Raw genomic sequence first — 60432 nt, 5'->3', positions numbered from 1 at the left:
TTCTGTTCCTGCTGTGGAGTTACAGCTAGTGACTTGGCCCCTTCAAGTCTCTCTCCTGATTCTCCAAGCTTTCTGATTGTGACAGGAGTCCCTGATAAATTCCAAGGCCTACTTTTTAGTAATGATGCCCATGAGAGAATATCTCTACTATTTCCTGAAAGAAATAGCACTAACTTTTTTGAACTGTCCCCAAACCAGTACAATGGCTTGATCTAGCTAGGCAGGTAAATTGTGGGCCAGTCATTTCAGTGTTCCCCTTACACGTATATATGAACTACACAGAACGTCAAGGTTATGGTAAGAAGAAATAGAGAATGGAAGTCACTTTACCTCCCAGGCTTGTAGACTTGGGGAACAAAGAGGAGATCGGGGCTGGACTTTGTTGGTGATGCCCATTTGTCTGGAGGTCAGGTTCTCTGCCTTCTTCCCCCGCCATAATGATTCTCAAGCTTGTGGACAGAAGAATCACTGGGGGATCTTGTTACAACTGTGGACGCCCAGGTAATACCAGCAGAGATTTCTAACGTGTCAAGTCTTGGGGAGAGCCCAAGAATCTGCATTTTTAGGAGGCGCACAAGGTGAATCTGATGCAAGTGATTTGTGGTGGCTGCATGGCCCAGAGCTGGACCAGGAACAGAGACATCCCTCTGTTGGGGCTACAAATAAGGAACTATCCAGAAGGCTCAAAATTCAGACTTGCCTTTTATTTTTTGATTACATTAGTCAAGAGAGAAACCCCAAGGAAGGGGGTTTATAGATGTCAAAATAGGTATTTTAAGATTTGTGTTGTCTGCTACAATCATTTTTAGGTAAACTTTGATTTTGCTGATGCTACATTTTATTCAAACAATTCAGATGGCATTTTCTTCGATCACTTTAATAAAGCTTTGAAATATCTAATACATATTGAGTTTTAATCTTTTTGTCCCAGCACACCATTTTCAAATCACATTAATACATGCAAAAAGGTGACAGATTAGAAGAAATAAAGATAAAATTCTCATTATTTGATGATATGATGATCTACATAGGAAACCTAATAGAATTAAAAAGTTCTCAAAGCTAATTAGAGGATTCAGCAAGGTTGTTGGCTGTAAGATCAGATTAACAACTCTCTAAGCTTCCTCTCCACTATTAATCATCTAGAACATATAACAGAAATAATTCACAACAGAAACAAAAATCATAAACTATCCAGCAATTATCCTAAGGTAGAAAGTACAAGGCCTTCCCAGAGAAAATTCTTAAAACTCCGTTATAGGACATAAAAGAAGATCCAAATAATTGCAGAGATGATAATTCATGAATAGGGGCAACTTAGCACAGTAAAGAGTCAATTCTATTCAAATTAATTTATATATTCAACATAGCAATGTGAATTCCAGGTGCTTATTTTGAAACTCAAAAATTGAATTCTAAAATTCGTATGACAAGATCTATATGAGGAAAACCACAAAACTCTTATGAATGAAATGAAGGAAGAATTAAGTAATTGGAGAAATATTCCATGTCTGTGGATAAGAAGACTCAATATTGTCAAGATATCAGTTCTTCCAAACTTGATCTGTAGATTCAACACAATCCCAATCAAAATTCCAGTGATATATTTTGTGACTATTGACAAACTGATTCTAAAGTTTGTATGGAGAGGCAAAAGACCCAGAACAGCCAACATAATATTGAAGGAGAAGAACAAAGTTGGAAAACTGACACTACCAAACATTAAGACTTACCATAAATCTACGGTAATCAAGAAAGTGAAATAATACTTAAATAGATCAATGGAATAGAATAGAGAGCCCAGAATTAGATCCACATAAATATAGTCAACTGATCTTTGACAAAGGAGCAAAGGCAATACAATGAAGCAAAGACAGTCTTTTCAACAAATAGTGTTGGAACAATTGGCTATCTACATGCAAAAAAAAAAAAAAGAATCTAGACATAGACTTTACACCTCTCACAAAAATTAACTCAAAATGTGTTTATATATAGATATATACATAAAGTGTAAAGCTATAAACCTCCCAGAAGACAACATAGGAGAAAATCTAGATGACCTTGGGTTTGGTGACAACTTTTTAGATACAACACCAAATGCATAATCTACAAAAGACAAAGTTGTTAAGATAGACTTTATTAAAATAAGAACTTCTGCTCTGCAAAACACACCATCAAGAGAATAAGAAGACAAGCCAAAGATTGGAAGAAAATATTTGCAAAAGACATATCTGATAAAGGACTGTTACACAAAGTATACAAAGAACTCTTCAAAGTCAACAATAAGAAAACAAATGATTAAAAAATAGGCCAAAGATCTGAATAGATACCTCACTAAAGAAGATATACAGATGGAAAATAAGCATATGAAAAGGTGCTCAACATCATATGTCATTAAGGAATTGAAAATTAAAACAACAATGAGTCACCACTACACACCTAGTAGAATGGCCAAAATCCAAATCACTGACAACACCAAATGCTGCCGAGGATGTGGAGCAACATGAACTTTCATTTGTTTCTGGTGGGAATGCAAAATGGTACGGCCACTCTAGAAGAGAGTTTGTCAGTTTCTTGAGCAAAACTATTCTTTTAACCATACAATCCAGCAGTTGTGCTCCTTGGTATTTATTGAAATGAGTTGAAAACTTATGTCCACACAAAAACCTACACGTGGATGTGTGTAGCAGCTTAATTCATAATTGCCAAAAGTTGGAAGCAACCAAGATGTCCTTCAGTGGGTGAATGGATAAATAAACTGTGGTACAATTAGATAATAAAATACCATTTAGCACTAAAAAGAAATATGCTATCAAGTCACAAAAAGACCTGGAGGAAACTTAAATGCATATTATTAAGCGAAAGAACCCAATCTGAAAAGGCTACATACTGTGTGATTCCAACTAAATGACATTCTGGAAAAGGCAAAACTGTGGAGACAGTAAAAAGATTAGTGGTTACCAGGGGCTGGGGGAGGGGAAGAATGAATAGGCAATTCACAGAGCATTATTAGTGCAGTGTTTTAATCCTTTTGGGCTGTTATAACAGAATACCATAAACTGGGTGGCTTATAAACAACAGAAATTTATTTCTCAGTTCTGGAGGCTGGGAAGCCCAAGATCAAGGCGCCCGCAGATTTGGTGTCTGGTGAGAGCCTGCTTTCAGGTTCATAGACAGCTGTCTTTTGCTGTGTTCTCACACGGTGGAAGGGGGGCAAGGGAGCTCCCTGGGACCTCTTTTATGTGGATACTAATCCCATTCATGAAGGATCAACCATCATGACCTAATCATCTCCCAAAGGATCTCCACTTCCAAATACCATCATATTAGGCATTAGGATTTAACATATGAATTTTGGGGGGACACAAACATTCAGTCTATAGCAGGTAATGAAACTATTCTGTATGATACTATAATGGTGGATACATGTCATTATACATTTGTCAAAACCCATAGACTGCACAATGAGAGTGAACCCTAATGTAAAGTGTGGACTTTGGGTGATAATGTGACAATGTAGGCTCGTTGACTGGAACAAATGTACCACTCTGGTGTGGGATGTTGATATTAGGGAAGGCTGTGTGTGTGGGGGGGGAGGGAGTACATGGGAACTCTCTGTACTTTCTGCTCAGTTTAGCTGTGAACCGAAAAGTGCTCTAAAAAATAAAGTCTATTTATAAAAATTAAAGTAAGAAAATTTCATGACATGTGGAACACAATCACTCTCTTTTGTTTACATATTGTCTGTGACTGCCTTCACACTACAATGGTGGAGTTGAGTAGTTGCAACAGAGACAGTACAGCCCCCAAAGCCCAAAATATTTACTATCTACTATCTGGCCCTTTACAGAAGAAGGTTTGCCAACCCCTGATTCATAAGGTAGTTTGCTGAAAACTGATTTAGTTACCTAGAAAAATTGAGCTGCCTTCCTATCTCCCACCATATGCGAATTTGAAGTACAATGGACTTTGATATGAAGGATAAAAATAAAATACTATAGAAAATGCAGAAGAATATTTGTGACCTAGGGGTAGAGAGAGACTTCTTAAGATCACAAAAGCACAAGCCAGAAGGTTTAATATCCTTAATTTTGGTTTCACAGGATCAAAATTAAGGGTTTCCATCCCAAGAAGAACACCATGAACAAAGTTAGGAGAGAGGTGAAGACTGGAAGAAAATATTTATAATGTCTAAAACTGGCAGGGGACTGATATCTAGAATACACAAAGACTACTTGCACATTAACAAAAACCGGAAAGGATGTGAACAGTAAGGAAATAAAAGGCTCCACTTTGTTCTCCTATTTTATTCCATTCTTCCTCCACATAAACTTCTCAGTGAATATTGCTCTTGTCCACCTATCCCAGAAAACTGTTGCATTTTTACTATTAGCCTGTCTTACATTTTCTGGATGGCTTTTTAAAAAATTCCCCTTTAACACTTCATAGGAAGGCAACCTGCTAGAGAAATTCAAGATCTCCGATGTAAATTCAAAGTGCCATGTTATAGTACACTATCGAGCAACAGATTCTGTATTATTTGGTTACTGGTCATTACAAATTTGAGTCAGGGTATATAACTTTAAAAAATTGTTAATGTTTTTTATTTTACTGAGGCCATATTGGTTTATAACACTGTATAATTTCAGGTGTACATTATTACATATCAGTTTCTGTATAGCCTGCATCGTCCTCACCACTAATAGTCTATTTTCATCCGTCACCATACATATGCGCTCCTTTACCCCTTTTGCCCACTCCCTGACCCCCTTCTCTGGTAACAACTAATTTGTTCCTTTTGTCCATGTGTTTTTTTATCTTCCACATATGAGTGAAATCATGTGGTGTTTGTCTTTCTCTGTCTGGCTTACTTTGCTTAACACATACCCTCAAGGTCCATCCACGTTGTTGCAAATGGGACGATTTTGTCTTTTTTATGGCTAAGTAGTATATCATTGTGTATATACACCACATCTTTTCATCCATTTGTCAGTTGATGGGCACTTGGGTTGCTTCCATATCTTGGCTATGGTGAATAATGCTGCAATGAACACAGAGGTGCACAGATCTCTTTGTATTGTTCATTTCATGTTCTTTGGGTAAATACCCAATCGTGGGATAGCTGGATCATATGGTATTTCTATTTTTAATTTTTTTGAGAAATTTCCATACTGTTTTCTATAGTGGCTGCACGAGTTTGCATTTCCACCAGCAGTGTATGAGGGTTCCCTTTTTCCACATCCTCTCCAATACTCATTATTTCTTGTCTTGTTAATTATAGCCATTCTGACAGGTGTGAGGTGATATCTCATTGTCGTTTTGATTTGTATTTCCCTAATAATTAGTGATGTTGAACATCTTTTCTTGTGCCTGTTGGCCAACTGTATAGCTTCTTTGGAAAAATGTCTGTTCTCATGCTCTGCCCATTTATTGATCAGGTTGTTTGTCCTTTTTTTGAGTTGTATGAGTTATTTATATATTTTTGAAATTAACCCCTTGTCAGATATAGGATTTGCAAATATTTTCTCCCAGTTGGGAGGTTGTCTCTTTGTTTTGTTCATGGTTTCCTTTGCCTTGTAGAAGCTTTTTAGTCTGATGTAGTCCCATTTGTTTATGTTTTCTTTTGTTTCCCTTGCCTAAGTAGACATGGTATTTGAAAAGATGCTGCTAAGACCTATGTCAAAGAGTGTACAGCCTATATTTTCTTCTGGGAGTTTTATGGTTTCAGGTCTTACATTCAAGTATTTAATCCATTTTGAGTTAATTTTTGTATATGGTGAAAGATAATGGTCTACTTTCATTCTTTTGCATGTGGCTGTCTAGTTTTTCCATCACCATTTATTGAAGAGACTTTCCCTTCACCATTGTATGTTCTTGGCTCCTTTGTCGAAGATTAACTGTCCATAGATGTGTGGTTTTATTTCTAGGCTTTCAATTCTGTCCCATTGATCTGTGTGTCTATTTTGTGCTATGATAAACAGAACAGAACACAGACGTTTGAAAGGAACAAAGCATAGCACAAAACAATGACGATTACTGCCCAGTGAGGAATGAGCCAGGATCTTTACTACAGACAAGTGGCTTTTTGAAAGTGAAAAATTTAATGCCTATTGTGAACTACTCACTAATTTAGAACAGTTAGATTAGGTGCCTAGAAACTATAATTCACATCTCTTAGTATGTGTGATATTCATAACTTTCGGCCATCTGACTCCAACTGTTTTCCATTCTCGCTCTCCTCTTCCCCATCCCCAATTCCCTCACATACTCAGATTAAATATTTTCTAGAACCTTTCTACTTGAGGAATGGTGCATTGACTAGCAGCATGAGCAACACCTTCTAGTTAGAAATGCAAAACCTCAGGTCCTATTCCAGAGCTACTGGATCAGTCTGCTTCAACAAGATCCCCTGGCGTTTCATTTGCGCATTAAAATTTGACACATGGAGCTCCCTTTTTGACACTATTTCTCCCTCTACAGTGTTCTAGAAGAATTTACCTACTGTTTATTTTTTAAATGATACTTTTATACCTATTGATAATCATGCATCACCAATTATAGCTATTTATGCATATGTACCCCTTCTCAATTTAGTGAAACTGTTTATAGATGGTTACAGATGTGGAACTGTTTACAGAAACTTCTCCAGATCCGGAAAGCTACTGAAGGGCAGTGAGTCTTAATCAAGTCTCTCTCTCTCTCTCTCTCTCTCTCTCTCTCTCTCTCTCTCTCTCTCTCTCTCTCTCTCTGTGTGTGGTGAGAATACAGGTTTTGGAGACTCAAAGACCTGAATAAAAATCTTGGACCTACTAAAATTCTGTGGGTGACCTCAGGGAAGTAACTTAAACCTCTCTGAACGCATTTCCTCTTTTCAAAAGGGAGATGACAGTACGCAGAGTGCTGAGCATTCACTGAGACAACATATGTAAATCAACCTGCCTACCTAAGTAGGTGCTCAGGGTTACTTCTGGTCCCTTTGGATCACAGAGCCCTTGCACATGGTAGATGTTCTTAATAAATCCAATGGTAACCATGAATTTTCTTTTTAACTACCCACTGGAAAGCTATTCAGTAGAATTGACCTGGCTTCAGGAAACACTTAAAACCAGAAGTTTACTGATACCACAAATGTTTTGCCAGTTTACAATCCCCTTCTAAAGGGGTTGTTGCCCTTAGTCCTAGCATTTTGAGGTTCATAGGGTTGTCCCTTCATGGTGACTTTGAATTAAAAGACAAACATTCTATAGCATAAAAATTGTATATACACATAATATATCTTACTAACAATATACTTCCTCCAACACTCTCCAATCAACCCACAGCCTGCTTCCTTCCCCAGAGTCCACATTCTCCCCACAAGAACAGCTCGCTGTAACGTTTCCTCTTTTCTCTGAAAAAAAACCTGACCACACCACTGGGGCACCACCTGTGGAGACTGTGACTACACGAACGGGATCTTCCAAACCTGTCCGTACCCAGTGGGCACCTCTGACGAAAGGGGCTCTAAAATAAGGCATTTTTGCCTAACAGCCTATTGGAAGTGACTTTCAAAATAGGGTCAATCATGCTCTGTCCAACTGCTTCTGCCTGGAATGCATATTAAAATAACTCCCTGGCAGAATATTCGTTGTGCTAGCTAAGCCCAGAGACCTTTTAAACACTTGCTGATCCAAACAGCTTGGAACTTGGGTCTTTCTCCAATGCTGTTGCTGCTACCACATGAAGAGTAGGGATATGACTCCCTCGGAAAGAGGCTCTCGGCCGGGTCCAAATGCCAAGTCAACATCACCCTTAGCTGAACACGGCATCTGGGCATATGCTCACGACCCTCGTCTCTACGATTCACGATGGGTGACCGATGGTCTTGTCCCGCTTCCCACAGGCGACTTCCTTTCATGCACCAGGAGGGAAGAGCAGCGGCGGCTGAAGCGGGGCGCGTGGGCTTACCTAGTCCTGCGGGTCTGCGCCATCCCCCTGCGCCGCCGCCCGCCACATGGCCACTCACTTCCCTCTCCACTTTCCCGACGCAAGAGGCGACTCGTTTTTCTTTTCCTTGTGCGCCCGTAGCACTTTTAATATCTTCGAAACATGACCCTTGTCGCAGTTTTGTGATCGTGCACTTCAGAATAAAAAGAAGCCAGAAGGAATGAACTTGTCCGGATGAACTTGTCAATTTAACGTGAAGTCCTAGAGAGAAAAGGGACACGCCTTTCTTCTCCCGGTGTCTACATTTTCCAGTACTTGGCTTGGCACTCAGTGAATGCATCCTGAACACATCCAATAGAAATGACTGAGGAAGTGGACAAATGGATGTAGTAAACAAGGGAAGAAGGGAGAAACCGAGGAAGGAATGAAGACAGTCGGCAGCCGCAGAGGGCGGGGAGTGCGCAGCCCGGCCGCCGGGGGGCGGTGTGGAGGGCGCGCGGGCTGCACCAGCGCCCCACGGCCGGTTCCCTTTAAAAGGCGCTGTTCCCCGCAGACACCCAGGAGCTGGAGGCGGCCGGCCGCAGCGCGGGGAGCCGAGACGTGAGACCTGGAGCCCCAGCCGGCACCGACCCCCCCCATCCCCGCCCCGGACCGAGGCAGGTGCAGCGGTCCCGCCCTCGGCCTCCCCGTGCGCTCTGGGCTGCGCCATGCCTTGCGGCGTGGAGGCGCTGGACCTGCCGGTGCGGAACGGAGCCCCCAGCCGGTCCGGGGGGCCCCGCCCCAGGTCGGTACCCAAGAGCGCTCGGCTCCGCCTACGGGCGCTCCACCGGGCCCCTCCATCCACGGTCCCTCCCCGGGAGCCCCACCGCGCCCCCTCTAGGGGCTGCTTTCCTCCCTGGGTCTTCTCGCGCCCGCACCTCCGCTCCATCTCCCACCGCCCCCACCTGGCTCCGCTTCGCTGCCTCCCTCCTCCACCCTCCCGGGGCTCGGAGAGGCCGGCTAGCTGACACGTGGAAAAAGTCGCCCAGGACACAAGTCGAGCAGCGCTCCTCGGGCTCCCTGCTCGCCCAGCCCAGGCGGGAGGCGACGGGGCGGAGGTGGTGACTCGGGGGCGGAGCGGGTACGCTTGGCCACGCGCCGCTCTCCGCCCGGCGCCCGCAGATCGGCGGTGCAGCGCGGCCGCCCGAGCCGTGCCCGCCGGCCCCGGGTCCCGCCGCGCCTGCTCGCGGCCGGGGTCTGCGCGCCCCGGGCGACCCGCAGGAAGGGTAAGAGAAGGGTCCCGACTGGAAGGGCTCCAACTGCAGGGGAGGCGTTCCCGGCCAGGCCGAAAGGCGTGTGCACTGAACGGTTTTTCCTGCTCGGAATCCGAGAGCCGTGGAAAGTTTCGAAGGCGGAGGCATGGCCGGGCAGTCTTGTCGTTTTGTCCAGGCCAGGAAGCCGGAGGGAGGATCAGGTGTTTTCAGGTTAACCGTCAGGTGAGGCGCCTGAGGGGCATCTTTCGGGATGTCGGACTCTGGAGAAATCGTCATCAAGTGGACGGCTTTACTGTTCTAAACTAGAACTTCCTTGCTGCCTTGGGAATGCTTATATCAACTGCTTGCAGTCAGTTAACTAAGGCTGGGCTTTGCCCTCCGGAACAAACAGGCCTTTTCCTCAGGTGGGGGCGTTAGAGTGTGGTTAACCCCGGTTCTCTGCCCTCATGAAAAGGCGTACAGTTCCCCCGATGGCGCTGCCGCCGGCTCCACCTCCGTGGTCAGAGCGCCAGCCGCCCGGCCGCGCCGCAGAGCCGGGCGGTGAGTACAGACAGGCCCCAGCTCCCCTTCCCTGCGCGCAAAACAAACACTGTGGAGGGCCGGTAAACCTTCTGAAAAGAGTGTACAGACGTTCCTGCCTTTCCTGCATGGCGCTGTCAATATTGTAGATGGACTTAATGCCAGCAAGGAAAGCCAGAATCCAAGAGGAGAACTTACTTGATCTCTGGTGGCTGTCCAGAGAAGTATTTAATTCCAAGCAAGTGTGGCCTGTCGTTTTTAGACCAGTTTTGAATTAGAAGACAGAACTTTGGTGCAACTTTTTTTCACAACTGGCTATCTGTGAATGTTACACCAAAATGACTGAGTGTGTGTAAATTATAAACCATCTCTCTGAATGCTAGCTGTCTATTTGTAATTGGGCATATGGGTAGAAGTTATACATTTCTTCCATCTGCCTTAGCCCTGAAAGGTAGGCAGAAAATTGCCGGGGTTTATTTACTCTCTTCTGCTTGGACTGATACACAGGCATGTGCTTGTCATGGGTGTGGCGTATAATCTTTCTCTTATTTCTCTTGATTCCAGTATTTTTCTTAGCACATTTCCTTTAGGACTTAAATGGTTTTATCATATCCAGTGAGTAACTTCAGAAGCTCTCATTCTTACAGTGGAGGATGCACACGTGGCTGTGCACATCGTAGCTTTTGAAGAGGCTCAGATTTGAAATATATATGTTCTGTTGTGTACCAGTGGGAAGCAGAGGACTGGGTGTCTTGGTAAACTGAGAGCGGAAGAAAGGGTCAGGAAGAGAGTGGCGGGAGAGGTTGTCTATGGATGTCAGGATGCGAATTCTGCTATTTTATGTTGAAGGGACCAATTACATCATTCTCCCCAGATATGGGATGTGGACTTCACACTGTGAGGAACTGCTCACCAGCTCTGTGATGCACTACCAAACAGCAAGTTTTGGGGGGTCCTGTAGTTTCTTCCATTTGAGTCAGCAGTCTCAAGATCTTGGCTCTCCTTCCTTTCCATACTTTAAGACGAGTCAAACTCCTGTTACTGTGAACTTGCCACAAGCACACCCTTCTCCTTCACAAACCTGCGATAAACCAGCTTCTGTGGCCCAGACCCTCTAAAAACAGGCACATTTCCCACATGTCCCTTGACCATTCCCATGCAGCCGCCATTCTAATAGGGCCAATTTCATCTCCTGCACTTAAAAACTGGTAAATCCTGTTCGAGGATGCCGTGTTCTTTTCTCCCAAAGGAGGAGCATATCAAGAGTGTTGTTTTTAAACAATAAAGTAATACATATAAAATATCTTAATGAAGCAAGTAGGAAGAGTAGGGAGACAAATTTTGAACCCGGTGGCAGAGAATACAGAACTGAAAGTCAGGGGTGATCATATTCACAAGCTTATCTCTGGCTAGGTCTCTATCAGTAAAGTGAAACCCAGAATAAGACAATTTTTGAAACTTAGTGCAAAGAGGTGGTTTCTTTTGGTGGCTAGGTCTCTGTTAGTGAATTGAAACTCAGAATAAGACAATTTTTGAAACTTAGGGGAAAAAGAGGTGGCTTCCTGTGGCTACAACTTTCAAAGTAGAAATACTGGCCAAGGAAATCCCTTTTGGCTGTGAAATTTAAGAGGGATCTTCCCCAAGGCTGGGCTGTTCTCTTTAGCCAAGGCCTGGAGTCCAGCTTTCTTGCATCAGTTCTGAAGAATGAAGTCACCCTTAGTGAGCTCTCATATCACGCTTCATAGAGAAAAATAATTTTATTTCCAGACTGCATTTTCTTTATCAAACTGCAATTTTTCTTTCAATATCAAATGTTTAAAGCCGTGTTTTGGTTTGTTTACTTTTTGTTTGCTTTGGCAATCATCTGGGGTTTTTTCTTCCCTCTTTTCTCAGCCTGCCTCTAGCTGAGCCTTCTCTGTTTTGAGCTTCACCCCTGCTTTCTTCTCACTGGTGTGGCAAGACAGCTTTGGGGTGTATTGCTGATATTTCTTTCCCCTCAGTTAGGGGGTCTGTTTGCTTTTTTCTCTTTTGAAGGTCGTATTTTGTTATCTCCCCTTAAATACATCTGGTGGTTTCAGCCTAAAATATCTATCAGGCAATAATCGATGACTAGTGAGGCTAAAGATTCTGGAAAATTGTCCTTGCTGTAATTCCAGAAGACCTACAATTTAAATGATGGATTTAAAAAAAATCCTATTCCCTCTAGCATCTAGAGGGATTTGTTAGAGAAAGGAAGGATCCAGGGATCCCTCAGCTGACACTGAGGTGGGCTTGTCCAAAAATAAGGTAAACTCATTCAGGGGTTTGAGCAAAAAATGGTTAATTATAACCTTATAAATTTTCAAATTTTTCTGTTCCTTAGGGAGGGACATCAGCATGACGCTGTTAAATTGGGTACCTATTGAAAATGTTAGAGAAAGAAAAACGTAAGGAGCCATAATACCCGTCGTCTTCTCCAGCTTGAACTGCATTTGGAATCCTGTATTGCTGAGATGCAGACTTTGCATTGCTTGTCTCTGACCCAGAGAGCTGATTCTTCAGGGTGTTTTCAAAAGAGGCATGGCTTGTTCAGAACAAGCACTTTTAAAATGTGCAGCCCTAGTTCTGCTTTCCTGCCGGCCTGAGGCAGCAAAGTGGGATGGGAGGTGATTTTTATGGGAACTTGGTGGCAGGGCTGTCTTCAGGGAAATTCCTGAAAGTCCTAGCATGCTCATCTTTTGTGGGTGGCTCTGGTGGAAAATGAGAAGCCCCTACAGTCTTTCCTTGGGGGACGGTGTGGGGGGAGGGGGGGTGTGGGGGTGGGAAGGTGGTACTTCTTAGGATCAGGAGGACCATGTCATTTATGTTCTGAGAGCTGTGCTGAGAAGGTAACAAGGTTTCCTTCTTCGACCTTTTTTTTCTTAACTTCCTTTAATTGGGGCCCACCTACCCCAGAGCCCCAGCTATCTGGAAGTTTTTTTACCCTTTCTCTGTGAGATTAGCAAATCATGAGAAAATCTGTTCATTTTAGGAATTGGAGTGAGAAAAAAAAAAAACTGATGTGGGCGTTGCTGGGATTGGTCTGAAGTCTTCCATCTGCCAGATGTCCTGTGACACCCCTCCTGGGGCCAGCATGGTCATTGCTGTAGAAACGCTGAATTTTACTCTGCACTAATGTGATTACCTGAAACGTGTTATTAGACTCTTTCTGCTTGAAATAGCTTATTTTAACTCATAGTGATAACTCAGGAATTCATATGTTAGTCACCAGAAATCAAGAAAATACGGAAAACTCGAAGAAGAAAATTAAGAGTATCTATGCTGCTACTTCACAGAGATTGCCAAGATTTTTTTTTTCTGGTTGATGCCCTTCTAGACTTCTAAAATGTCTACATACAAATGTAAATGTCAACATTTTTGGAAAAGTGGAATCTCAATATATTTATTCAGTAGCTTAAGAAAAATTTGACAGTATGTCATAGGCATCTTTAAGTCAATGCAAAGTGACAAATAGGGTTCAATGAGATTTTTGTAACCATCTTTATGACTGATTATTTAAACATTTGTAGTATAAATCCATAGAAGTGTGATTCCTAGATCATAGATATTCTTATAGATACTTCCCAAGCGCCTTTCAAAAATTTACATTTCCTTCAGTAAGATTTTTTTCATTATTGATAAATAAAAATTATGCTAGCTTTCACCAATATGATTGTTAGTAAATTTTTGTTGTTGTTAAATATTCACTGGCCTATTCAGATCCTTTGCCTATTATCATATTGGATTGTTTTTTTCTTGTAAATAATTTGGAGCTCTGTACAGGTAATAGATAGTAACTCCTTTTTGGCTTTTTAAATATATTGCAGGTCCTTTTTTCCCTAGTCTGTCTTAACTTTTTTTTTTTTTTGAGGAAGATTAGCCCTGAGCTAACTACTGCCAATCCTCCTCTTTTTGCTGAGGAAGACTGGCCCTAACCAACATCCATGCCCATCTTCCTCTACTTTATAGGTGGAACGCCTACCACAGCATGGCTTTTGTTTGTCAAGCGGTGCCATGTCCGCACCCGGGATCCGAACCAGCGAACCCCGGGCCGCCGAGAAGCAGAACGTGTGCACTTAACCACTATGCCACCTGGCCGGCGCCTGTCTTAACTTTTTGAAGTTTAAAATTTTTGTGTTAAGATCTGTCAGTCATTTTCATGGCTTCTAAATTTTGTCATGCTTAGAAAGTCATGTTAAATCATATTTTAAAAAATTCTAAATCTTATGCTTCTATTAATTTTTTTCATGTATCTAAATTTTACTTTTGCATTTGGTTTGAGGGAGGAATCTAACTTTTTCTCTCCCCATTGGATTACGGGTTTTCATAATAACAATTCACTGAATAATTCATTCTTTAGAAAGACTTTAGGAATAGTGAATGAAACAAAATAGGATTTCTATCAGCAAACCAAGCAACTAAATTACCTAAAACCCTCTAATGTATCTTGTCTAAGCAAGACTTTTCAGTACATTTTTAATTTAACTTTTCATATCAATATTTTAGACTTTGTTGTTATTGTTGTTTTTATTGTATTTGTTGTTATTATTATTATTTGATGTGGCCAAGAAAAGTTCCTATAGTCAGGGTTGTTGTATCATTTCCATTTTTTTTTTTTTTTCCTGCTGGGAAAGATTCGCCCTGAGCTAACATCTGTTGCCAGTCTTCCTCCTTTTTTCACGTGAGCTGCCACCACAGCATCGCTACTGACAGACAAATGATGTCGTACCACACCCAGGAACTGAACCCAGGCCACCAAAGCAGAGCACACTGAACTTTAACCCCTGGGCCGTGAGGGCTGGCCCTCATTTCTTTTTCCCACAAATATTCGTTGAATGCCTATTATGTGTTACATAATCTACTCTAGGCTGGGGGATATAGTGATAAGACTGGACCTCCATGAAGTTCTCTTCTAGGGAAGACCAATAAAGATTGTGATCTCAGTTATGAAGGAAATTAAGTGACGAGAGAGGCAGTAGAGAAGGCCACTTTTTTTTTTTTTTTTTTTTAAGATTTTATTTTTTCCTTTTTCTCCCCAAAGCCCCCCGGTACATAGTTGTGTATTCTTCGTTGTGGGTTCCTCTAGTTGTGGCATGTGGGACGCCGCCTCAGCGTGGTCTGACGAGCAGTGCCATGTCCGCGCCCAGGATTGGAACCAACGAAACACTGGGCCGCCTGCAGCAGAGCGCGCGAACTTAACCACTCGGCCACGGGGCCAGCCCCGAGAAGGCCACTTTTAATAGAATGATCAAGGAGCCTTCTCTAAAGAGGTGACACTTGGGCTAAGAGGTGACCGATGAGAAGGACTCAGACATGCAAAGAGTTGGGGGAATCCCAGGAGAAAGGATGAAACAGCAAGTGCGAATGTCCAGAGCAGGGAGTGTTCCGGGGCCAGGAAGCGAGTGTGGGTAGTGAGAAAGGGGAGGAGAGCGTGTGGGAAGCAGTGGGGCAGGGGGTTTTTAGGAATGGTAGGAGAGTTGGATTCAGCCTGAGAGCAGGGGGAAGCCACTAATGGGTTTTAAGCAGGTGATATCTGATTTCTACTTTACCCTTCTGGCTGCTCTGTGGAGAACTGGGAGGCTGTTGCAGTTGTCAGGTGAGAGATGATGCTTGGACCAGGGAGGCTGCAGTGGATACAGAGAGATGGGGACCACTCCATGACGTGTTTTGAAGGAAGACTTCATCTATTGGATGTGAGGGTTGTGGGAAAGGAGAAATCAAAGCATGACTCTGGAGCAAACGGTCCTGTACTTTGCTGCACATTAGGATCCCCTGCCAAGTTTATCAGACTCTCAATGCTCAGCTCCTATTTGGGTCCGATCAAATCAGAATGTCTGGGGGCTGGAAGCCAGGCACTGAAAAATCCCCAGGTGATTGTCTTGTGCAGCCAAGGTGGGAAACCACTGACAGGATGAGGGATCGCAGCTGAAACATCTGGAAGACTGTGTGCGATCTCTCTGTTGAGCTGCTGGGTGGAGAAGAGGAGTGGAGGGTTGGTTTGAGAAACCTCTTAGACACATGGGTAGAGTTTCAAGGAAAGGCTTAGATGAGGAAGTTGTTCAAGAAAAAGATTTCCTGGAGATGCAAATGTCAAAGTCAACATCATGTGGGTAGTAGTTAAAGTCACAGGAGTGGATGAACTCTTCTAGAAGGGAGGATAAAGGATAGAAGAGCCTGGGACTGTGTCCCGAGGTACTCTGGCATCTCAAGGCAGATGGAGGGGGAGCCAGCAAAGGAGACTGAGAGATGCCCAGTGAGGTAGGAAGAAAACCAAGGGAGTGGGGTGTCCGAGAAATGGAGGGAAGAGATTACCTCAGGCCTGTGGTGGTCACCTGTACCACATGCTGCTGAGTCACTAAGCAGAGGCCTGAGAAGTGGCTGTCGGAATCTGCAGCAGGAGCTGGTTCACCTGAGCAGTTTCAGTGGTGTAGAATGAATGGAAGCCCAGAGTTTGCTCTAGAGAGTCTGAAGCACAAAGATACCGTGAGGAAGGTAGATGTTGGGTTCATTCCATCAAAGGCTTTACTTGTTTCTTCCTTCTCATTTCAATAATATGACCTGCTGAATTTGTGATTAGGATGCTGTTGTCTGCCAAATTATCATATATTTTTAAATAGGAGAATTTATGTTTGATATATTAGTTTATTTGAATATAACAGTTTTTTCTTCATTCCTGACCATCTTACAGGCCATTATTCCTTAAGAAATATTAACTCAGGGATCAAGAAGGAACTTTGGACAAAGGGGTCAGTGAAATTGGATTCTTAGAGTTGGGGGCAAGTTGCAACCTCAGAGCGTCTTAGTTGCCTCATTTGTAAAATTAGGAATTTCGAAGAACTAACCTCTAAGGTGGAGGACTTCAAACTTGGGTGCACATTAGAATCACCTGAGGAGCTTTTTAAACCCCCCCCCAAAGCCCAGGCTGCACCCACACCAGTTACCCCAGAATCTCTGAGGGCGGAAGCTGAGCATCAGTAGTTTTGAAGTTTCCCAGGTCGTCCAGTGTGTAGCCAAGTTTGAAAGCAATGGCCCTACATTCTTGTCTAGCCCTAGTATGGAATCACTCCATCCTTCAGTATTAATACATTCCTTGCCTTCAACAAAATTGGGAAGAAGGGAGGGATGGATTCTAGGCAGGCAACCAGCAGTGCCTGTCACGGGAAGTCTCAAAACTTACCTGCCAGGCTTCGTTTCTCAGGAAGGGGTGGAAGGATACTCTCCACAAAAATGAGGGAGCAAAGAAAGAGGTGGAGATGGGATCCGGGAACTCAGAATCCAGGTTAGGAGGGAGGTGAAGGGAATTCCCAGTCTGACGGCCCCAGCAGGCATGAGAAAGCAGCCAGTATGGGCTGGAGCGGGGAGATGAGAGCTCCAGGAATGACGTCTCTGGAGAAGAAAGAAGTTGACAGGATATCCAACTTGTTTGTGTTGAAGGGAGCTGGCAGATTCAGCCACAGTTTGGTGATGAAGTCCTGGTTGGTATGTAGAAAACTAAGCAAATGGGAAAAAAGGCAATTAACTCTAGAAAAAAAATCTTTGTGAGATTATAACATTACGGTGTACTGTTGGCTCAACTGTGAAGAGTATTTGCATATTCACTTTGTAAATTCAGTGTGTTAATTTATCCAAAATTTTTATTAAAACTTTATTGGGAAGATGAGCGGGGAGGTGAAATGTGTATGTTTGCTGGTGGGGGCAGATGGATGAACTAAATCTATATTTTCCAAAGGAAGATGTAAATTGATAATGCCTAAAAAAGGAAAAAAAATAGTGGGATAGTATTATTTAGAAATGTTAAAGTAAATAACTGGGAAAAAAAAAAAAGAGAGAGAAAAATAGTTGCCTCTGGGGCCTGCCCCATGGCCGAGTGGTTAAGTTCGTGTGCTCCGCTTCTGTGGCCCAGGGTTTTGCCAGTTCGGATCCTGGGTATGGATATGGCACCGCTCATCAGGCCATGCTGAGGTGGCATCCCACATAAAAGAACTAGAAGGACCTGCAACTAGAATATACAACTATGTACTGGGGGGCTTTGGGGAGAAAAAAAAGAGGAAGATTGCCAACAGATGTTAGCTGAGAGCCAATCTTCCTCAAAAAAGAAAAAAGTTGACCCTAATGAGCAGAAATCAGGGGTAGGGTTAGTTATAGTTTGTTTAAAATTATGTACACAATTAAGTTGGAGGAGGAAAAAAGATGGTGGTGGGGCGGCAGGTGGGACCAGATGATGCAGAGCTACACAGACGGAGGTTCCTGGTTTGGGTCCTGGAAGGCTTGTGGAACCATTCACTATGATGAGAGACAGGAAGAAGGACAGATTTGGAAAGTGGTTTGTCCTGCCTTCTCTGCCCCATCCTCTGTGACTCGTGAGAAAGAGTTCTGAGTTAGAAAAAATATTCTGTTCTAGTACCACTGCATCAATACAAGATACCTAAACAGGTTTGATAGGGAAAGGAGCTGGGCCAACAAACATCCATTTCTCCCAGGCTAAGGAGTGTAGGATCAGCTGGAATAACAATCGAGCAACCACATCTAAGGTGTGCTTGGAGCTCTTAAATACTAGGGAAGTAGTCCTAAATATTTTTTGATAACTTATCCCCATCAGTTAAAAGAATACCCACCCTCTCTGAATGTATATTTATTTATATAATGTATGCAGAACCGTCTATACTATAAAGCGGGTAAAATGAACATTTTAAGGGATGAGAGAGATGACGATGTTAAAATAAGTTGCTAAATGCAGTGACTGGAACGTCATTATGACTCCGTAGGATCATTAGCTAATATCTTAGGGCACAACATATATACTTAGGGCCAGGTTCATCATTTAACAATAGTAGATTTAGCCAATATTTTAAATAATTTGATAAATCTGTTTCTTTTTTCCATCTTCTTTTTAGATCAGATTCGCTTTTTGTCTTTTTTTTTAGCTCATGGCCATCCAAGTTAATGTTAGGAGAGTGTTAGCTTTCCCAGTTTCTTGTTGTTAATTTAGGCTTACATCAGTTTTACAGTGAGTCTCATTGTTTTGAAAGCTTTATGTCCCTTGCCCATTCGGTGAGAGTTAACTAAACTGGATAATGTACTCTAAAAAGTGCTTAAATGGGCCCACATAAATCCTAAGTTGTGGGAATATGCTGAAAACCAGTGAGGGCATCACTATCAAACCCCTACTATGGGGAGTTGCATTCTTCTCCCAGGACGCCTTGCCCACTGAAGTGAAACACAGGCATCTGCCATTCTGACAAGGTGAGGGCATCTTAGGTGTAATATATAATAATGCATACATTTAAACTTGCAAATCTGAACTTCTCTCTTTGCTGGGTTAATACAATTAGAAGCCCTAACCCTTTCTTCTCATAAACCAGCAAATGATCTTGCACACCCGCTGTGTGCACACACCCACTTTGGAGAACACAGGAATAGAAAGCAAACTTTCACGTCTCTTTTTGAGTAGGTTAAGGGTCATGCAAGCTGAAAAGCAATAGCAGCCTGGGCTGGTTCGCTTATTTGCTGAGTAGATTGTGCTAATGGGAACAAGGTATCTTCATCGAAACTGGTGTATACATTTTTCTGAGGCCAAGGTCAAAAGGCTTCACAGATTCTCATAGAGGTTTAAGACCCCAATGAGATTAAGAATTGCCCATAACTTGTTTTGGGGTTTTTTTTTTTTTTGCTTTTTTCGAAACTTTAAGCTTCCCTAGAATCTTAGTCATCAATTTGATAAAGCTGGAATTGCCCTTGGTCATATGAGAGCCTTAAAATTAGCCAGCATCACATGGTCCTGATTATCTGGGGAAAGAGTAAGTTTTCTTAGTAACCGGCAGTCCTCTCATGTGCTTCCTCCCCGACTTTTCACCACAGTACCAGTCTCATGCTTCTTTCTCGAGTCCTGTTTACTTTTCCGTTCTAGCATCTCTAGCTTTTATTTAGCCTACTGTGTGGGTGACTTTCCATTCTGTTTAAGATCTTGTTTTTATGCTTGCAAATACTGTGCTTTTTTGCTTTGATATTTTGGTCCTTAACAGTGCCATTTTTAAGCTTATACAAATCCAGATCGTGCATTTCTTGTAGTTTAGTGAGACAAATAATTCGTAAGAGTCACGATTGCTTTTATTTGCAATTGATGGGTCAGTGAAATTGAGATCTTCATTGTTTCCTGTTCCTTAGTTGTTTGATGGTGTAGTCACTTTCGCTTCTGCTCAGTTGTGTTGTCACACGTTGGCAGCTCTCTGTCCTTTTCTAAACCTGTTGGTGATTTTCATCATTTGTGATGGAAGTTGCAGTATTTCTGCCGCTGTCTTCATTCTTGCTTACGGAGTTGTGACTTCAGCTTTCAAGCCTCTTGTACCAAACACCCAGATGGTGCCCAGCACTAGAGTGTGTTGGATAAGTATGTGCCAAATGCAAGAAGGTTTTAGTCCTATGATATTGTCCTGTCTCTCTTTTATTTTTTTAGTTTTCCTGTCATCACTTTGCACAACTTTTTTCTGCATTGTTGTATTTTTGTTATAGCAATAAGATGTCTGGTGGGGTGTGTGTGTGTGTTTAATATTCTTCACCTCCCAAGGAACTAGGGCAAATCTACAAATTGGGAACAGGGGAGCAAGAAAGAAGCCTCAGAAAAGTAAAGTTTAGAAAGCTTATACATTTACATTTTCCTTGAGATGCTAGAAGTATTCAAGCAAATATTACCTTTTCTTCCAAGCTTTAGATGTTGTTTCTAAACTTAAGTTAGACTTATTAAAAAACAGCCGTCTCATCATGTAACTTTATTATTCATATTAACTAATTTGTTTTCTGTATTTCTATCATTCTATTATCAGTTGATCCCATTTGACCAGTACCATCCTACATTTCACCCGGTGGCTCCCGTACGCTAGAGGGGAAAGTGTTTCACGCTGGCTTTCTCGTTGCTCTTTTTACCCTTCACAGTGCTAGAAGTATCGCAACTGCTCTGTCAATACCTACATGAGGAACATTTGGAAGATGCAGTAGTATAAATAACTTAATACAATAAATGATGCTGAGGTTCATTTTATGCTACATTGCTGTTTCTTTTTGGCCTGAGACTCATCTTCCTAATCAGGTTTCCTGGGGTAATGCTAACATCACTTATCGTTTCTTGAACACTTAGTGGCCATATAGTTGAGGAAACCAGCAGCTGGAAGAATTATTTGAAGCCTCTTAAAGCGATTGGGCTGCATTGGGCATGCTCTTCTCTCTGACCCAGGGTGTCAATGTGTACCTTGATTATAGTCCTGAATACATTTTGTCCTACTTTTATCTATTTGCATCTCTCCTTTCCACTGGACTGAGCTCCTGGAAGGCAGGAAGATGTCTCTGGCAGAGCTTGGCTCACAAAGTGTTCATTAAGCACATGACCTCATGCCCTGTGTTTCACACCACTGTTTTCGAGATAACAACCTCTTCTTTCCTCACTGTGGTGTTTCTCACATTGGAGGCCAGCGGTGGGGGTGGTGAGGAGGAGGAGTTTCTGTGGCCTTATTCTCAGGGTTCTGTGACAACTTCTGGGTGTCCTTTGCCTTTTACTAAATGCAAAGATATTGTGAATCATCAGGATGAGCACACTGGCAACACTGATCCCCGAGGTGAGTAATGGTGGTTAACTCTAAATTTGGTTTGCTCGGACATGCCCCAAAGGCTGCTGTACGTGTGTCCTCTGGGGCCTGAAGGTTCACTTTGGAGGGTGTTGCTCTCAGACACAGTTAAGATGCCACCTTCTCCTTGGAAATGCCTCTCTTGATGCTCCTCGTCAAGTGCCCCACAGCATGTACCACTCTGTGTTATGATGTGTTGTGGGATTCCCCCTCTGGCTCTCTGAGCCCTTCTCCAGGAGTTAGGCCTCTGCTTCCATAATCTTTTTCACACTTACGGCACAGCATTCCCTGAGCTATTTGATAACTTGTTACTATGCACTTGCAAGACTGTCTCTCCTGCCAGACGCTGAGCGTCTGAAGTTCCGGCAGCCTCTTCAGCTTTGTGTGGTGAGCGCCCAGCCCTGTCGCTCAGCACAGTCCGTGCTCAGTAAGTTGATGAGATCAAATCAAGAGGTAACTGTAGCAGGTACAGGGCAAACACATTTTAAAAGTCTCCTTCTTTTGAAATGAGACTCATTGTGGTAATTGATTTTTCATTTCTAAAAGTTTTTTGTTCTTCCCAAGGTTTTCTTGTAGATATTTTTACCTATATTTGTCTTTCAATATATTAAGCGTGGTTGTTTTCTAATCCGTATCTGATTCAGATGTCCTTGGCCCTGTCTCTGCTGTATTTCTAACCTGACTGTCTCCTGTTACTTTGTTTCCTCCTGTGCCGGGTTATATTTCAATACCTGCCAGCCAGTGTAGCTTTTGCTAGAGTGCCCCCAGTCCTGGGAGGGACACCTGGAGAGGTCTGTGGTGTTTGCTGGGAGACAGAGGGCAATCCCGGTCTGGAGCCCCCGACCCCAGCAGGCTCACAGTTTGACGTTCCCTGGCTCAACCCCTCACAGGGCTGGGTTGTGCCCATATTTCTCAGGAAGGGTCTGTTTTTCTATTTCCTTTTACGTTTCTTTGATTGGGCCCACTCTGGCCTTCTCCGCAGTCCTCTAAGTGTGGGGCAGGCAGTTTTGATACTGGTTGTTTTTCTGAGGGAGTAGCTTTTTGGGGCCCCCGTCTAAATTTGAGGGGCATCTCCTCTTGGCTCTTGGATGGCCGTTGGGCCTTGATTCCTGGCTCCCTGGGTCTCCTTTCCTGGGACCGCAGAACTGAAGCCTAAGAGTGCATGGATAGTGATGGCTCCTACTTTCCCAGGTTCCCACCGTGGCCCGGGAGCTCCTTGCTCTCTTAACAATTCAGTCTTGAGGTGCTTGAAATGTCCTTTGATACTTTTTGGCACTTGGTACTTAGTTTTGCAGTCTTTTACAGGCAATTGTTCCACCTCCCCCCAAAAAGAAACATGCGTTTTATCCAGCATCTTTCTTCTCTTTCTTTCTCTCTTTTTCTTTCTCTCTCTTCCTCCCTCCCTTTTTCTCTCCCTCCCCTTTTCCCTTTCTCCCTCTCTCCCTTTTTCTCATTCCTTCCTTCCTTCCTCTCTATTCAGCAGGAGAATTCTGAATAACCTAGCCTACTGATTCTGGAAAAAGGAGGTCTAAAAATCAATTTTAAAATGACAAAATCATTAACAACTGAGTATAAGCCTTAAATAGTCTTGAAATAAGCCTTAAAATAGTCTTTCCTTTTTGGGCTTCTTTTAAACTTGTTAGTCAAAGGAGATAATATAGGTCATAAGTTAGTATAAAAATGTCATTTAGATATTTCAGGTGAAAAGATCCCCCAAAATGACCCCCAGTTATAAAAACTTCCCAAGAAATGAGTAGCTTGAATGATTGGCTAAACTTAATAGAATCTATTCATCAAACTTACCATCAAGACTGTTCCTATTACAAGAAACAGAAATCTAACTCAAACTGGCTTAAGCCCCAAAGGGTATTTATTGGCTCAAATTGAAAATCTTGGGATGGATGGCTTCAGGCACAGCTAGATCCAGGAACTCAAACGTTGTCATTAGGTTTAGTGTCTTTATCTTGTCTGTTATTCTGTGTTAGCTCCAATTTCTGGCAAGCTCTCCTATGATGGCAAGATGGCCTCTAGGAACTCCAGACTTATAGCCTATGCTTTAAGTGTATAATCTCCAAACTTTGTCGATAATGTATCTAAGTAAAAGTTAAGCACATATCCCCAATGTTTGTATATTTATTTATAAATTATACGCTACTACATACCATGTTATTCTATATGTTGTATTAATTATTAGTAGAGTTCAATTTTTTAGTTTTTAAGATAAAGAATAACATAGAAATACTAATATTTTCTATAATCCCAGTGGATTGTTTTGCACACCTTACTTTGGGAACTACTTCATGGAAAGAGCACATCTCTCCCATCAATTATAATCATCATCCTGTGAGCACATTTCGTTGATTCTCTTTTGGCCCAGCTTAAATCATGTGCCCATTCCCGAGTCCAGATCCTTTGAAATAGTAAAGCAAAATTTTACTAATGTAAGCAACACAAATGTCTGACTAGACAGAGAGAGATCCCATTTTAACTTTTTAAAGATATTTTATTTTGGAATCTTATAACCACTGATATATTGTCCCCCAAAATGGGTTATAATTCTTCTTTCAGTAGAGAGTTATAGAGCAAAGATTCTCTATTTCCACGACAATTGAATTCCACTAGTCTATACTAAATATCTGTGATTTCGCACCTTGGATATCATGACAGTATCCCATCTAATTTTTCTTAACACTCCAGTGACAGGTGAATGCTCTACGTTAAGATGCAGGAGTTGTCAAGTCTCTCAAATAAAATCCTATTTTTATAATTTTTGAGAATGGCCACTTTGAATAAGATGGGTAGCTGTGTGGAAAGGCAGGTCATAGAGGGCCCTGAATGATTTTCAGATCTCGAAAGAGAAAAGTAGTTCACTGGTTGGAGCGTTTTGCTTGTAAGAACGTGTAAAGCATGTAAACAGAAAGTATTAGTTAGGAGCTTCTGACGGACACTGTTCTGTGTATTTAAAAGCTGATCTTCTGTGGCAGAAATACAATGGCTCATCTTGATTCTGAGGTGAAAGAAGAATGTCTGAGGGAAGACCTGAAGTTTTACTTCATGAACCCTTGTGAAAAATACCGAGCCAGACGCCAGCTTCCGTGGAAACTGGGTTTGCAGATTTTGAAGATAGTCATGGTCACCACACAGGTAATTTTATAAAATCGATTCATTTGGTTTTTTCCTTACCCCAAGATGACACTGTTTTCACGTGTTCTGCCGCTTGACTTCTGATCTGAAGAGTCCACACACAAGCTCATGAAACTGTAAGATTATGTTGACTGTGGCGGGCGGATGGTTGGAGTCCAGGTTAGATGGCGACCTTGCTTTCATGAGGGATTCTGAGGTCGTATCCCACAGCTTCTGTACCTACAGATAACAGGAGAGCTGGATTGGTGGGGATGGGTTTCTGTATCTGAATGAGGCACCCAGGCTGGCGAAGGCTGCTCAGTCCAAGGTGGCTTGTGTTGAGATCTCGCACTGTTATCCAAATACACTTGACTTCAATACACTTCTGAAATCTGCGTTTTTGACTGTCTAGACTAGATATATAGAATGCAAAGCTTCCCTCTCATCAGTGGCTGAGCGCTCTAAGGAAACACTAACGCCCTGCGCTCTCAGGAGGCTACAAAGGCCACCTTGGGACCTTTTGTCGAAGTTCACATCGTTGAGCACTTTGTCACCAGTACACCGCAGCCAGCACAGCCGGCCTGTAGGCTCTGGGCCTGTGGCACTGAAGCAGTTTCAGGGAAGCCTCTCTGTGGGCAGCTACTTTGAAACACATGCTCTTTAAAAACAGAACTGAGTGAGGGGGTGTGGCTCCACTGGCAAATAATCACTCTGTTATCAATGTAAAAATGTTTGTAAACATGTTGTTTCTGGAACACAAAAATAAATACCTTTCTAAAAATACCTCCATCCAGTTTTAGAAATGAGAGGAGATTCCTGCCACAACTGAAATTGCATCTTTATTCTGCCTTCATAAAGAGGCCTTTTCATTGTATATACCAGCTCATCAAGTTTTAGGATAACCAAGTTACCTCAAAGGAAACAACAAGGTTGGGGCTGCCTCAGTGGCATAGTGGTTAAGTTTGCATGTTCCACTTTGGCCTCCTGGGGTTCACCGGTTCAGATCCTGGGTGCAGGACAACACACCACCTACCAAACCATGCTGTGGCAGGCATTCCACATATAAAGTAGAGGAAGATGGGCACGGATCTTAGCTCAGGGCCAATTTTCCTCAGCAAAAAGAGGAGGATTGGCGGCAGATGTTAGCTCAGGTCTAGTCATCATCTTCTTCCAAAAAAAAGAAACAACAAGGTCGAGATGCAGGGCCCCTGTTAAATGTGCATGCTTAGTTTTTTTTTTCTTTTTTAAATTTTTTAAATGCTAATTCTTGGTTTTGAAGTTTTAATTTTGGCAACCTACGAAGCAGGTGAATTGTTAGTATCACTTGGAAGGAGGAGAAATAATGTCCCATTTTGTCATTTGGCTAATTTTAATTGTTTCCCTATTACTTCTCTCACCAAACCAGCTTTCGTTTCAACTTTCTGATCTATTAATGTTACTAACATTCTAACTTACCTGGGCGTAAGACATCATCACCATCTTTGACTCACCTTCTTTGTCCTGATATTTACTAAATCTCACGGATTCTTCTTTCAAGAGTACGTCTATTTATGTTTCGCTATACTCGCTATCTTCTTTCTAGCACACACTCTTATCTTATCTCATTAGTTACTTAAGGGTATGTTGAAAGCGCCTCGTATGCTGTGCATTCTGTTGGGAATACAGCCAGGAACACGTCACTGCCACTGACAGCTAGCACATAGCGTAGCATTTGCCGTGTGCCGGACATGGTGAGCGCCTTCTGTGTATTAACTCATTTCATCTTCACTGCAGCCCTGGGAGTCAGCTCAGCGATTACTCTCTTTTAATGGATGAGGAAGCTGGGCCAAAAAGACTTAAGTAATTTGCTTACGGCCATTCAGTTAGTCAGTGGCGGAGCCGGGCTCTGAGCCGCGGCAGCCTGGCTCTACATCTGTGCCGTCTTGCTCAGATTGTCCTGCTCTAGAGATGGGGCCTGAGTGTTCGCAGTCTAGAAATAGAGGTCAGTTAACCAGGCTGCTTCTTGTCTTCATCTTATGCCTCCCTTTCTTATCCACATACATACCAGTCCACTCAATGCTAACATCAGATTAATTTTTCTTAGAACGCCTTTATTTGTGTCACTCTTCTGCTCAGAAACTTCTGTAGAACTCTATCTCCCACAGAAGAAAATCTTGACTCTCTAGCCTGGAATTCACAGATTTCCCCAGTCTCCTTCCACTTGCTTTTCCAACAGGTTTTCATCTCCAGTTTCCTCCCCAAATCCCAGCCAGCTGGCCCTACCTAGTGATTCTCATCCTGGCTCTGTTTGTTGCTCCAGGTGCAGAGGGCTGCTTCTTCTCCCTCTTCTTGTGGGTGCTGTTGAAGTCCATCTCCCCCGGCAGCCTTGCCTGGCCCCTCAACACACGGTTTTCCTTAGTACGCTAGGATCCCTGGCTGTCCTCATCACGAATTCCGCTTTTATAGAACATTTCTGGGAATTGATCATTTACTTTGTGTGTGGGTGTACCCTGTCTCCCGTTATAAAATTGGGAGGGATTAAACTTTTGTTCCCCTTTGTATCCTAATAAATTTTGCTACTTGGGTGATATCTAATTGGAGTACGTTTCTCAAATACCGTTCCTTCCTTCAAATCCCAGTTTCCCCTCCTCCTCTTGTGTCTCGTTTAGCACTCCATCCTTAAGTATACGGGACGAGTAGCATTTTATCAGGGTTGATGAGAAGGAAACTTTTTTTTAGACATTCCTACTCTGCATTCTGCAGTAATTTATAACCTCGAGAGGTGTCTGCATTCTTTTGCTCGTTCTGCTCTTTCCTCCCATATTCTTTGTACATTATTAGAGTGGTATCTTGTTTTTACCTGGTACAGAATATTTTCTCCTACGTTGATTTCATAATCAGGTCTTAACTTCAGTCTTTGCCAGGCTGCACTTAATGTGTAATTAGTTTTCTGTTTTATATCCTATTTTCGGCAAATCTTAAGATCTAGTTAGTGGGGTTAGGATGCATTTTCTATCAACTCCTTTTTAAAAATAAAATCACTTGGCCAGTCCCACCGTCTCCTTACTCTTGTCCTGTAGGGGGTGTGGTTCTGCCATTGTGTGAAGAGGACTCCATGGTTTCCTCCTCAGGGTTTCTCTCTTCTACTGAGAGATGCTTAAAATTCCAGCCCTGACCTGGTGCTGGGCCGTACATGTGGGTCTTACCTTGTTCTGTGAACCACAAAATGGAGGAAGTTTCTTGTTCCTGATGCCACATGGGGGTGGTTCTGAGCAGAGATTACACCTCTATGTTCTTTCATTCCCAAAGTTGAGTTGATGAGCTTTGAGTTTAAATAAGGTGGTAGCTTAAAATATCAGCAAATTGTATGCCACTTTCTTGGTTAAATTATCCATTCCTTATCCAGATTTTTTTGTGTTTCTTTAGGTTAGCTATCAGTGTGGGAGGAATGGCTCTCATAGTCCCACTTCTAGAGTTAAGTTGGCAGCATGTCAGTTTGAGAGGTAGTGTGGCCAAGTGGTTAAGAGAACAAACAGGCGAGTCAGATAGACCTGGTTTGGATCCTCACTCTGACACTTTCTAGCTGTTCCAACCTGGACAAATTTCTTAACTTCAGGTTGCACATGTATAAAATGGGATGATATCCAGCAGCAGATTCAGTATTTGACTCTGACATTGTGACAGCACTATCCCAGTTCCTGAGTACATCGTAGTGGAGGAAAAGGAAAAGAATCCCTGTCCTCATGGAGCCCAGTGTAATATCTCCCTCATAGAGTGTTGGGGAATTAAGTGAAAAATGAAAGGTATGAATTTTAGGCCCAGTAGATAAGAGCTGTTTGTCAACACCGTGCGGGGTTGGTCTTGCCCACATTCTATCCCAGCCTGCACAGAGGAAGCACTCAGCAAAGAGTCAGTTGTTTTTCATTTGTGTGTCAGTATTTTAAATAAAACTTTCAGACAATCATGTGTGTTGGTTCTCTGCTTTACTTTTTTAGCTTTCCAAAAGCACTGTGACCCTTTCTGGCATCTCCTACAGGCACCATTTACAGATGAGCTTGGAGAACCTTTATTCTTCTGGGCTTATTTTCAGCACAAGTTGGATGATGTGGGACTTCTTATCTGACATTTTTTTAAGAATGGCTGGGTTTTAGCAATTGCTCAATCCTTTGACTTGGCATTTGAGAAATGTGGCCTGGAGAGGCACAGATGCTGAAGAATGTCATCTATATACGTCCTCATACAATAGTTGCAATTCTGAAAAGCTAGCACTTAACTTCTTTTCTATAAGAAAGTCCCTGGGCTGGCTCCGTGGCCGAGTGGTTAAGTTCACGCGCTCTGCTGCGGCGGCCCAGGGTTCGGATCCTGGGCGCGGACATGGCACCGCTCGTCAGGCCACGTTGAGGCAGCGTCCCACATCCCACAACTAGAAGGACCTACAACTAAGATATACAACTATGTACGGGGGGGTTTGGGAAGATAAAGCAGAAAAAAAAAAAAAAAAGAAGATTGGCAACAGTTGTTAGCTCAGGTGCCAATCTTTAAAAAAGAAAAGTCCCAAATTTTTAAACAGAAGAAAATCGTGTAGCATAATAAAAATGACCTTGGAGTTGGACCCAGCTTTCATTCTATTAGGTAACTTAGGGCAGTTTAATGAATTTCAGTTTCCACATATGTAAAGTGGGGACGACAGAAGTAATATTTTCATAGGATTGTTGTAGTAAATGAGATTATGCATGTAAAGCAAGTTAGTACAGTGCCTGGAGTATAATAATTGCTAAAAATGGTAGTTTTAAAAAATTATTCTGCCTTTTAAAGAAGTCAGTTGAAATTTAAAAGCTAAAAAATATAAATCACCATAGTATGTAAGTTTGCATATGCTTGTTAACATTGTTTCACTGGAAAAGTTGAAGAGTCGATGTCTTATTTAGCGTCATGCAGTGTATCACATTAACCATGGAATGACAGCAAATAACAGAAATGTCAGGATCATCTAGTTGAACTTGCTGATTTGACACATGATGAAACAGAGTCTCAAATTGTTTTGGTGACTTAGTAGGGTGAAGATTTGGGGCAAACTGGATTCCCATTGTTTTATAACAGGTGAGGAGATAAAGTGAGTAGATGGGGAAGGGTGTGGGGAACAGGGCTTCTAGAGGTTTGACTTCTCTGCTACCACTGTGTGTGTGTGTGTGTGTGTGTGTGTGTGTGTGTGTGTGTGTGAGAGAGAGAGAGAGAAAGAGTGTGTGTATGTGTGAGAGTGCATGCACACTCATATGTCTCAACAATAAAAAAACCAACAACCCAATTAAAAAATGGGCAAAAGATCTGAACAGAGATTTCTCCAAAGAAGATATACATATGGCCAACAGACACATGAAAACATGTTTAACATCATTAACTATCAGGGAAATGCAAATCAAAACTACAAGGAGATATCACTTCACTCCCATCAGAATGGCTATAATTAACAAGACAGGAAACAACCAGTGTTGGCGAGGATGTGGAGAGAAGAGAACCCTCATACACTGCTGGTGGGAGTGCCAACTGGTGCAGTCGCTACGGAAAGCAGTATGAAGTACCCTCAGAAAATTAAGAATAGATCTAACATATGATCCAGCTATCCCACTGCTGAGTATTTATCCAAAGAACTTGAAAACACTAACGCATAAAGATAGATGCACCCCTATGTTCATCACAGCGTTATTCACAATAGTCAAGACTTGGAAGCAACCTAGGCACCCCTAAAGGGACGAATGGATAAAGAAGATGTGCTATATATAAACAATGGAATACTACTCAGCCATAAGAAATGATGAAATCTGGCCATTTGTGACAACATGGCTGGACCTTGAGGGTATTACGCTAAGTGAAATAAGTAAGAGGGAGAAAGTCAAATACCATATGATCTCACTCATAAGTAGACGGTAGAAACCAGGGCAAACAAACACATAGCAACAGAGATTGGACTGGTGGTTACCAGAGGGGAAGGGGGGAGGGAGGCAGGTGAAAGGAGTGATTAGCAACATGTGTGTGGTGATGGGCAGCAATTAGTCTTTGGGTGGTGAATATGATGTAATCTACACAGAATTTGAAATATATTATGATGTACACCTGAAAGTTTTATAATATAACCCCAATATTACTGCAATAATAAAAAAATTTAAAAAATAAAACAAGATTAAAAAAAAAGTGTGCATGTGAGAGAGAGTGCATGCACGTATGAGGGAGTGTGTGTGGGAGGAAATATGCATGAGACTGTAGGAGAGTGTGTAAGAGCGTGCATGAGAGAGTGTGAGACACTGTGAGAGAACATGTGAGAGTGTATGAGTGTGAAAGCGTGCATGTGAGTTTGTGTGTCTATGTGAGAGAGAGAGGTTAATTTCGTGTGTAGCTGTGTGTAATTTCCTGGGTTTTTTGGGTAAACAGTTAGTGCCTGAATCCCAAGAAGAAAACTTCAGGGCAGAGGCATACAGTCACTCCGGGGGAAGTATTTCCCTCCTGCCTCGCCTTGTGCTGGACACCATGTAAGGGGGAATAAATAGGAGTTTGATCACCAGGAGGTAGGTGCATGGTGACAATGAACGGGTTTGACGTCACATAGCTAAAGCGAGCCCTGTTATTCTTTCTGCTGCTTTGATGCTGGAGCTCTTGGAGGGGGAACCTCTTGGGTGTGAATCTGCTATGAGTTCCTCCAGAGCTGGAGTAATTGAATTCCTTTGACAATTATTACCTCTTAGCTGGAGTAAGTATTATGTAGGCCACTTTTCAAAACATTCTTAAAAGCTATAGGCAAAACAAAGTTGTGATTTTAAAAAATACTTATAATTTTTAAATGCTAAATCAGTAAAACATGACTTCTTGCTTTACTATGTACATCAAGTTTTAAAACAATTAATTTGAAATCTAAGTATAAGAAAAATAGATTCAGACTTAACTGATTTGAGTTCCTTCTTCTCCTTCTCTTCATTCAAGGCCAGTAAGTCATTGGGAGTGGTAATTTCTTCTAATTTCATGCTATTTCGAATTCCTGATGTAGCTCAATGATGTTATTCTCCTTTGGGACTTGTATTTTGACATTAATGTGATTAGTAAAAACCAAAACAGTGAGATTTTTCTTGCTGATGTTTACAGATAAGGGCTGACGATAGTTAGAAGGCATTTGCCTCCCCTGGTAGATGGTAAAAGTCATATGTTCCTATTTGATTTTCTTTTCTAGCTTGTTCGTTTTGGTTTAAGTAACCAGTTGGTGGTTGCTTTCAAAGAAGAAAACACTGTTGCTTTTAAGCACTTGTTTTTGAAAGGATATTCTGGCATAGATGAAGATGACTACAGCTACAGTGTATATACTCAAGAGGACGCCTATGAGAGCATCTTTTTTGCTATTAATCAGGCAAGTGTTTTGTTGTGAAGGACCTATACTTTAAGAGTATGATACTTGACTTGGTGGTCTCAGCAAAAATAGTTATACATATATTAAAATATTCTAACAAATTTTGCACACTCTGCCAAAAAATGTTTGCTATTTCTGTAGCTATATTTATACACAGCAGAGTTTGCCTATTTAAAATTTTTCTGTAAGATTTATGTATTTTATTTATCCCTTCACACCTACTACTTTGGGAGATTATCCCAGATCAAATAGCCAAGAGGAGATTTATAATCTCAGAAGATTTGATGAATGAGATGCCAAATCTAAGATTGTAGTCTCAATTTTGATGTCTTAGCAGTTATGAGCCTAGCCGAATCTTAAGAATATTGAGTAGGATCTCGATATAGGCAGGTATTGAGAAACCAGATTGATGGGCCTGAAGAAAGCATTTAGGGGAGAGAAATTGTTATTTTTTCTCTTTCATTCATTCATTCAATAAATACTTGGGTCCCTAGTATGTACCAGCTACTGTTCTAGACATTGGAGATATAGTGTGAATGAAACAGACAAAAACCCTGTTCTTATAGAACTGACTTCTGGAGGGGAGAGCCAGGCCAGTGGAAAGAAGTGAGATGTATAGTACTGAATGCTGACTCCCTGAAAACACCACCAAAAAAACAAGTTGATAAGCAATACTGAGCTTACTGCTGATAGCAGTCAGGGAGCTGCTCCTTGACCATTCCCCGCGGTTCCTTGGGTGGAGAGGGCAAAATCCAGATATAGTTCTGAAGTCTGTTTTAAGGCAGGTCTTTCAATGTGAGGGGTGCTCGATTAGAATTGGGTAAAGATCGTGAGATAATAGTTTAGGACTGGTGGACACACAAGTGAGGGTTTGTGGGGAGAGTGGTTTCAAAGAGTCTTGGAGCTGTTAGACTAAATCTTCAAAGTGGTTATCTGTTTAAATGAGCTTTTTGGATGTTCCTGAAATAAACAATACCGTTATTTGCAACTTTTATGTTCCTGGGCAAAAGTTTCCTGGAATAATAAAGTCATGTTATGAAGATGGGGCTAGTTGAGCCCTGTTAGTGCAGAGAGGCGAATGGTCACATCGTGTGAATGTGAGTTAATATGAGCTAACGTGAGTCATGCGAATGCAAGCTGGGGGTGTGGAGGGCTTGGGTCTGCAGGGGCATGTCCGGAAGTGATGGCTGCTGTGGAATAAGGCAGGGCGAGGACTGGGAGTGCCTGGTGCTGCCTGTGCACTGCCCATGGATGTTGGCAATTTGCATTGGGTGGAAAGGGAAGGCCTTGCTGATGTGGAATCAAGACCTGAATCAAGACCTGAGGCCTGGCAAGCTTCGGGAACTGCCTGGAGGTCAGTGTGGCTTTGGAAGGTGAGGGGTGGGGGCAAGGGACAGTGTCTGCTATAAGGTCAGCAATAGGCTTTGGCTGAATGAGGCTGGAGTCTACGTCAGCACGTTTACTTCAGTTTTGAGTTCTGTAAGTGTGTTTCTGTCCAACTCGAGAAAATTGCCTTGTGATATTTTACATCAGGGAGTTCTGTTGAAGGATATGAGATAAACAAGAAAAAAGAGCTAAAAGCGAGGGGCTGTCCCAGTGGCAAAGTGGTTAAGTTTGCACACTCTGCTTTGGCGGCCCAGGGTTCGCGGGTTCAGATCCCAGGTGCGGACCTAGCACCACTTGTCAAGCTGTGCTGTGGCGGCATCCCACACAAAACAGAGGAAGACTGGCAACAGAGGTTAGCTCAGGGCCAGTCTTCCTCACAAGAAAAAAGAGAGCTTAAAGTCTATTCTATAACTTCTGATGAAACTCTTAAAGCTCATAAGTGTTTTTATCTATTTTTAATAGTATCATCATCTAAAGAACATATCCCTGGGGACCCTTGGTTATGGAGAAAATGAAGACAATAGAATTGGCTTAAAAGTCTGTAAGCAGCATTACAAGAAAGGGAGCATGTTTCCTTCTAATGAGACGCTGAATATTGACAGTGACACTGAAAGAGGTAATGGAGTGATAATTTCCTTATATGCCTCTATCGTCGACTGTGGTAAGAGCAAGAATGCCCTCATGTGCTGGCAGCCCAGATGGAACAAACAGCTGTGCTTTCGTAACAGCTAACCTACTTGTGGCTTTTACCATTTGCCTGCAAAGGGCTTCGGCTCAGGAAACCGCGGGTCCATCGTGACAGGACCACGGAGCATTCGTGGATCTCTTTGGTACAACACAAGATTGTTGATTTTGGGGTAAATGCACAGGTGTTTCCTGTTTTGTTAGGTTTTTCCCTCTATGAGGGGGCAATTTGACTTTTTGGAAAAAGAAAAGTCTATATTTATTAACCGAAATAATGTGTGTCCAAATGCTTTATACTCTTTATTATTTGTAGAATATGTTAATAATCTTAAAAGGTGAATTGTGATAAGCAACTCATTTTCTCTTTGAGGATATCACTTGGCAAAAAGTTAACATCCAATTGAGTAGAATTGTTTTCTGCTGTTCTATTAAGAATTTAAAAGTGCCCAGAGTGTCCCATAGGTGGAGCTGAAAGCTTGTGTGGTGACCCTCTGCTTCAAGTAAGCCACGGGCCACTTGGCCTCTTAAAAAGGTGCGACTCAATCTGATGCATCATATGACTATTTTCCGGTGATTCATATGTTGTTTTCCTCAATTGATTTTTCTTGGAAAATCAATTAAAGAAATGTGGCCAAAGTCAATATCTGTGGCTACATAGGACAGGCAGTGCCAGAAAGCAGGATTTATTCCCTGACCATTGGACAGTGATGCCTTTGTTCATTTCCTTTCTATCAGAATATGGAATCTTTTTAACTAAATAGAGAGAAGATGTTTATTAATTTGACTTTTTTAAGAGAGATGGCTTAAGCAAGTTAATTGTATTTTTTGACTTGTTAAGTATAACTTGTCAAAGAGAACATTTTGACATGTCTAGTCAAAAGATGTAAAGAATATTCTTAAAATAGTTGATACTGGATTTTAGACTTCCTTTTCTTGGAGGCATTGCAGGAAGCCTGAAGAGGATAGAAATAGGAATTGAGCTTGACTTCATTGGTGTGGTATTACAGTTTAAGTAGGTGAATTAGCAGAAGCTGTTCTGATTACCTATTCATGAACTGCGCATTTTCTTTACTATTGAGAGAAGCATCCTTCGGTGTGTTAAATGCAGAGATCTTTCTGCATGCCCACTTCCCACTGGGTTTACGTTTAGTTGCACGGTTGATTGTGTAGCTCAGGGTTTCCCTCACTTCGTGCTCTGGGCATATCCTCCCGCTCCTGCCTCTGGACCTGGAGCTTTACCATTTAGCCTCATGGGGGGACTCTTTGTTTTTGTTAAAAAAAACAACCCCCACCCTTTTTTTTTTTTTCTCATAACATTTAGACGGCTGTCATTCTAATACAGTGTTTCATTTTCTTTAACACAGATTTTGAATTTCTAATGTTCTCCTTTCCACATGTCCTTAGCATGAGACATTATGACCATTTCATCATTTTCCCCGTTGTTTTCAGAACACAGCTAATCCCCCTCCTTTTGTCTCCTTTGCTGGAGTAGTCTGCCCCATAAATGAAATTCATTTGAATGATGAGGCTGCTACTCGAATATCGCTTTGTTTTGTCTGAGGTTTGATGTCTTGCTTAGGGCTTTTGCCATCCTTTTCAAAAAAATCTCAGTTCTTAGGTTTTGCTGCCACCAGGTGCTTGGTGGCCTTATTAGCAATGACTGTAGCATAAGGGCAGCCAGACTTTAGAGAGTTCTGAATGTGTATTTAGATAAAGTGTAACTCTATAATTACAATTGCAAAATTTGAATAACCAAATAGACTTTTATAAGGCAAATTTTCAGATAGTGTAAAATGAAAAAATGCTGTCATATTTCTCTGAATCTAAGATGCTATCAATTTTTTTTTAAAGACTCATCTGTTTTAGAGACATTTAAAAGGGAAAAAAATAAACATTGAGAATGAAATACAGGCGAAGAATTTAGTCATTTACTCAGATCAGTTTAGTTCAAATGTGTTTTTTTTTTGGTTGTCACCTTAGAATAAGAATGTTAGAGGTAGAAGGACCTTAAATATCGTCAGTTTGGCCTTCATTTTGCAGTTGAGAAACTGGAGCTCAGTCAAGTTGGGTGACTGAGCCAAGGTTATGTAATATTTAGTGATAGTAGGGCTTTGCTACTCAAGTCCAGTAACATGAGCATCACCTGGGAGCTTGTGAGAAATGCAGGCTCTCAGGCCCACCCTGGAGATACTGAATCCCAATTTGCATCTTAATCAGATCCCTAAGTGCTTCATGTGCCCTAACAAACTTTGGAGGCCTGGTTCAGTGCTCTCCAGCTGAATGAAGCCTTTGGCTGTGCACAGACCTCTCTGTTACTGACTTCACCCAGTTTCCACTGTCCCTTGCCACCTGCCGTCAGTGTCTCCTGTTCCCGGCTTAGATACCTCTGGCCATCAGCGTCCCTCCCTTACAAAAGCTGGAGAGGCACTCGCCTCTCCCTTCTGTCCCACCTGGCTCCTCTCAGCCGTCCCTAGGGTCTTCCCCACCTGCGCCCAGTGCCCTGGCAGCTGATGCCTCCTGGAGAAGCGTGCCAGAGCAGAACACGCTCATCTTGCCACCAGGTCTTCAAAGCTCCCGGCACGGCTTCCCTCCACTGCCTTTCACCCTCGTGTTACAAAAGAACACAGAGCGAGGCCACAGTTAAGGCCTCACCTGAGCACCAGGGCTCCCTGCTTTCAGCTTCTGAGAAGTCCAGCCCCTCCTCTCTGCACCCAGATTTACACCTCTGAGCTGAATTCCTCTCTGAACTCTGGATTCCTGTATTCACTTGGCTGCTTGACAAGCGCTCTGTGATGTCTCATAGCGATTTCAAACCTGCCATGTCCAAAACAGAACATTTCAAACCTCCCCCCTCCCGACCCCTGGCTCAACCTCTTTCTTCTTAGTCTTCCCCATCTCAGAAAACAATACGAATATTTTCATATCCTGCTATAATATCCCCAGCTGCTCAAGCCCCGAATTTGAATTTGTTGATTTCTCCATTGCCATTGCCACTGCTGTAGTCCAAGCCACTGCCACCTCTTGTTAAGACTGGTCTCCCTCCTTCTAGTCTTGACTCCTCCACCCCTGCCCTGCCCCACAGTGACCGGAATGATATTTTTTGTAAGTCGGGTCATATCAGCCCTAGCTTAAAATCCGTGAGCGGCTTCCCTCCCATTCCATTTGGAGTAAACCCCACAAGTCCCTAGAGGAGCTGGTCACCCCCTGCCTCTCCAAGCCCCTTGCCCTGCCGCCATTTCCCTGTCCTAGCATCCTTGTTTGATGAACAAGCTGAGCTCGCTCTTGCCTGCCTTTGCTCCACTGGAGCACTCACTCTGGATCTATCCACAGCTGCTTCTCTCTCCTCCCTCAGGTGTCAGTGCAAACACCCCAGCCCCCGTCCCCAGGTACAGCCTCCCTGCCCAGCTGTCCTCCATCCCTTCACTCCATCTTCAAAGTACTTCTCCCACTGTGAAATCATCTTGTATGTATTTTTCACTCTTGGTTTATTTCTGAGACTGCAGTGTGAGCTCCACACCTTGTCTGTCTGGTTCACTGCTTTACCTTCAGTGCCTACCACAATGAGCCCATAAAAGCTCTCAGCAAATATTTACTGAATAAATGAATGAGCAGGGTAGGGAGCCTGGATCTTTTGATGTTGTGAAATAGGCGCCCAGAGGTCAGCCTCATCAGTGTACTGGTGAAGAGCTCAGGCTGGAACTGAGCACGTGTGGATTTAAATTCTGGTTTGCCACCACCTAGCTGTGTGACCTTGAGGAATTTTCTTGGCCTCTCCATGCCTTGGTTTGTCCATCTGTAAAATGGCAACAATAGTGCCCATCTCACAAGGTTGCTTTGGGGATTAAACAGGACAATATGTTAAGTGAGAGAGCATATAAAGGCGGTTGCACAGTGCCTGGCAGAGAGTAAGTGCCCTGTGTGTCTTTGCTATTTTTATCATTTTCAGTCTTTTTCTGTAGAAAACGAGTTTCTTTCAGTTAAAATCCCTCACTTTACCAGTCAAGGTCCAGTCAGGAAAACCAACCTTGAGTTGTTTCTTGACATTAACAGCCCATTTGCCAAACACACAGAGGCACCCCTTCTGACACCTGCCTTTCTTCAATAATGTGCCTGTGGAGTTGTCCATTCAGCTCCATGTCCTCGTTTTTGGCCCAGGAACACCTAGTTTTTAGCTAATGTAGGTGTGTCTTACATGTTTTGCGTGCCAGCTGTGTGCTAGGCAGTGGTGTTTAACAACACACAGCATAGTTATGCTCCTGCTCTCCAAGGCCTGATCCTCTGGTTGAGCTGCAACTGTGGGACAAGAGTCTCAAAGAAATAGCCATTGAGTCACCCAGATTCTCGAGCACCCACTGAGTGTCAGGCACTGCAGCAGGCCCTGACTTTTCCATTTCAAGGGCAGCACAAAGGGGCAGCACAGCCTGGACGAGCGAGGCTGGCCTCACACCAGTTCTGTCATCAGGGCTCTGTGACCTGGAAAGGCGTTGACCACAAAAGGCTTTCACGGTCTCTAGACTTCCTCGGAGTCCTGCCAAGGTGTTGGGCTGCACAGTCATGAGACTAATTTTTAGACAAGACTCTTGAATCATTCTTTTATAGTTTACAGCTCATAATTTGTTTTTACTTGCGTGTAACTTAAACTCCTTTCCTTTTCTTTATTTTTTATTTTGAAAAAGTGTCAGACTTAACAGAAAAGTTGCAAAGTAGCAGAAAGATTTCCTCGTATACCCTCCATTTCCTAAATGCTTACGTTTTACCACATTTGCTCTGTCCTTCTTCCCAGTATACACATTTCTCCTGAACTGTGTGAGAACGAGGTGCAGACACGCTCTCTCTTTGCCTCTAAATCGTTGAGTGTGCATCTCCCCGAAACAAGAGCATTCTCCTACATAACTACTGCACGTGCTCAAGAGCATGAATGAACACTGCAATACTACAGTCTACAAATCCTATTCACTTTTCATCAGTTGTCCTAATGTTTATAGCAAAAGAAATGCTCCTAGCCTCCCCAGTCCAGGATCCCATATTGCGTTTAGTTATCATGTCTCTTTAGTCTCATTTAATCTGGAGCAAAATAAATTCCTTGACTTTGTTTTTTTTAATGTCCTTGACATTTTTGGAGAGTAGAATGTCCCTCACTTGGGTTTTTCTGTTTCTTTATAACTACATTGAGGCTATGCATTTTGGGCAGGAATACCACTCAAGTGGTACGTTATTTCAGGAGGTACATGATGTCTGTTTATCTCATTACTGGTGATGTTAACTCTGATCACTTGGTTAGGGTGGTATCTGCTGGGTTCTCCACTGTAAAGTTCCTGGGCTTCCTGTTGTGAATAGCAAATATTCTGTTGGGAGATCCTTTGGCAATTTGTAAGTATCCTGCTCCTCATCACTCTTTGGCCCAGTAGTTTCAGCATCTGATCCTTGCCTGAAACCATCACTGTTTTCTTTCATTGCCTTAGACTGTCTCCACATAGACCTTCAGGCCCTCTCCAAGAACCCTCAGGACTGGAAGAACTCATCATTCTTCAGACTGGAATTTTATCGGTAAATGTTTTTAAGTCTTATTTTCCAGGAGACAGGGATGGGGAAAGCAGAGTAGGATGGTATAAGACTGTGACAATTTATACCTTGTAATATTTTTTATTCAGGCTCTTACAAGTTGAAATCTCCTTTCACCTCAAAGGCATTGATCTACAGACGATTCACTTCCGAGAGTTACCGGACTGTTACATCTTTCAGAATACGGCAAGTGTCTGTTACTAAGCCCCCTTTTATTATGTTTCTCTTCTCCTTCTGTAGATGTGGAGTATAAAACACATCAGTCTGTAGATGTGCAGTTGTGTTTAAAACAGTTTTAGTGACATTTCTATAGCATTGTTGATCCAGAGACCATTACCTCTGAAAATGAAGCAGGCTCTTTCCAACGTTTTAAAACTAGATTTCTGGGATGAAAAGAGGGGTTTTCAAAATTGGCTTTGACCTCCTGCTCTCCTAACACATTAGAAAAAAAGTTTATGATAAGTGTTTTAAGTGTCTACAATGTTTTTCTCACTTTCGAAGGAAGGTCTTGCAAATGTTGTAGCAGACGTTTTGAAACCTCGAGGCAGAGACTGCCCCCTGGATCTGGAGGCCCATCTGTAGAGGGTCCACTGTGGCTTCCTTGCTTTTGCGAGGGGGCGTGTGTGGAAGAGACTGCTCACTTTTGTGAACTTCACAGGCAAAGGGCTTGGAGAGCCGCATGTGCAGGTGATCTATGATGAAATCCACAAGCACTGAGCATCTCTAAACACAAGCCACACGCTGTGTGATGCAGGAATGTCGCTGTGACCAAACCAGAGGTTCAAGAGTTAAACCACACAGGCCTCATTTCTATACTTAACGCCTATGACTAAACCGCCACTAACCCCGCCGCTCGGTGCTGAGGTCTCATTTTCCCCCAGGAAAGCCCCTAAAATACTTCTCTCAAAGCCTAAAATACTCAGCATCTATCACTTCCACTTCAAATGATTGAAACAATGTGGAAGATTGAGGGCATTTGGAAATCTTAAATTCAGCCTGCAGCCTCGGAGTAATGCTTGTCATTTCTGAAAGCATTATATGTAGCACTTGAAGCAAATAGGAAAAGAATTTCCAGGGGCCGGCCCCATGACCGAGTGGTTGGGTTCGTATGCTTTGCTTCAGCAGCCCAGGGTTTCGCTAGTTGGAATCCTGGGCGCGGACATGGAGCCGCTCATCGGGCCATGCTGGGGCAGTGTCCCGTGTGCCATGGCTGGAAGGACCCACAATTAAATATATGCAACTATGTACCTGGGGACTTAGGGAGAAAAAGGAAAAATAAAATCTTTAGAACAAAGAAAAAGAATTTCCAGCCTAGTAAAATCCTAGACTTTCATACTCAAAGGATAAATTGAAGCAAATGCTTTAAATTCCATTCAGTGTAATAAACAAGATCACTGTGGTTGTGTTCTCTTGTCAAAGGCTGATGAATTCTCATTTTTGTTCCTGGAACTGGTTATGTTTTTAGTCTAAGATTTCTCTGAACCCGAATGCAGATTCACCCTTTGGACCATATTTTCTGTTAATAATAGAAAGCTGTGAAAGAATCAGGAGATGAGGACATTTTCATCAGTATAATTCATTTTGGATCAGCATGCTGTTGGGATGCCATTGATATTTTAAGTGGAGGTGATCTCTCAAGTCACACTCTCCAAACCTTTGTCTCTCCAGATTACCTTTGACAATAGAGCTCACAGTGGCAAAATCAAAATCTATTTTGACAGTGATGCTCACATCGAAGAATGTAAAGACTTGAACATATCTGGATCTAGTAAGTATCTTACATGCTTGCCCATTGTGGATTACGGATGATTTTTAACATTTTCTTTTGGGATTTAGGGTGTTTAAATGCTCTATTTGGGTGGCAGTGGGAAGAAAGAGCTCCAGAAAACCACATTTTGAGACTTCAATTCTATATAGCGGACCCCCAAAGCCTTGCATTTTTGTCCGATTCAGTAAATATTGATTACACACCTCTGAGGGCAGTGTGGCCCAGTGGTTCAGAACAGCTTTTGGAGTCAGACTACCTGGCTTTGGGTCTTGGTTCTGTTTACTCTACCTGTGACCTTGGACAAATTACTTAACCCCTCTCTGTTTCAGTATCTTTCTCTGCAAACTGAGAGTAATAACAGTACTTTACCTTCCAGAATGTGGAGTATTAAATGAATTGGTATGTAAAGCAAAGCACTGAGAACAGGAGTTGTCACATCCTCATTGCTAGGTACTCTGGAAAAGAAAGAAAACTCCTTAGTGAGGAGACTGACGTGCTTGGAGACTCTCTAATGTGTCATGGGTAGGGTAAGTGGTGGAGCTACAAAAGGGATGAGGATAAAGTAAGCAAAGGCTAGGGGCTGGCCCCGTGGCCGAGTGGTTAAGTTCGCGCGCTCTGATGCAGGCGGCCCAGTGTTTCGTTGGTTCGAATCCTGGGCGCGGACATGACACTGCTCATCAAACCACGCTGAGGCGGCATCCCACATACCACAACTAGAAGGACCCACAACGAAGAATATACAACTATGTACCGGGGGGGCTCTGGGGAGAAAAAGGAAAAAAAAAAATAAAATAAAATAAAAAATCCAAAAAAAAAAAAAAAGTAAGCAAAGGCTAATTTTGACTGCGGCGGAGTGGGAAATAAGATCTTGGAATTACTTTTGGAGAAGGTACGCTGAGCCTTTGACAATGGAGGGAGGTGAAGGCCGTCAGAGCCTGGAAAGCAGCCTGAGCGGACACTGGGTCATTTACTCACTCATCACTCGGAAAACACATCTTACTCCACAGTGTAAAATGGGCTACACAGAACCTGCTCTCACAGAGGGGTTGGGATGATGTTAATGATGGGTGGTCAGGATTTTTTAATTTGCAAGTTTTGTTTAACTGGATTTGCCTTTGACCAGATTATTAGAACAAAATAAAATGTGAAATACCTGTGGTTCCTAATAATTTTAGATTTGTTTTAAACTGGATTTGATCTGTGGACTGTTGCTTTTCAGCTGTATAATATGTCCTGATGATTCTGAAGTTTTGGTTTCACCCTTTCCGGTAACTAGCTCAAGCCTCTGATCAGAATAGACAGTTTTGGTTTCCGTTAAAAAGTGGTTACTCTTCCCCAGCGGGCACATACTGTCTCCCACAGAAACACACAGATCAGATGCATATTTTCCAAGTCCAAGTATAGTTTGCAGCTATTTTATGTGAAAAAAGCTCACCTTTGTCACATATGAAATGTGGTTTGGAACAGTAATTGTGACCGAATGAGTTAGTCAGACATTGCCAGAACCCGGTTTCCTTCCTCCCCACAGGCCTCCTCAGAGCGTGGGGAGCTGCTCTTCCCTGTGCCAGAGCAAGGAGCTCTGGCACCCCCTGTGGCCAGTGAGGAAAAACGCAAACCACACGGACCACTGAGTAGAAATACTGACATTTGTACATTTCTCCCAGAGCTGTGTCCTAAGAAACCAGATTCTGTCACTGGAAGAAGACAGATGGAAAACAAAATGATGTGGTGTGAAAGCCTTAAAAAGCTGAAGTTTGGAAACCAGCTTGGGAAATAGATTTGTTTTTCTTCTGTTTATGAAGCTGTCGGGAAAATTCATTGCCCTGGGCAAGAGGAGAGAGGGGAAGTGGGACAGAAGCAAGGGTGACATCTGGTGGGATCCTTGCAGTATTTCCAAGAAGTTCTCAGGTTCATTCACCTCCATACACTTCCCCTCAGGCTTTTCTCTGCCTAGGGGTTGTTTTCTCCAGGTGCAGGAGAAGCTCATTGCATTGGCACTCTTTGCTAAGAAAGTGCTCAGTAAGGTTGAGAAGCAGAAATGGGGATTCTGAGTGGTGGAGTTTTAGTTTGTTCCCTCACTGATAGAGACCTTGATGTTTGTGCTTTTATGTGAAAGAACTTAGAATATGTCAAGTAGTTTTGCCTCTTTTGAATGGAGCCCAAATGGACCAGCTTCTGTTGAATTCTGTTCTACAGTAAATATTTATAAATACATTTTAGGACATATATTAAGAGTTTATATGTTCTTAAATGTATAACTCAACATCAGGGAATGTTTTCCCTTATGTGTGGACTTTTGAATGAATGCAGTGTGATTTGTTGCTGATGTTTAAGCTTTCATCATTTCAACTTCTTTCCAGGCTGCCATTTTGTTTGGAAATTATTCCCAGGTAAGGCGTGTTTAACAATTGCATTCTGTTTTTGTTCCTCAGTTCAGAAAAATACCCAGTATATCCTGGTGTTTGATGCATTTGTCATTGTGATTTGCTTGGCATCTCTTATTCTGTGCACGAGATCCATTGTTCTAGCTCTAAAGTTACGAAAGGTAAGAGTGTGTTCGAGTGTTCTCCCTCCTCTCTTGGCTTCCATCCTCAGTTTTTTGAAACAGTGGACCCCTGACTGGTCATCTTGCCCTTTCTGGAGCCCTTGACTGAATGCCTTTGAGCGATGGCCCTCCTGTGAGGCATTAGTCACCCTGCGGTGTGGCGGTGAGTGGAGGCTCCCACACGACAGGCAGGATCAGAGAATTATCCTACTTAAGCCGAGCTAACAAGCACAGGTGCACAGTGGTGACCTCAGAAGCTTTTGAATGCTAGAATAAATGAGATCCTTTTAACATCAGGCTTATCTTAAGAACAGAGTAATAGCATGTGTGGGTTTCTTCTTTTATCTTCAAATCAGAGTTCATTTTGACAGGGAGGCATGGCAAATGGGTTATAATGAAGCATAAAATACTTAATTCTATTTTTTAAATAGTTTAAAAATTCTCCTCCGAGTTTCATTTTACCTTTTTACCCCCAGGGCTCTTGGGAATATATACTCCAGCTCTCCACAAATCTTATTCTGGTTTATGGCGTGTGTGTCCGTGCAGACTGGGGCCAGGAGGAATAGAAAGCCATCAGAATACCATTTGTGGAGCAATAGTCTACCTTCTATTTTCCTTATTCTTGACCTTTGTCAACTTGTTTTGTAAATATTCACTTTTCTTACCTGCCCCCCAGGTCCCTTGGTATTCTGAATCTGAGGTTGGGGTCCTGGTTCTGCCAAAGTCGGGGTAGGGGACATTGGAAGCTCACACTCTGGAGCTGGACTGCCTGGGCTCCAAGCCTGGCTTAGCTTCCCTGTGCCTCCATTCCTTCCTCTGGAAGACAGGGCCAATAGTGCCTAGTTCCCAGGTTGTCTGGTTGAGTGAGTTGATAACATGTGAAGTATTTGGAATGGACGGTGTGTTAGCCATTATGACAGGAGTCTGTTGGAGTTAGAGCATGAGCATTTCATGTTTGGGTTAGCTTAGCAGGCACTTGGATGCTTCTTTCTAGCTGGGGTGGATTATGGGGGCAATGTGGGCCATAATCTCCAACCTGGAAGTGGATCCGGCAAGTTGGAAAAGGTAGTGATGCCGAATCATCTTACAGGCAAGAGCACTGTTTCACGCTTGTCTTCTCCTTCTGGAGGGCAGTGTGGTTTGTAAGAAATGCTTTTTAAAATGTTTGCTGCAGAGATTTCTAAATTTCTTCCTGGAGAAGTACAAGCGACATGTGTGTAACGCCGACCGATGGGAGTTCATCAATGGGTGGTATGTCCTGGTGATTATCAGCGACCTAATGACAATAATTGGCTCCATATTGAAAATGGAAATTAAAGCAAAGGTGAGGGACAACCCATTTTAAGTCTTTTGTTCTTTCTGTTCTTCTGCACGACCTCAGCTACTTTAGGATACAAAATCCTTGTGGAGACTAGTTTGATGCTCATGTGTTCTCTCTCTCACACCCGTAAAGTGGAAGCCTCCTTTGACCTGATTTCTCATGAAGGGAAAATGAGGAAGCTGATGTTCCGTGGAAGATGATATTCCTAGGAATCCCGGAAACTCGGCAGCATCTTCAGAATAGGATCTGAAGCTTGAGAAGATTGGTTGGTTGGGTGGGCTTCATTGTTTTTTTTAAGTTGCAAAAGAAGCAGCTGCCCCATGAATCAACCCTGTCAAGAGCCAGTGGTGCCCATCTGTGACCGATGGGTGCTTTGATGGATGGGGTGAGGACAGGAATATTTGAGTGCCTACTAGGCGCCTGACACTTGGTGAAACTTAGTTGATTTAATCTCAGGACTAAGTCTTGACTCCTCCTTCACCCAACTGTTCTCCCCTCCATGGTATTCTGTCAGTCAGCAAATCTTACCTCCTACCTCCTGACCACTGAAGTACCTCCCTCTGTCCATCCCGACTCCTTCTGGCTTCCTTCAGGCGTCTTCCTCTCTGGCCTGGGCTGCTACAGCAGTCTCCTCAGTGGTGTCCCACCTTCAGCCTTATACCCCTCAGATCCATCCATACAGCTGTCAGAGTCATTTCTCTGGAAGTATCTATCTTGTTGTTACAATCCTTTCTGCCTCTGGGATGTAGTGGTCTCCCTTCAGTGTGAACTCTAGGGCTCTTGTCATCTGGCTCTGCCTTTCTCTCCCGCTCTAGCTCTCACTCTGCCATCAGTACTCATCTCTAGGACATCTTGCTGGCTCTCAGCACTGGACCTCTGTTCAGCCTTTGTCCACTTACCTGCAGTGCTCTCTCCTAGCCTATCCTCCAGGCCCAGCTCCGCTCTGGGGTCAAGCCCATGGGAAGCTCTTTGTGACAAGCTGGGCATTGTGTGGCTCATTGCACTTAGCGTATTAGATTAGAATTGTGTTTGAGTGTTTGTCTTCTCAACTAGACCTAGAGGTCCTTGAGAGCAGGAACTGTGTCAGCACACCATGTTCGAGCTTTCTTTCAAAAGTAGCTGAATGGTATTGTTTGATATTTAACAAACACCCTTAGTTTATATTCTTTAATGCCTAGGTCAGTGGTAAGTACAATTCTACTTCAGGATATTATTTGAATGAAAAATCAGTTCAACCAATTGAAATACTACAAGGAAATGAGAAACACCTTAGGGTTTGTGTTACTATTTTCTTCTTCAGTTTAAAAACTCTTAGTATCACCTACAGAGAGGCAGGCTGTCCATCCTTTTCTGGTCCATTTAAAGTGAGGTTAATAAGCTGAGTGGAGTAGAATATTTTACTCACATGTCTGTTTTTCATTCCTTAGAATCTCACAAATTACGATCTGTGCAGCATTTTGCTTGGAACGTCTACACTGTTGGTCTGGGTTGGAGTCATCAGATACCTGGGTTATTTCCAAGCATATAATGTAAGCATGTGGCATGGGGTAGGACCACTGGGATTGGGATTCATTTCTCCTTTGGGGTCTAGTAAGCCACTTTTTAATTTCCCCCTTCCTGTTGATTTTTTTCAGGTGCTCATTTTAACAATGCAAGCCTCATTGCCAAAAGTTCTACGCTTCTGCGCGTGTGCAGGAATGATCTATCTGGGTTACACGTTCTGTGGCTGGATTGTCTTAGGACCATACCATGACAAGGTGTGTAGCACTAATTCTTCCTTCCACACATCAGGCACTCGAGACCCTTAAAGGTGGGCTTCCAGCACTTACCTTCCTCCCCCTTTTCTCCAGCATGTACCCCTGATGTCAGTAAGCACCTATCTTCGCATCGGTTTTTTCTTTTCCTTTTCAGCATGTTAAAGTGACTTCAGGATATTGAAATGAGAACTGCAAGAGAATAGAGAGCATATTTCACAGTCTGGGATGGCTTGGGGTCACATATTAACCCAACCAATCATCAAATAAGAAACCTTTGGACATGAGATCACTATAATAAAAATGAAAATTAAATGAGGAAAATTAGTAGAAAATCTTTCTAACTTAAAGTATTAGGGTTTTCACCCAAATTAATTGAGGAGAATGAAGGTGGACAGAGACTTCCCAGAATGACCATGTCAGGTTTATGATTAAAATGATAACACATCTTGTCTTTGTAGGAAATTTTGATTAGTGTCATCTTAGTGCCTTATTAAAGATCAGTATCTGAATTAGAAACTATTACTGGGCTTCAGTCAGCATCATAATCTCAGGGACCTCAAAGCTACGTTCAGATGTTCTTGCTTTAAAATGATAAATTTGACTGAAAGATACACCAGGAAATGAAACTAGGTAGGCCTTATTTTCAAACCGAAAAAAGGCAAAAGGAATTATTTTATCTTATAGTTTTTCTTCCGTGGGCCTCTGGCAGTTGGAACAACAGAAACAACAAAAATTAAAATAATAGCAGCTAACTCTTGATGCTTGTGGGTTGGGCGAAGCACTTCTCTTGTCTCTCTCATTTAGTCTTCTCTGCAGCCCAGGGTACTGATATCTTGGCTTAGATGCTCTGCAAGGAGAAAAGAGGTAAAAATGCAAAGGACTGTACTGAAGCTTGTGTAACAGCTCAGCCTTCAGTTTGACCTTGATGGTTGCATTAAACAAAACGTGATCAAATCTGGTTTACAATCCATTCACAAAAAGTGAGCAATCCACAAAGCTCAAACTTTCTGTGTTGTCCAACTGAAATAAATCCTAGTAACTTAGCACACACTCAGGCTTTCTCCTCGTGAAGTGTTATGTCTAATATGCCCAAAGAGAACTACTGTTTTCCTATTTGAGAAACTGTATAATTAGCAAAGTGACAATTTCTGGGTTAATAATAAATCTCGGTAATCTTATTGCGCTTCCAATTCCATGCCACTGCTTTAAAGATAACTCATGAGTAAAAATTGTTCTTTGATATGATCTCTCTGATCTGGAGAACTTCCTGTCTTGGTGCCCAGAAAAATCGACGTTTTTCTTCCTTACGTGCCTCATGCTCTGACTGCTTCTCCACATTTTTGTCACTAGAGGGCAGTGTTGCACTGTGCTGAATAAATACTGAGGCTGAGGATTTGAGCTTTAATTCCCTGGCTCAAGGCCTCAGGATAAGTGGTTCTATCTCCTTTGCCCTCTCCCATTATTATTCTGCAAGATGCTCGGGTAATACTGCTTGAATTTTACTAAAATAGCTACCATTCCCAAGTGCTGTGTGCTGGATAGGTACGGTGCTCAAGTTCTTCACCTCACTTGCTGCGTTAACCTTCCCGGTAGCCCTGTGGGGAAATATTACTATCCTTTTACAGCAAATATCGGTCTTAATATGTCAGCTAATTTTCCTGAGGTGACAGAGCTAGTAAATGGCAGAGATAGTATTCACACGCAGGTCTGCCTGACCCCAATACACAGGCTCTGACCAGCACCCTGTAGGGCTCCTCTTGGTGTTATCTAAGGCAGACCTTACAAAAGAGCATTTAGTTTGACCCAAGAATAGATCTTCTGTGAGACAAGAGCCATGAGTCAGTCTTATTTCTCTCAACGTGTGTCAAGGTTGCCTTGTGCAAAATGATGTTATTGGCTTTGTGAGTCTGACTTCATTTTTATATATTCAGGTCTGTCCTTTTAAAGGATCCGGTGAGAGTAGGATGTTCTGGACCGGCACTGTCCAGTGAAAATATGAGAGCTATGGATGGGAGCCACGTGTGTACCTTAAAATTTCCTAGTGGCCACATTAAAAAAATTAAAGAAACAGATGAAATTGATTTTAATATATGTTTTATTTAACACAATGTATCCAAAATATTACTTCAGCATGTACTCAGTATAAAACATTGAGATATTTTACATTCTGTGTTTTTTGATACTAAGTCTGAAATCTGGTGTGTATTTTCTCCTGACAGTGCATCTCAATTGGGACTGGCTACATATCAAATGCTCAGGAATCACTTGTGGCTAGTGGCTACCATCTGGAACGCTGGACCTCTAGCCTTGTATCTCTCACTTAGCGTAGCCTTCCGTTTCTCCCTTGGTGGAGCAGAGGGGTAAGGGCTATCTCCAGGGTTGCCTCGCAAGCCTGTTTATGGCATCTATTTCCCATCTCTGGCCAGGCTCATATATTGGGGAAATGCAGAGTTGAGTTAGTTCAGTGAATGCACTAGTCACTGGACAGAGAAAACCTTTCATGTGGTGCTGGACTTTTGTGCTTTCCTTCTCCATATTGCTGCTTCTTTGAGTCTGAAGTTAGAAATGTTTACTGCCCCTGCACCCCTCCCCCCAAATGAATCCAGACTCCTAGAATTTTCAGGTTCTGCCAAGTCAGTGTCTGTTGAATCAGAGAACCTGCAGTATTACCTGAAGCCTTGAAAAGCTGAGCACCACAGCAAGCATATTCCAGGATTTCTAGAATCACAGTAACCTTGGGTGCAGAAGCCAGCTCTTTCTTTAAACAAACACTCTAAAGAGGAGGTATCAGGCAAACTAGAATTTTACCCTGCTGTTTGCAGCAAGAGTCCCACATTAGAGCTTCCTGTTTTCCTGTTGGACATCAGATTTTAGTAGTTCAACTGAAGAGAGTAAAGATACAAGACGTGTCCCGCCGATGTGGATTCCAGCGCTAATGGACGTTGGCACAACGCCCTCTCAAATGTCTGGGCGCAGAGACTGCTGATGTTTCATAATTCAAGATGAGGTTTGGAAGAACATTACTTTAATGTGACTTTTACATTTTCAGAGGACTTCTTTACTGTGAGGAATAAATCATGGTCTTGCATCGTGCCCATTTTTCAAATGAGAAGACCAAGACATTGAAAAATTGCTGGACTTTGCTAAAAAGCTCAGCAGAACCTGCATCACGTCTTCGTGCTCTCGAGGCCTCTAGTTTTAGCCCAGCACCTCTCTTATTCAGAAGGACGTTTAGCCAGTTAACCCATTTTACCTGGATGTTGTGTGGGATTGTTAGCACCAGCTCTTGAAGCAAATTTTTTTGTCATTCTCGGACATAAGCCACTGCAGGTTATGTTTTCATTCCAGTGAAAGTTCTTTTTGGCTTGATCACAAAATTATTTGTGGAACCTACAGGAACTCTTTATGGAAATACCCATTTAATAGTTTTTAAATGTCTCCTGTGCACCAAACGTTGTCGGCTTCTTCTGGACCAAGTTCTTGGAGGGCAGTGATTATGGCTTATTGCTCTTTGCAACCCCTGTGTCCAGCGTGGTGCATAGAACATGGTAGGGGCTCAGCAAGTTTGGTGAATGAATAAGAAACAGAGAGAGAGAGCAGTACCTGCTTTCCAGGGGCTTGTGAGCCCATGAGAACCAAAGCAATTCCCCATGAATGCAGTCCTTCTAGGCTGGAGGCACATTAGGACCTTATTTCTCCTTATCTTCGATGTTTTTAAAGTTCACTTCTCCTGTGGGTTTTGGCCACTGAAACTGACTCTGATTTGGAGCCACTACTTGTACAAAACGAGAGGGTGTGTACCAGTCACTTACCTTATTGGGTCTCTGCTTTATCCTTTTGGTGGGTTGAAGTCAATCTCTCATGTATAGAGGAGAGGGCGATATAATGGTTGTGAATAACATTCATGTTGAGACAGGTATTGTGTCTGGACTGGTCCTAAGTCACTGCACCAGAAACTAAGGAATGAGTTTGATATGTATGGACCAACTGGCTGTTTGCAGTTCTGGAACCTGAAGCACAGACCGTTAGGGGTTCTTAAAACCAAAAAGGGAATTGGCCAGTTTCCAAAAGAAACTAGGAGAAATATGAATTATTAATGGTACTGTCAGAGTTGTAATTGATGTCCACAGAACCCCAGTTTTAACCTCATTGTCTTATGGCTAGTGGAGAGGATGGAAAATACTTACTGAGAACTACTTGTCTTACTGCTAAATAATCTGCATATTGTTAAGTGATTTGCTCAACTAGATGTTCCTCCAGGTCTCTGTGGAGTGCAGCTTTAGTCCAGCTCTTCCGAGTCATTACTGATGCAGCAAAGGCACGGGCACGCTCCTTGCCTGGGGGACGTTTGTGCACTCTCCTTTGGTTACAGACTACCCCGTGCATCCAGCCATGGAGCAGGCAGGGTAGGACATGGTGTTTGCTATCTCGTTGGGGTATGGAGAAGTGTGTGTAAAACTAATTAGAAGACGATCCAGTAGTTTCCTCTGTGGTTCATACGGACACAGAGAACAGAGAAGAAACTAGAGCTGCCAGGGCAGTCTGTCTCGACGTAGACTTTGAAATAACCCTTCAATGTTGGCTTTGGACATAGAGGAGAAGAAATACTTGGTGAAGAGAATAAATCCCAGGAGGAAAAGGTGGAGAAATGGGCCTGGTGGTGTGGGAGGAGACACGCACAGGATGTTAATTTTAACAATGAGGAGATAGAATGAGGCCGCGTAAGAGAGGAACTTATCCCAACCTTCTTGGTTTGGATTTTTACTTTGCATCCAGACTTTGTATATTCTTAGGCAAGAGAAATGACCTGAAGGCTATATTCTATGAAGTTTAGACTTTGCTGCAGCTGAGGCTGGACAGTAGAGTTTGCTGTGAAGACTGCCTTGGAGGTTTCTGTAGTAATCCAGACATAAGTGTTGACAAGTGAGTCACAAGTGGAGTGTAAGTGAGTGGATCAGAGAAACATCATAGGAATAGACAGACAGACCTTAGAAGACCAAAGAGAGCGGAAGATTAATCAACTCAACACATAGTTTGAAGTACTTGATTATTTTGGAGTAAATGTTTCTTTGGTAGGAGATTGAAATCACTGTTGGAAATAGGGAAATTTGGAAGGAAAGCTGATTTTCAGGGTGAGGGTGGTGGGAGGTTTTATTTTCTTGCATGTGAATTAGTAGCATGACTTCCAAGTGGAGATGTCCCACAGACATTCATCAGGGACTTGGCCATCCTCAAAGCCACACTGACTAAGTGGACATACAGCCCCCACTGCTAAGGACAGAATTTGGTTCAAAAATATACAGTACCTGTTCTATCTGTGTTTCTGAAAACTGTATTGTCTTTTGCCTATTAGGTCATTGCTGTTCTTTAGATAGAAGTGTTTCACTTTCATCTAGTGTTTAACCCTCTGGCCCTAGAGATATTAGTTTAGTAAGCACCTGCTGTTTGTTTTTGGTTGATATGGCAGGAATTTGTCAACCACTTAAGCCAGGAAGGCTGGGTAAGTGGTTGACTCAAGTGGTGTTCCACTCTGGCCTCTGCTCGGCTTCTGACCCCCACATGGACGCCTCCAACCGACTCTCTCATATCCACGCTTCTGCCCAGCACCTCAAATTCGCCTCATCTGTAACTGAGTCCGTTATCAGTCGCTTCTCTTTGTCCCCTCCCAGGCTTATTCTCTCCTCAGTCTCCTCCTTTTCCCCATCTCACCTGGACTCCTTGCGATCCTGGACTCCTGCGCGCACCTCTCACTAACATCCCTGCCCCTGGGTTTTGCCCTTCTAGATCTTCCGCATGCCACGGTTACCTTTTAGAAACACATGGTTGCCTTTTAGAAACATCATGTCACTCTTCTGCCTGAAATTTTTTACTAGTTTCCAGTTATGGCCTGTATTAATGTGAAGTGTGTAGAAGACCAAACAAGGCCCTTTGCAGTGTGGCACAGACACGCCTCTCTAGCCACTTCTGAGGCTCAGCACCCATGTTCACTGAGCGCATCCTTCCTTTCTCCTTTCACCGGTGAACTGCTCAGCCTTCAGGCCCTAGCTCTGCTGGTCACTTGTCTTATACAGCCCACCCCAGCTCTACTGGGTGTTACTATATATCTTGGTTGTGGCCTGTCCACTATTAGCTTGCCTCCCTAGAAGGCAGCAGCTGTGATCATTCATCCTTCAGCACTTTCCCACCTCTGGTAATCTTTAGTTTTTAATGTGCCAAAATTACCCAGACCAGTAGTTGGAAAGTCTACAGTGAAACCATTTGTTTAGCATTTCTCAGGCCCATACTGTGTCTCAGGCATGTCCATATTTGCTCGTGTTGAAGACAACAGCTACAGGTCTTTCAGAAAGCGGTTGGCAGATTGTAGCCTTAAAAATGTTAATCGCTTAGACCCCATAACAGTAAAAAACTGCTTAGAAATGTTGAGTACATTGTTCTTTATAATAGCAAACATTTTTGGGATGTGCAGTGACAGGGAAATAGTTAAATTTGACATTTCCAAGGAATGGTCCGTTGGATGACAAATGCTCTCCAAGTATGAATAACGTCAGACGATGTTAAGTAGAAAAAAAATCAGGATCCAAAATTGTTAGATGATATGACCACAAATATATAAAACATGCAAAGGAAAAAACAGAAATAAGAGGCTGTCTTTGTGAGTGTGGGGGGGGTAGTTTTGAATGATGTTTTCCTACTTCTTGTGGTATCTAGCTGTTTTGAAATGAATGTTACTCATAATAATGACAACAGCAACGACTCCAACGAAACAAGCTAACTAGGTACTTCTCTGCTTTGTAGGATACTATCCCACAAACACTACCTTTTGCTTTCCTCCCGCAGTTTGAAGATCTGGACACAGTTGCTGAGTGTCTGTTCTCTCTGGTCAACGGTGATGACATGTTCGCAACCTTCGCCCAAATCCAGAAGAAGAGCATCTTGGTGTGGCTCTTCAGTCGCCTGTATTTATATTCCTTCATCAGTCTCTTTATATATATGATTCTCAGCCTTTTCATTGCACTTATTACAGATTCTTATGACACCATTAAGGTAACTAATTATCAATATTTGCTGCCCCCAAAATACTGCAAATTCTGTATAGATTGGAACATAGGAAAATGCTACAGTCTTTCTTTACTTAAAATGCTACAGTTTTACTTAGATTTTCAGGTTTTGTAGAAAAGGAACTGTTCAGATGCTGGAGGTTAGTTTTAAATGTGCATTTAGGACATTGCCCCTGGCACCCGGATGAGGGTGGGTTGGTTTGGAGGTGTGGTGGGAAAGAGAAAGGCACTGGGTAAGAATGGGCTGAGTCTGGTAAATCAAGTAGTTGGGCTCTCTGTCTCAGCACTCACAGGTGCACCTGCTGTCCTGGGACTTGGGCTTTGAGTAGTCAGCTTCTGTGGTAAGGGGGACCGCCATCTTGACAACTGTCCAGGTGCTGGCCTACACCCCTACACCCTGGGTGCTACAGCCACTTGCGTGGTGCAGATTTCCTTTACATTGTGAAAGCTAAGGCTTTTGTGGCTGTTGAGCTTCCTACCTGTCCAAGCCACCTGATGCGTCCTGTATCCTTTCAGACTGGGTCCATTTAACTCATTTGTGGCTCGAAGGAAGCTCGGCTGTCTCAGGTGGTGATCCCCCCACAGCACACGGTCATGCTTGGAAAATCCTGTTCCAGGGCCAGTGTCTGAGCGGCCAGGGGTGCCATGTATGTGCCTTGGGGTGTTGTCCCCTTCTTGAGCCATTCTCAGACTAACTCAGAAGAAGCCAGTCCTTTGGGAGTACTCCTGAACACCTTTTGTATGTTGGTGGAGATTAGTGTTCATGTGGGCTGGGCATGGAGAGAGGCTCCATACTCCTGCCGGTGGGTTCCTGGCTCTGACGTGGCAGTGTCCCTGTGAGTGGGCCATGCCTCGGTGATGTGGTGGATGACCTCACTAAGTGTGAGGCGAGGGGTCTCAGGGTCTTTGTGTCTGCTTGGAAGAACCTACTGCCTCTGCCGACTAAGTGACCAATTTCTATAAAAGTAGAGGAAATAGAGATTACTTCCAGGCAGATTCCACATTGGCAGTGTGGGGAAGGAGAGGTCTTACCTGGTCTTGCAAGGAGCATTAAAACTTCAGACTTTTGACGATTTCCTTCATTGCCCTGATTAACATGCCTCTCTCCTTCCCTACCCTGGCTTGCTTTCAGCATTTTCCTTTGGATTGTTCTCTGTTCCCATGGTGGCCCTGGCTTGGCCTTCTGGGACTGACAGATTGATTCATCATTGTTAATATTGGTTCTTGGACCTGAGCTAGCAATGTGGGAGGTTTTATATTAGTAAAGGTGGGTTTGGTTTGTTGACTAAAGGAACATTTTCTCATGCTCTATAAGTAAGGTAACAACACTGTGTACTTTTTAAAGAAATACCAACAGAATGGGTTTCCTGACACGGATCTTCAGGAATTCCTGAAGGACTGCAGTAGCAAAGAAAAATGCCAGAAAGAGTCCTCGGCCTTCCTATCCTGCATCTGCTGTCTGAGGAGGTCAGTATTGTGTTTGCTCAGGTCTCCATGCTCCCGAGAGGAGCTGCTCTGCTGCCTTAACAAAGAGTCCATCCGAGGTTAACACTGCACTCCGCAATCAGCTTATTGTGGGAAATAATTCATCTTTCGTTTCTTTCCTTCCACTTTAAAATTGGCTTAGAAATGAATAGTTTCTTATAACACAGGGTAGAAAGCCACATGACATGGTTGAAATCTCTTGGGAATATTAGGAGACTCTTATGAGAAGGCATGACTTATGCCCCAAAAGCCAAGAGGGTGAGCTCTTAGGCAGCCAAAGTAACAGGTCAAAGCTCTTGTTTTTAGAGGTGGAGCTCTGGCAATGCCACAGGCATTTTCCCTTTTCACAACGTGTGATACAGATAGCTTTGCCCGAGCAAAGCAGGAAACTGGCTCAAGAGGAGGCTGTCCGTGTCCTGTGTTGGAAACATGCAACAGAAGCTCTTCACTGACCAGCTGTGCTTTGCTTGCTATTTGTCAGGACACCTATGAAAATGAAAATGGCCTTGACCTCAGTGGCAAAGCCTCCACCTAGTGATTTGCGGACTAGAATGGGGGTCGGATGACGATAGTTTTGTTAATTGTACCCTTGTCTGTTTTCATCTGAAGTCAGGGGTTGTTAACTCAAAGTATCCCCTACTCATGTTTTTTGAGAAGAATTCTCTAAACTAGATTCCTGAAAGAAGAGGGAAGAACATAATTGCTACTTAAAACCACAGGATGTATTTTCCGTTAATCAATTCATTCCGCATCTTGGGATTTGAAGTGATATGACTGAGCATTTCCAAAGAATGTCTGGTAAATATGAAATGAGGTCTTCTGAGAAAAGTTAAGTTTTTCAAATCACATTTCATTCTCTCAGAGCGTTAAATTGTTGCCATGGAGGCTGGGATAAAGGGAAATTAATTTGCTTAATAAGCAGCTGCCTCCTAAGAGGCACCTTGTATAAGGAAAGTCTCTCATCATTGCTTTTCAAATATGTAGTTAACTGTAAAGAAAAAATATTCCTCAAAGAATGTAGTTGCGAATTCTGGAAAGCAACGCATAGGTTTTTGGTGTTTGATTTTTGGACCTTGGTTAGCACCGCAACAAGCCCCAGGAAGTTGTTAAATGTTTTCTTGCGCAGCCATATGGAACGAGTGAAAGATTTAAGGGGTGGACTAGAAGACTAATTGTTGAGATTGGGTCTGAGTGGTGAGAAGAAAGGAGCAACATCAGCAGATCGTTCGCCAGAAGGTCCACTAAGGGTAGTCAGGAAGATGCCTGGTTTGAAGGGGGATCTGCCCATCAAGAGGAATGAAAGCATTAAATGGAACGAGAAAGTCCACCAAGGAAATCAACTGAAGAACTAAGATGTTGAAAGTTTTGGGAAAAAAAGGGTATCAAAAAATAAAACCAGAAATGGCTGTTACCAAACAAGGTCATGGGTGAAGTTAGCGAGAGTAGTTTTAGTTGAACAGTCAGATCAAAAAGAGCCAGGATCCCAGGGGGGTTTCGATAGACTCTGCAGATATAAACCTGTTCTATAGCGTATTCCTGTTCCATCCCAAAGATTTTTAAATTATTGTCCTCCTTTCTCTTTCCTCCTCTCCCTTTCTATTACAGGAAAGGAAGTGATGACCACTTGATACTTATTAACTAAAGTCCTTCTGCTAAAGATAACCAAGTTTCAAGCCTCCTTATCCAGTGACAATGCAGAGGAATCCCAGACAGCTTGGACCAGCACTTCCAAAAATACTGTCTTATTTCATTGTGGAGTGGGAAAGAGAATGGACTGTCAGCTGGCTACCACCACTGAAGTTCCACAGTTCCTTTTATAAACTTGGATGGTGAAGAATAGACCACAGTCCATGACCGGGCATCAGTGCAATAGAGCAGTGATAATGGAATTCTGTCTAAGTCTTTTAATTTATGACATCGTAGTGTTGGGTTGGAAAAAATCACATTTCAGAGTGTGCAAAACAGTGAAGTTTAAAGCTGTGTATTTAAAGATTTGTGTTTATCATCAAATAAGGGTTTGTTTTAGAAGGGATTCTTGGGTTAGAAGACGTTTGTTAATTCATGGTCTCCACAGAAATGCAGTTGCTTGCAATACCAAATTAGACACTCCAAGCTGGAGAACTGTTAAGCCATTTAAAGATCGCACTTAAAGCAACAAAAAGACCTCTGGCAGTAGACATCTCTGGGCCTGTTTTCCTGTGGTTTTCTTCTTCAGCATGATATGAAGCAACTGTTGGCATTGTCGGTGGGACGAAGGGGAAACAGGGTCATGTGGATACCTCGTCACTTGCGCTGGTTGATTGTACACACGACAGGTGGAAGGAAGCTTAGCCGTGGTCACTCGTTTTAACAATTGAACTCCACTGTGGTGGGGACTTGCCCTTGTCAAGCAAGGAAAGATGTTTTTTTTCCCCAAATAAATTTATTTTTATCATACCATATGGAACTACTATTATTTTTTTAAAATGTCATCTCTCTTAACATCTACCTAATGAAGAATTCACATCACATTTCTATTAACTATCTGGTCTCCAAGGGGGTTTTCTCACTTTCTTAAAAACAGTAGAGGAGAGGTGGGGGCTAGTATATAGACATTATTCAATAAATATTGGTGACGATGACTACAGAGATTACGATCACTGCATGCATAGATTTATTTCATACTTGAGCTGTCTCAGGGATCAACTATTTTAAATTTATTGATGAAGAGTAGAATTTGAATTAAGCGCGACCCTCATCCTGGGACTCTCCTTTTTTTCCCCTGCCTCTCCTGGCCACACCCCTGCCAGATTTTCCTTCTTCTGCCCCCCTCTTCTCACCTTTTCTTCACGCTATCTTCGTGTGCTCACACCAAGTCTAGGCCAGGAAGCTCATCCAGTTAATACCATTAAAGTTTGTGAGTGATTCATGTCTACACACAGAATACTTTGCTAAAATTCTCATTTTAGTTACCTTTTTTTCTTACAAAAAATGTCAAGAGTTATATTTGACTTTTAAACTAAGGACCATGTAACTGGCGTTTCTGGGGTCAGTGGGATGAGTCCAGAATCGCGTGCAGTGACAGCACTTACTCACTTCTGTGGGTACCCTAACGCTTAGCTTGTCTCTGAACAGAATGGCCCTCACGGTCTTTTGCGTATCTGTGGCTGTGACTGGCGTTTTAATAGAGGAGTCATGACAGTCTCATGCTCATGTGTTTTTTTCATTGGCTTTCATGTTTCTTTTTATTAAATACTTTTCCTTCCAGCTGGATAAAACACCTTCAGGAAGAACAATCTTTTTTCAAGGTCACCCTGAATCTGTGGAAACATTGTTTTCTCTCTTTTTAACAATTTTAAATGATTGTCGCTTTACCAACTGTACTGTCTGTTTAGATTTTATTGAACAATGTTGTTCTCGTAACTCTGCTAATAGACACACCTGGGACAAACCATGTTCTCTCCTACCCAGGCCTCCCCTTGGAGAGTTGCCTGTGAAAGTTAGGAGACACGTTCTTCCTGTGCTGGCTTCATTCTGGGATCCCCAACTCTTGTAGAATGTGAGTCCTTGGCTTGTAGTGACAGCCTCAAAGCCAGATGCAGCATCCTTGAGCTTGTTGCCTTGAGGTGGTAGAAAGAGCATGGATGTGGGAGCCAGCTAGACAGACCTGAGATAAAATCGCAGCTCACCCTGTGGCTGTGTGGCCCTGAGCGAGTGACTTTCTGCTTCTCAGTGATGATTAGGAGCCTCAACAAACTCTGGGGTTGGCATTTAAGTCAGCGACCTCATGCAAAGCTGGCATTGGAATGAAACCTGAGCCGTTCTTTCCTTTCAGTTCTCTGCCACGTTAGTATGTAGGTTTCATGGGAATAGTGAAGACGTTAAGACATGTAATCTGCAGCCCATCAGCCTGGGCTCCTGTCATCCTCCTACTGACTGAGTCTCCTTGGACAGGTCACACCAGGCCTCGATTTCCTCATCTGTAAAATGGGGATTGTGAGGATTAAATGTCAGGACATAAAGTGAGTAGAACAGGGCATGAGCCACAAGTGCTCAGTGACTGTTAGATCTTCCAAAAGCTTTTCTTGCATGGTCTACAAATGTATAAATCTATTCTCCTGGGTGGGCCAAGAAGATCTTTATTTTGTAGTGAGGTAACACACACTTTCAGTGGACTCTGTGCTGATTAGGACTTTCAGTGTGCAAATGTTGCACATCCAGCCCAGTCCTGGAGGCAAGGATCATTTCAGCCAAGAGAAGCTCACACTTAGCTATGGAGGAGTGGTGTGGACGGCAGCAGCCTTTGCCCTGCTGTTAGGGCAAAGACATCAGCCCTGAAGGGAGGGTTAAGGTCCCCAGGGGGCACTGTCACAAACCCCCAGTCCTTCACCCTGGGTGAGACCCTCCATCCTCTGCTAGGAGCCTGCTACCTTAACCAAATTTGTCAGAATGTGTGAAATATGGCTCAGCTTGCTTTCTACTGATTTCGTGTTTTTTTTTGCTGAGGAAGATTAGCCCTGAGCTAACATCTGTTGTCAATCTGCCTCTTTTTTTGCTCGAGGAAGATTAGCCCTCAGCTAACATCTGCACCAGTCTTCCTCCAGTTTATATGTGGGTCACCACCACAGCATAGCTGACAAGTGGTGTAGGTCCGTGCCCCAGATCTGAACCTGCGAACCTGGGCCGCTGAAGCGGAGCACCCAACTTAACCACTACACCATGGGGCCTCTTGCTGATCTAAGGTGGTAAATGCAAAAGTGTGAGAGACAGTGTTTAGGAAAAGCTCTTGTTGGGATTCCAGTCACCGCCCTTCAACCCCTGCTGAGGACCCATTTCATAACAATGGTGGCAGGGGTGCCTGACCCAGTAGAGGCCTAGAATCAGCTTCTCAAGGTTTGCAAAAGCACAGCAGCCCAGCCTTTTCATCCAGGGCCAAATAGCTGATCACCATCCCTGTGAAAATACCCCAGCACTGTCGGTGTGTCCAGGGGCCCCAGAGTCTTTGGGGAAGTCTGTTCAATGAGCTGCTGCAGTGGTCATAGCCTGGATTGCTCCTGTCAATAT

The 60432-nt window shown here is 42.9% G+C and overlaps 1 protein-coding gene across 17 annotated transcripts; it reads left to right on the top strand.

Moving 5' to 3' along the window:
- Nucleotides 1–8471: 8471 nt before the first annotated feature.
- On the top strand, nucleotides 8472–57829 carry MCOLN2 (mucolipin TRP cation channel 2). Of its 17 annotated transcripts, none has more exons than XM_044749232.2 (14): nucleotides 8472–8710; nucleotides 24316–24475; nucleotides 31650–31823; nucleotides 33672–33825; nucleotides 39356–39440; nucleotides 39545–39641; nucleotides 41124–41223; nucleotides 43656–43768; nucleotides 44943–45092; nucleotides 46517–46618; nucleotides 46724–46846; nucleotides 53684–53890; nucleotides 55250–55371; nucleotides 56995–57829. In XM_044749232.2, the coding sequence occupies exons 1-14, from the start codon at nucleotides 8634–8636 to the stop codon at nucleotides 57029–57031; spliced, it is 1701 nt and encodes a 566-aa protein (XP_044605167.2). In that variant the 5' UTR covers nucleotides 8472–8633; the 3' UTR covers nucleotides 57032–57829. The 17 variants fall into 17 exon arrangements, with proteins under 17 accessions (XP_044605167.2, XP_044605165.2, XP_070342840.1 ...); XM_044749230.2 differs by having other exon boundaries at nucleotides 8478–8710; nucleotides 43584–43768; XM_070486739.1 differs by having other exon boundaries at nucleotides 8487–8710; nucleotides 24299–24475.
- Nucleotides 57830–60432: the final 2603 nt, after the last annotated feature.

This window comes from Equus asinus, chromosome 16 (assembly GCF_041296235.1).
Source record: "Equus asinus isolate D_3611 breed Donkey chromosome 16, EquAss-T2T_v2, whole genome shotgun sequence".
Taxonomy (NCBI): Eukaryota; Metazoa; Chordata; class Mammalia; order Perissodactyla; family Equidae; genus Equus; species Equus asinus.
This window is presented reverse-complemented; position numbering and strand designations above follow the sequence as displayed.

Excerpts from the sequence above, each read along its gene's own strand:
- MCOLN2 (XM_044749230.2), top strand. The coding sequence starts at position 8,634 with ATGCCTTGCGGCGTGGAGGCGCTGGACCTGCCGGTGCGGAACGGAGCC. Across the intron at positions 24,476-31,649 it reads TAGTCATGGTCACCACACAG|CTTGTTCGTTTTGGTTTAAG; the intron begins GTAATTTTATAA and ends TTTCTTTTCTAG. Across the intron at positions 43,769-44,942 it reads TAGCTCTAAAGTTACGAAAG|AGATTTCTAAATTTCTTCCT; the intron begins GTAAGAGTGTGT and ends TGTTTGCTGCAG.